The following is a 54,689-nucleotide window of genomic DNA, read 5'->3' as shown; positions in this document are numbered from 1 at the left end:
ATTGGTTGTGCGAGTCTTCCCTCCGGCAAGAAAATAGCGACAAATGGTGACCCCGACGTGATACTGCCCCGACACGATAAAGCCATCTTCACTGGGAACCGCTATGCTTGCTCGGAGCCGAGGAAAGCGACTGGTCTGCAGCCGCCAGTAGATGAAAAAGGACGACTTTGCTGGTCAAAGGTTGACTCCTCGCATCTGGATCGACCCTAAAGAGGGGATCTCGCTGCTCGGAACTGCTGCCCGCCACTAAAGATAAAGGCTCGAAGGACGTTCCGGTAAGGCTGCCAGAGGCTCGAGCCCATAATATAGAGTAAGGTCATGAAGTAAAATAATAAAGTAGTATAACGTCAGGTCATGAAGTAAAACAATAAAGTAGTATAACGTCAGGTCATGAAGAAAAATAATAAAGTAGTATAACGTCAGGTCATGAAGTGAAATAATAGAGTAGTATAACGTCAGGTCATGAAGTAAAGTAGTGGAGTAGTATAACGTCAGGTCATGAAGTAAAATAGTAGAGTAGTATAACGTCAGGTCATGAAGTAAAATAGTAGAGTAGTATAACGTCAGGTCATGAAGTAAAATAGTAGCGTAGTATAACGTCAGGTCATGAAGTTGAACAATAGAGTAGTATAGAGTAAGGTCATGAAGTAGCATAATAAAGTAAAATAATGGAACGGCAGGCAGCATATGATTTATTGATGTGCTTTTTAGAAAAGCGAAAGATTCAAGATATAGATTTAAAAAAGGAGGTGGCCAAACTGGTCACATATGGAACAGCTAAGGGGCATTTTCAGGACCCCAACACAGTCTTCTGTGTTGAAGAATGGAGAGCATTCGGGGATACTTTATGGGCAGCTGTTATAGACGATGATAAGACAGTCAAAAAATTGTCCCAACCGTGGCGCACCGTAATCAATTGCTTAAAACAGCATCAAGCTGAACAGTCTCCCTGGCAGAAAGTTTTTGAAACGTCAAAGGCGCATGTCGGCTCTAAAAAGCAGAGCGATAATTCCGAGCTGAGTGCAGGATCGTCAACAACTGTACTAACCCCTTACCTCCCTAAACTGGCTGCGCTTGCCTCCGCACCCCCTGACGGGAGGGCCGACAATCCCTTTGATCCGGGTCCGATAGACACCAACAAGGAGCCCGATCTACCCCCTCACTGTCCCTCGGACCAACGGGTGCGACTCAGGAGGGAGGCAGAGCAGCAGGGAGAAGTTGAACTATTGCAAGCTTTGATCTGTGTGCAGCACGGCGGTCTGCGCAGGGAACTAATTAGTGGCGAACTAATAAGGGAGATTCCAAAAACTGTAAGAAGAGAACCAAACCGCCCAAGGTGTCCTAAAACTCCTCCAACATATCCTCTCTAAGAGAGGGAAAGAGCCCTAAAACTCCTCCAACATATCCTCTCTAAGAGAGGGAAAAAATATGATGCCTCCGTTATTACAGCATTTTTGAACTGGGTCTGGCGCCATAAATTAACCCCAGGAGCACAAGTCATATTCGAAATTCCCACCTGGGAAGCAATAGGTCATGTATTATGGGATGCAGTGGCCAAAGGAGGCAAGGAGGCAAAATTCGGACCGGTGTGGAGGGAAATAGTGGAGGTGCTGCGGACAATGAAAGGAGAGAGATCAGCAGCTGCAGCGGCTACAGCGGTACTCGGAGCGTCCGGGGCTCCCGTATCGCTTGGCACAGCTCCACAGGCTTTCCCAGCAACCTCACTCTTCTCCCACATGCTAAACATCCCACAACGGGCCCCACTAGAATCTAGCCCATTTAATGTATCTGGTGCTGTCGGCAGAGTGCTCGCCGCCCCTGCAGCTGCATCTGACAAAATTTTTGTAAGAGAGATGCCAAAAGCGTTATATCACCAGACGGAGACAGACGAAAAGCCGTCTGATAAACCCCAAGAAACTGTGTTAGTGAGGAAAGATGCAGAGCAAGGAGGGGCTGCCTGTCATCCTTCTGCGTCTCCAAAAGAATTAACTCCCGGTAACCTAGATGTGACAACAACAGGAGATGATACCGCTGGAGCGGCTGCAATGCCCTCGCTTGAAGGGGAGTTGAAAGAGTTAGTGAACGCATTGCAACAATTGGCTATTCAACAGAAGCCAGAGCTGCCATCGGCTCCGGAACCCCCTGCATGTAAAAATTATACCTTTACGGATGGATCTGGTCCAACTCTCACAATTGCCACAAAAACGATTATCAGTGCAATCCTCAGCCAGACCCTGAGATAGAAGAAGCCCATAGCCGAAAATGGAAAGGCATAATCACAAATGCAGTTTCGGAAGGAGATTTCATAACTGTACCAGAAGTATTCCCAGTAATGCATGGTGCAGGTGGTCGATACTGGGAACCGATTGACTGGAAATTGTTGGGGAAACTTAAAGCTGCCGTGATCCAGCACGGCCTTAAATCACAAGTCACGACATCGCTAATACAGCACATCTTTCAATCGCATACCCTCGTTCCGGTGGACATAGGTACCCTAGAAAAATTGATTCTCGCAGCAGCCATCTCGGCACTGCACACACCATCAGCACCTGCCAATCATCCCTTTGATCCAGGGTCAGCAGCCTCCGAGAGAACTTTGATCTATTTTCATCAACGGAGGAGCTGTGACCCTAAACAGCTACAAACTTTTCCTGGGAATTGTTTGCAGGAGGCACATACCAACACAGATGCCTCCGCAGCAACCAGCAGCTCTCACCTCAGAGCAAGAACCAGAGGCAGCGCCGAGATAGACGTGATCACCATCATCACAGTTGTGCTGCAATCATCCGCACTTCACACAATACCATGAAACGTAAAAGGACCATTGGAGGGTAGCTTTACTGCCTTGTAATTAGAATGATTATCAATAATTTGGTTGGGAATCTTTGTAATTAGAATGATTATCAATAATTTGGTTGGGAATCTTTGTAATTAGAATGATTATCAATAATTTGGTTGGGAATCTTTGTTTTACCTGGGGTCATTGATGCCGGCTGTGCTGGAATGATTCAAGCAAGAGTATGGATGCTGTCTCTACTAGTGTTATGAACACCATTTCCACTAGTATTAATACCAACAAACAGCCGGATAGTGTATTTAATTTTGTTCAAAGCAGCTGTGTTCCAAGCTGACTCTGTAGAGCATGGCTCACAAAGATTTGAGTCCATAAGAATCCCTGAAATACATTTGTTTTAGTCCCTATAAACTCAGCCTCTTATGTTGAAGGTGTAACCCTTAGTTGTGCACGTTCCACTAATCTTGTGGGGGAGAGATGCGTTAAATGCAATGGGAATAGACATTGGAATTATGAACAAGTGAAAAAAATTGGGTACATTGCAAAATTTAGTGGAAGAGCAAATAGATCATGGGCATACAGTCCCATGTAATAGTCCTTGGAACGCACCTGTATTTGTGATAATTTACATGACTTTTCTAGAAAAACTACAAGAGGCCTTAAATAAGCAGGCAGACAATATCGCCACTAGATAAGTGTTGTTTAAACAATTAGCCTTAACTTAGTGCACTGTTAATTGGATGATTACCCGTTACAAAGATTGTTTATTTTACCAGAATTGACTGATGCTGGCGTTATGAGAGCGATGCAAGTAATAGTTTGGATGCCTATACCTCCTGACTCTATATCAAAGTGCACTAGAATCACTCATCTGATTTATTTTTCAGCAGTTGTACTCCATGAAGAGATAGAGGCTGTGGTTCAATTGACCAGACTGTGATTCTATCAATACAGAAACTACAAAAGACTACCATAAGTGAAATATTTGTTAGACAATCGATATAAGCCTCATTAGATAATGCATGTACATAATATAAGTGTTGTATGTTCCCAATACCACGTGTAGTTTAAATATCCGTAGTGTGGAAAAAATTGTGGATCCAATAGTGAATTGTATGAATGTATTCAGTTATCTTCGAAATGAGTGGTCGTATGCATGTGTGTTTGAAGCGCTTCAAACGTTTGTAAGACTTAGAAATTGGTTTTGATTAATCTTGAAAATACATCTCTGGGACCTTTCAATCTCAAATGTCCACTAAGCCAGCAAACAGGTAAATTTACCTGGGGATCTTTGGAATGAAAGGCTCTAGAAGGAAAAGTTTTAAAATACCTAGCAAAACATGCAGCTGTATGTGTATGAGTGCACCACTACCCCCCCCCCCCCGCACCCCCCCCACACCCTTCTCCTTCCTTTCTAAGTTTTTTCTTTCAGCCTTGAAGAAGTCCACAGGACTTAATGGTGTTATCTCTTTAGGGGAATGCCGATTTGTGAGAACACTGTGCATTCCAGTCTCGCTGGAACTAGTCAGCGGTTGCTGGGTCCTAGTGCAGGCAACCTTTAGGGATAATTGAAGCAATGATAGAGGAAAATCTAAGTGATTCATTACGAAGTGTTCAGTTATTAGGCCAAGGCTCGACAATCATTTATATCCCAATCACAAAAGCATATGCTAAGTGCTGCATGGCAAGTATTTTGAATTTGCACGTGTATCTAATAGATTATCCAGAAAATACTGCTATCCATTTACCAAGTCATGCCATTATTGAATGTACCCATCAAGTACTAAAAACATTGTTAAAAAGGGGGGGAATCAGGAGAGACACTGCAAAACAGATTGGTAAAGGTGCAATATGTAATGAATTTTTTGCGATTAGCAAGAGATGATCAAATTGTGCCGAAGTTGAGGCATATACAAACCATGTCATCAAAATTAGAGCAAGTATAAGACAATGTGAAAGTGCTATTGAAAAAGTTATTATGGGCAATGGACACTCTTGGTCAAAGGAGGAATGTTATTTTTAATGGTGTTAATTGCTTTGACAATTATCCTGTGTGTTACAGTTTATACAACGTCAAGTCAATCATATGTTTCACCTGAACACTTTAGTCGAAAAACAAAAAGGCGATGGCCATTCACAGAATTGACTCTTGGCAAAATATGTGGGTCACTTGGGCCAACCAGACAGGCCAAAGGAGCTTTTGTTTATCTATAAACACACCCAGTGATCCCTTTAGAACATGTTTAATTGGAGTACCTCTTAACAACAGCCATAATGCAACCGAGTTTTTGGGGTGGACAAATCAGTGGAAAACCCCACGGGACGCCAACAACTCGTTATGTAAATTTTCCTCCAACTCCCCTGGTTGGTCGATTAACCATGTTTGCACCATCAATCCAAATGCACTGTTGCAAAATCGAGCCACAATAGATTTTTGTTATTAGCTCATGAGCATGGTTGTGAAGATTTTGAGGGCATGTGTTGTATGAATTTATCTGATCACTCAGTATCCATCCATGCACACCTAAAAGAACTTGAAAGCAATATGAAAAAACTCACAGTGGTCACCAGCCCCCTTTGACAATTGGTTACAGTTTTTGGGGATATCCGGATGGATCAAAGAGATCGTTCGTCTAGGAGTTGTCATATTGGTAGTGATTTTTTCGATATTGTTGGTATTGCCTTGTATGTTGAATTGTGTGTAGTGAATGTTGAATAAAGTTTCGCAGTCAGTATGGTTTGTTCAAAAAGAAGACGGGGGAATTGTGGAGAAGTGGTTACGTGACAAAGGACACGTTAACATGCACGAGATGTGCTGTGCTGAGAAGGCCAAAATGACCTTGACGAGAGCATTATACCATAAAAGTAAGACGACCTTGACGAGAGCATTATACCGTAAAAGGATGTTGTGGTCAGCAGTGAGAAGGAGTTAGTTGGCAAAAAATAAGGAACTTATGTAAATGTAACCAATAAGCAATAACCAATGGTTAATCGTGTATGCTAATGTTAGAGACATAATTAACCAATTAGACTTTGCCAAATGTGCTTATTAATGAACCTGAGCAATATAATGCGTGCCTTCTGATGAATAAACGAAGCTTGCTTATCAATCATATTGGTTGTGCGAGTCTTCCCTCCGGCAAGAAAATAGCGACAGTCCCCCACAACGTGCTTCTCTCTGACTTGGAGAGATACGGATTTGACGGGTGGACGGTTCGGTGGATAAGAAACTGGTTGGATGGTCATATTAAAGGAGTGGTGGTCAACGGCTGAAAGTCCAGATAGAGAACTGTGACAAGTGGTGTCACTCAGGGGTCCGTACTGGGACTGGTGCTGTTTGATATCATCATCAACGATATTGACAGCGGGATTGAGAGCACCCTCAGCAAGGTGGCAGATGACACCGAGCTGAGTGGTGTAGTTGCCACACCAGAAGGATGGGACGTCATCCAGAGGGACCTGGACAGGCTGGGGAAGTGGGGCTGTGAGAACCTCATGAGGTTTAACAAGGCCAAGTGCAAGGTCCTTCACCTGGGTCGAGGCAATCCCCGATTTCAGTACACGATGGCGGATAATGTGATTGAGAGGTGCCCTGCAGAGAAGGACTTGGGGTGCTGGCTGATGAGAGCCAGCAATGTGCCCTCGCAGCACAGAAGGCCAACCATGTCCTGGGCTGCATCAAAAGAAGCGAGGCCAGCAGGTCGAGGGAAGTGATTCTGCCCCTCTATTCCTCTCTCGTGAGACCTCATCTGGAATGCTGTGTCCATTTCTGCATTCCTCAACGTAAGAAGGATATGGAACGGTTGGAACGGGTCCAGAGGAGGCTACAAAGATGGTCAGAGGGCTGGAGCACCTTCCATACGAGGACAGGCTGAGAGAGTTGGGGTTGTTCAGTCTGGAGCAGAGAAGGCGCCGAGGAGATCTTACTGTGACTTAAAGGGGCCTACGGGAAAGCCGGAGAGGGACTGTTCCTAAAGGCTTGTGGTGATAGGACAAAGGGGAACGGGTATGAACTGGAGAGGGGGTGATTTAGACTAGACATTAGGAAGAATTTCTTCACCGTGACGGTGGTGAGACACTGGAACGGGTTGCCAAGGGTAGTTGGGGCTGCCCCATCCCTGGAGGTGTTCAAGGCCAGGTTGGATGGGGCCTTGGGCAGCCTGATCTAGTGGGATGTCCCTGCCCAGGGCAGGGGGGTGGGAACTATGTCCCAGCCTGACGGGCCTGCGGTGGTCAGGAGATGCATCACAGCTCTCTTGAAGGTATAGATGGACGAGCTACTGCCTACCAGGATGAGTTGTCTCTGGTTCCCAAGGAAGGCACTTCAGGATCCCCATGACACAGAGACAACGTGCACGGCTGGGGAGGGGGACGAACTATTCCCACCGGCTCAACGTGGGAGCGCAGAGAGCTGGGGGAAGCGGTGAAAGCAGAGGCCAGTGCCCCATTTCCTTCTGGAAATGCTCCTCGGCTCTGCGGCAGCTGAGCAGCCGGCACCCTATGCCCACGGCCCCTGGGAGAGTGATGCACAGACACGCAGAGACGCAGCCTTTGTTCAAACACACCATTTATTGGCAACTTTGTACAGTGCAAATATCCCGGAGGGAATGGATTCTCTCCAAGAGACGGGGACGGTCGCCGTGTAGGGGAAACGGGAGTCTGTGGCACAAGCCTCCTCGCAAGGGGCTCTTCAGCTGCATCGGGACCTACTGCCCCGAGTGCGCTTTTGCTCTGGAGGAGAGGTGTGGCAGCAACTCCCCGAGTGCTCACGTGCAAACCCCAGTCAAGGGTCCTTCCCTCTTGTAAGGGTCATTACTTTGTCTTTCTTTGTCCTCCTCACTTGTCCTTTGGCTCTCTTTGGCCACCTTCCCTTTTTGGAGAAGGACACTTGCAATAGGACAGTTTGTAACTTGGATGGGAAACACAGTTGAGAAAGCCCATCTTCTTCTGTATCTGCTTCTGCCTTTGACAACACCGTTCCTCGTGGTTCTTAGCACAGTCTTTCTCCTGTGGTGTGTCAAGTGCCAGTCAGGCGCTTGCTTAAACTCGCACCAATACAATACACCGTCTACCTCTCCAGATCAAGTGTGAGGATGTCACCTCCTGTCAACTATGAGACCAACACTCAGGCTCTTTGCACGGAGACCTCTTTCAATGTCCCCTCCCACCAGCCTTACGAGTTGATATTGCAGCTGTTGGAAATCACGCAACGCCTCGGCATAGGCCGCTGGATCCTGTGTGAGGGGTTGGAAGAGATTGAGTGGCTCGGCCTTTCTGAAGGATGGCGGCAACCTTATCTCCTCGGGCACGTTCTCATTGCCAAGGAAGAAGTGTTTGAGGCACTTCTCCTTCAGGCAGCAGAGCACATATTGCATGAGGTCTCGCAGCCGCAGTAGCAAATAGTTGATGTGCCAATCTGAGAGGGGGATTGTGGTCAGGAGGTGCATGACAGCTGTCTTGAAGGCATAGATGGAAAAGCTTGTGCCCTTCAGGCCGTGGGCACAGTAGTGAAGGCATTTGAGGTGGACACGGCCGGCTGGGATGTGCCTGGCCACGTACTCGAAGAACTTCGCCTCGGCCGCAGCGTAGGTCACTGGCCACGTAGTGCTTGGGGCGGAGGTGTCGTCTGGAGCCTGGCTACTTAGGAAGATGTCCGAGTCTCCGTGCCGCACGCCAAAGATCAATTCAATGAAGAAGGTTCTTCCAGAGGCACTTGTCAGCTTCAGCCTGCAGGACCGGCTGGAGGGCAGCATCTTCATGTTGTAGGGACGCAACCGAGGCACATCCCTCCAGGCTGACGTCGTGAGGTTCTGGAACCAGTGGGCAGTTTTGTGCACATCTAGGTAGCAGCCTGTGCAGAGGGTGTGTAGGAGGCTGGGGTCCTGATTTTTTGTGATGTCCTTCTGAGAATGGTGGAGGAAGCAGGTCATCTTCTCCTCCATCTGCTGCCCTGTGCAGGTGCACTCCAGCTCCACGCGGATGCGGGGGTCTCCTGCTGGCATCTCCCTTGCGGTGCCAAGCTCCAGGTTGAAGGTGTGGCCGCGAGGTGCCTTCAGGGGCAGGAGCAGCTGGTGGACAGCATCATCATCACAGGGAAACCAGCCTTCGAAGGAAGTGCCCACACTGATGGCTTGTTGCAGCACAGGGTAGAAACTCTCGCACAACTGCTTTTTGATGACCGAGAGGAGTTCATCCACCAGATGCTCCACCATCAGGCGACTGTACGTCACATACTGCACTGGCCTGCAAGAGCGCCTTTCAAAAATCCCGACCCGATCCCTCTCTTCATCAGAACCTTCTTCTCCACTTCCTTCCTCCTCCACCTCCTCTTCCTCCTCCACCTCCTCTTTCTCCTCCACCGGCTCCAAGTTCCAGACCAGATCCCTCTCATCATCAGGACCTTCCCCTTCACTTTCTTCCTTCTCCTTCACCTTCAACATGTTGCAGCCAGCCCTTTCCTCAGTGCTGCTGCTGTCTGCCGCACGGCTCCTTTTCCTCAAGCACCAGCAGAGGCCCAAGAGCAGGACCAGGCCTCCAGCAATCACCCAGAGGTGCCACTGCTGCAAGGCAGTACAAAGTAGTGCTCCCCAGGCAACGTCCCACTGCTTCTGTGTCTTCGGCTCCAGGGACCTCTGCGCTATCTCCTGCCATAGCCGAGCCATCTCCTTCTCCAGAAACTGGGCACGCTGTGCCATGTGCTCACGCGTGGCCTCATCCAGCTCATCCCCAGCCAGGGGCAGCTTCTGGATGAGGGTTAGGAACACACGGACGAGGAATGAAGTGGCAGCCATGGCCTGCAGGAGGAAGGAGAAGAGGGGTTCAGAGGGGCTGTGCTGGAGGTAGCTGGTGGCAGGGGAGAGAGACCTTTGGGGCAGGCAGGAGTGGGGACGAGGCAGCTGGGAGGCAGCGATGCCTTTGAACCGCGCCCTGCCCAAGGTGCTCCTGCGAGCGGCTGGGGCCTCGGTGCTGGGGCAGAACCGACCCTCCCTGGGACCCACGTTTCCACCCCAGCCCTCGTCCAGCCCAGCCTCCCGCCACGTGTGCACTCACCACCCTCCCACGCCGCACTGGCCAGGGCTGCCTGCCGGTGCCTCTATAACCTGCCCCGTGCTCTCTCGTCCTTTGTGATGTCACAGGCACCGGAGCGCACCGCGGGCACCGGAGCACACCACGGGCACCGGAGCACACCACGGGCTCACCCCCAGCCAGCCCCACCCCCAGCTCAGCGACTTTCAGCTGTCCCTTCCCTGCTCCTGCTGGCCACACCATTTCTGACCCACGCCAGGATGCTCTTGGCCGTCTTGGCCACTGGAACCCCTGCTGCCTCATGCTCAGCCACTGTTGACCTGCACCACCAGGTGCTTTTCCACCAGGCAGCTTTCCAGCGGCTCTTTCCCAGCCCTGGAGCGATTCATGGGGCAGTTGTGACTGAAGTGCTGCCCCCGCTATTCTGCCATTTTGAACCCCATAGAATCGACCTCGGACCATAATCCACCCTGTCCACATCCCACTGGAGAGGCTTCTTGCCCTCAAGCACGTCAACACTCCTACCCAATTTTGTGTCATCTGCGGAGTTACCTAGGGAGCACTGAATCCCCTCATCCAGATGAGCAATAAAGATCTGAAACAAGACTGGCCCCAACACTGAGCCCTGGACAATACCGCTTGTGACCGGCCACCAAAGGATTTAATTCCCTTCCCAACCACACCCTGGGCTCCACCATCCAGTCAGTGTTTTACCCCCCAAAGTGCACACCTAAGCCATGAGCTGCCAGCTCCTCTAGGAGAAGGCGGTGGCAAACGCTGTCAAAGGCTTTACTGAAGTGCAGGTAGAAAACATCCACAGCTTCTTCCTCAGGCACTGAGCGGGTCAGCTGGTCATAGAAGGAGACCAGACAGGTGAAGCAGGACAGTCCTTTCATGAACCCATGCTAGCTGAGCCCGATCCCCTGCTTGTCGTGCACGTGCTTGGTGAGCGCAGTCAAGGGGACTGCAGCAGGATGCAGGGTGGCAATCAAAATGTCTGCAGCAAATCAAGTCTCCTGCACACCAGGGCTGACTCTGTCTCCTTCTGATGCCACGCCCGGCTTCTCCAGTCTTGGAAGAGACCCACCGGATCATTGAGTCCAACCATTCCTATCAAACACTAAACCATGTCCCTCAGCACCTCATCCACCCGTGCCTTAAACACCTCCAGGGAAGGGGAGTCAACCACCTCCCTGGGCAGCCTCTGCCAGTGCCCAACAACCCTTTCCGTGAAAATTTTTTTTCCTGATATCCAGCCTGAACCTCCCCTGGCGGAGCTTGAGGCCATTCCCTCTTGTCCTGTCCCCTGTCACTTGGGAGAAGAGCCCAGCACCCTCCTCTCCACAACCTCTTTTCAGGTAGTTGTAGAGAGCAATGAGGTCTCCCCTCAGCCTCCTCTTCTCCAGGCTAAACACCCCCAGCTCTCTCAGCCGTTCCTCAGAAGGCCTGTTCTCCAGCCCCCTCACCAGCTTCGTTGCTCTTCTCTGGACTCGCTCCAGAGCCTCAACATCCTTCTTGTGGTGAGGGGCCAGAACTGAACACAGGATTCGAGGAGCGGTCTCACCAGTGCCGAGTACAGAGGGAGAATCATAGAATCATAGAATAACTAGGTCGGAAGAGACCCACCGGATCATCGAGTCCAACCATTCCTATCAATCACTAAACCATTCCCCTTAGCACCTCGTCCACCCTTGAACACCTTAAACACCTCCAGGGAAGGGGACTCAACCCCCTCCCTGGGCAGTCTCTGCCAGTGCCCAATGACCCTTTCTGTGAAAAATTTTTTCCTAACGTCCAGCCTAAATCTGCCCTGGCAGAGCTTGAGGCCATTCCCTCTCTTCCTGTCCCCTGTCACTTGGGAGAAGAGCCCAGCTCCCTCCTCTCTCAACCTCCTTTCAGGTAGTTGTAGAGAGCAATGAGGTCTCCCCTCAGCCTCCTCTTCAAGGAGAAGAACCTCCCTGGCCCTGCTGGTCACGCCGTTTCTGATCCAAGCCAAGATGCCATTGGCCTTCTTGGCCACCTGGGCCCCTTCTCCCTCAAGCAGCGAGCATCCTCCCAGCACTCAGTTTAACCTGTAACCATCTGAAGCGACATACAGTTTGAGTCTTCAACCCTTCCTCCAATTCAAGGGGGGTTGTGGTGGCAGCCCAGGCGGGGACAGCTCTGCACAACCTTGGAGAGCAGCAGGTGAGCTCAACGTCACCTTGGAGCAAGTCAGGGGTGACTCGAGCAGGGACCAACAGCACTTTGCTGGTTTGGGCGTGTGCTTAGCCTTTCTCTCCAAAGGGACAGCGAGGGTCCGACCAGAGAGGGGAGAGGGGAAGACGGGGGGAAGGGAAAAGGAGGGGAGGGAAAAGGGGGGAAAAGGAAGGGAACTAGGAGGGGAAAAGGAGGGGGAAAAGGAAAGGAAATAGGAGGGGGAAAAGCAGGGGGAAAGGAAGGGAAAAAGGAGGGGGAATAGGAGGGGGAAAAGGAAGGGAAATAGGAGGGGGGAAAAGAAGGGAAATAGGAGGGGAAAAGGAGGGGGAAAAGGAAAGGAAATAGGAGGGGGAAAAGCAGGGGGAAGGAAGGGAAAAAGGAGGGGGAATAGGAGGGGGGAAAGGAGGGGGAAAAAGAGGGGGAAAAAGGAAGGGAAATAGGAGGGGGAAGTGTCGATCTGCTGGAGGGTCGGGAGGCTCTGCAAAGGGATCTGAACAGGCTGGACCGCTGGGCAGAGTCCAATGGCATGAGGTTTAACAAGGCCAAATGCCAGGTCCTTCACTTGGGGCACAACAACCCTATGCAGTGCTACAGACTGGGAGAAGTCTGTCTAGAACGCTGCCTGGAGGAGAGGGACCTGGGGGTGTTGGTTGACAACCGACTGAACATGAGCCAGCAGTGGCCCAGGTGGCCAAGAAGGCCAATGGCACCTTGGCTTGGATCAGAAACGGTGTGACCAGCAGGTCCAGGGAGGTTATCCTCCCTCTGTACTCGGCACTGGTGAGACCGCTCCTCGAATCCTGTGTTCAGTTCTGGGCCCCTCACCACAAGAAGGATGTTGAGGCTCTGGAGCGAGTCCAGAGAAGAGCAACGAAGCTGGTGAGGGGGCTGGAGAACAGGCCTTCTGAGGAACGGCTGAGAGAGCTGGGGGTGTTTAGCCTGGAGAAGAGGAGGCTGAGGGGTGACCTCATTGCTCTCTACAACTACCTGAAAGGAGGTTGTGGAGAGGAGGGTGCTGGCCTCTTCTCCCAAGTGACAGGGGACAGGACAAGAGGGAATGGCCTCAAGCTCCACCAGGGGAGGTTTAGGCTAGACGTTAGGAAAAAATTCTTTACAGAAAGGGTCATTGGGCACTGGAACAGGCTGCCCAGGGAGGGGGTTGAGTCCCCTTCCCTGGAGGTGTTTAAGGCACGGGTGGACGAGGTGCTGAGGGACATGGTTTAGTGTTTGGTAGGAACGGTTGGACTCGGTGATCCGGTGGGTCTCTTCCAACCTGGTTATTCTGTGATTCTGTGAAAAGGAAGGGAAATCGGAGGGGGAAAAGGAAGGGAAATCGGAGGGGGAAAAGGAAGGAAAAAGGAGGGGGAAAAGGAAGGGAAATAGGAGGGGGAAAAGGAGGAGGAAAAGGAAGGGAAATAGGAGGGGAAAAAGGAAGGGAAAAAGGAGGGGGAAAAGGAGGAGGAAAGGAAGGGAAATCGGAGGGGGAAAAGCAAGGGAACTCGGAGGGGGAATAACGCCCCTGGCCCCGCCGGCCCCGCCGTTGTGCCCCAGCCGAGCTGCCATTGGCCCTGGCGGCCCCCGCCCGGCCCTCGCCCCGCGTGGCCAATGGCGCCTCTCGCTCCCCGCCCCTCGCGGCCCGGCCCAATCCCTCCTCCCCCGCCGCCGCCGCTCGGCGCGGGGCCGCTGGGCTGCCGGGGGCGATGCGGCTGCGGTGCGAGGCCGAGGTGGTTCGGCGGCAGCAGCAGCCGCCGGGGCCGCGGGGCCGCTCCGCCCGCGCTCTGCTGTCGCTGGGCCGCCCCCGCGGCTCCGCCGGGGCCTGTTTGCTGCTCTGCACGGCGCGGGACCGGGCCGGGGCGCGCTACGGGCTGCGCGACAACGTGGAGAGGTTCTTCACCCGCTTCGTGGACGAGGGCAAGGCCACCGTGCGCCTGCGGGAGCCGCCCGTGGACCTCTGCCTCAGCAAGGTGCGCCGGGGGGGGCCGGGGCGCCGGGAGAGGGGCTCGGTGAGGACTGGGAGCCGGTAGCAGGGGCTGAAGGGGCTCTTAAGGCGGCCTGGGAGATGTGAGGTGGCACCTGAGGGGGCTCAGTGGGGTGTGGGAGCTGTTAAGTGGCATGTGGGGGGGTTCTCTGGGGTCTGGACGCTCTTAAGTGGCATCTAGGGGGAGTTCAGTGCAGCCTAAGTCCAGCTCAGTGTGGTCTGAGGACTGTTCACAGGGTCTGGGGGTCTCACTGGGGTCTGGGAGCTGTTAAGTGGCATCTCAGGGGGCTTATTGGGGTGTGGGAGCTGTTAAGTGGCATCTAGGGGGGGTTCTCTGGGGTCTGGGCACTCTTAAGTGGCATCTAGGGGAAGTTTAGTGAAGCCTAAGTCCAGCTCAGTGTGGTCTGAGGGCTGTTCACAGGGTCTGGGGGTCTCACTGGGGTCTGGGAACTGTTAAGTGGCATCTGGGGGGGCTTATGGGTGTCTGGGAGCTGTTAAGTGGCATCTCAGGGGGCTTATTGGGGTGTGGGAGCTGTTAAGTGGCATCTGAGGGTCTCAGTGGGGTCTGGGAGCTCATAAGTGCCATCTGGAGAGGGCTTATTGGGGTCTGGGAGCTGTTAAGTGGCATCTGAGGGTCTCAGTGGGGTCTGGGAGCTGTTAAGTGGCATCTGGGAGAGTTCAGTGCAGTCTAAGCCCGGCTCAGTGTGGTCTGAGGACTGTTCACAGGGTCTGGGGGTCTCACTGGGGTCTGGGAACTGTTAAGTGGCATCTCAGGGGGCTTATTGGGGTGTGGGAGCTGTTAAGTGGCATCTCGGGGGGTTCTCTGGGGTCTGGGAGCTGTTAAGTGGCATCTGGGGGAGTTCAGTGCAGTCTAAGACCAGCTCAGTGGGGTCTGGGGGCTGTTCACCACGTCTGGGGGTCTCAGTGGGGTCTGGGAGCTGTTAAATGGCATCTAGGGGGGCTCAGTGAGGTCTTTGAGCTGTTAAGTGGGGTCTGGGGCGGCTCTAGGTGGTCTGGGAGCAGTTTGGTGGGGTCTGAGGGGGCTCAATGCAGTCTAAGCGTGGCTTAGTGGGATCTGGGGGAGTTCAATGGGATCTGGGAGCTGTTAAGCGGCATCTTGGGGTGCGCAATGGGGTCTGGGGCAGCTTGGTGGCATCTGGGGGCTGCTCACAGGGTCTGGAAGGAGCTCAGTGGGTCTAAGAGATATTCAGTGGGGTCTGGAAGTGACTCAGTGCAGTCTAGGAGCTATTAAGTGGGGTCTGGGGGACATCAGTGGGGACTGGGGGGGCTTAGTGGGGTCTGGGGGCTGTTCACAGGGTCTGAGGGGGCTCAATGTGATCTAGGAGCTGTTAAGTGGCGTCTGGGGGAGCTTAATGAGGTCTTAAGAGCTGTTCAGTGGGGTCTGGGAGCTGTTAAGTATGGTCCAGGGAGGCTCAATGCAGTCTGAGAGCGGTTCAGTGTTGCCTGGGGGCAGCTCGATGGATCTAAAGGATGTTCCGTGGGGTCTGAGTGGGGAGGCCCTGGCCCAGGTTACCCAGAGAAGCAGTGGCTGCCCCATCCCTGGAGGTGTTCAAGGCCAGGCTGGATGGGGCTTGGAGCAACCTGATCCGGTGGGAGGTGTCTCTGCCCCTTGGCAGGGGGTCGCTTTAAAACCAAACCATTCCGGGATTCTTTGAAATTCTGGAAGCAGCTCGGCAGCCTCACAAGCCTGAGTTGTTTCCCTTTCTCGTTTCATTGCTCTGCTGAGTTGCATCACCCGACACACGTACAAAATAGTTCAGAAAGCATTAGTACAAACGAGCAGACGAATAATGAACTTTTACCTCCCCTTTGTGTTTTCTTGTAGGCAAATGCCAGCAGTTTGAAGGCTTTCCTTTCAGCTGTGAGACTGGCTCACCAAGGCACCAACATCGAAACTCTCCCACTCTCGGCTTTGGTACCGGCAAAGACCTCAGAAGTTGAAAAACCCAAGACAAAAATGATCATAACTTCCAGAAGGGACTATCCTCTCACCAAAAACTTCCCCTATTCCCTGGAACACCTCCAAGCCTCGTACTGCAAGCTCGCTCGGATCGACACGCGTGTGCTTTGTTTGAAGAAGCTCCGAAAACTAGACCTGAGTCATAACCACATAAAGCAGCTGCCGGCTACCATTGGCGACCTGACCTGTCTTCAGGAGCTGATTTTGCGTGACAATCACCTGGAGTCTTTCAGCGGGGCTTTGTGCAACTCCACCCTCCAGAAATCCCTTCAGTTCTTGGACAAAAGAAAAAAGAAAACAGCTGATCCAGCCCTCAAGCAGTTACCACTTCTCCACCTGGGGCTCAAGTCCAGGCCAGGCAAAGCTAGAGGAGGATGGGAACTGGTAACCTACCATGTCCCTGGGATGGGGACTGCATTATTTACCCCGTCCTTAGCTGGCAAACCCACGTAGTGACATCAGGTGATAACAAAGGGCAGGAGGGAACATTTCCTGCCTCTTACACGACGTGTTGGGACAGAGTTCTCTTATGCTGAACTGTGCTCTCACTCCTTCTGGCTCTCATCATCTTTTTCTGTGTGTGGCATCAGCTATTTTTGCTGCATCTTTACACCTTCCATGTCCTTAGGCCTGAAAATACGTCCAGGTTAAGGGAAAATGTTGTCAGTTGCCATGAAAATGACTTACCACGTGACTGTGGTCGTACTACCTGCTGTGCTTAGGGCTAAAACCATTATTTTTAATGGGTTTTAACCATGAAAGGGTAAAAAGGTTAAAGGGTTTTTAACCCTCATTTTTACATTTCCACGCGGTTCTTCTATAAATGTCTGTTCCATATGACTGTGATCAGAACATTCAGTCTTCTGATGTGGGTCATTTTGTGTTTGATGTGGTGATCTCATGCCAGGCTTACACTAAAGCTTCCTCCAATGGAGATCCTCAAATCTCTCAGTTGTCCACAGGAATTTGTCTTTGCAGATCTTAAAAAAAACCTGTCAGCTGTCAAGGAAATGGGCTGATTTCCATGGGTGAAGAAAATGCTGAAGCTGGTCACTTGCCTTTGCTAGGTGGCTGAGACTAAGAACCCTAGCATGCAGAAGGGGCCCAGAACTGAACACAGGATTCGAGGAGCGGTCTCACCAGTGCCGAGTACAGAGGGAGAAGAACCTCCCTGGAGCTGCTGGTCACGCCGTTTCTGGTCCAAGCCAAGATGTCATTGGCCTTCTTGACCACCTGGGCCACTGCTGGCTAAAGCACATGGAGGACATGGGGGTGATTAATGGCAGCCAGCACAGCTTCACCAGGGGCAAATCCTGTATGACCAGCTTCGTGGCTTTCTATGACGGGGTAACCGCAGCAGGAGACATGGGTAGAGCAATGGATGTGATTTATCTAGACTTCCGTAAAGCCTTTGACATGGTCGCCCACAACGTGCTTCTCTCTGACTTGGAGAGATACGGATTTGACGGGTGGACGGTTCGGTGGATAAGAAACTGGTTGGATGGTCATATTAAAGGAGTGGTGGTCAACGGCTGAAAGTCCAGATAGAGAACTGTGACAAGTGGTGTCACTCAGGGGTCCGTACTGGGACTGGTGCTGTTTAATATCATCATCAACGATATTGACAGCGGGATTGAGAGCACCCTCAGCAAGGTGGCAGATGACACCAAGCTGAGTGGTGTAGTTGCCACACCAGAAGGATGGGACGTCATCCAGAGGGACCTGGACAGGCTGGGGAAGTGGGGCTGTGAGAACCTCATGAGGTTTAACAAGGCCAAGTGCAAGGTCCTTCACCTGGGTCGAGGCAATCCCCGATTTCAGTACACGATGGCGGATAATGTGATTGAGAGGTGCCCTGCAGAGAAGGACTTGGGGTGCTGGCTGATGAGAGCCAGCAATGTGCCCTCGCAGCACAGAAGGCCAACCATGTCCTGGGCTGCATCAAAAGAAGCGAGGCCAGCAGGTCGAGGGAAGTGATTCTGCCCCTCTATTCCTCTCTCGTGAGACCTCATCTGGAATGCTGTGTCCATTTCTGCATTCCTCAACGTAAGAAGGATATAGAACGGTTGGAACGGGTCCAGAGGAGGCTACAAAGATGGTCAGAGGGCTGGAGCACCTCCCATACGAGGACAGGCTGAGAGAGTTGGGGTTGTTCAGTCTGGAGCAGAGAAGGCTCCGAGGAGATCTTACTGTGACTTAAAGGGGCCTACAGGAAAGCCGGAGAGGGACTGTTCCTAAAGGCTTGTGGTGATAGGACAAAGGGGAACGGGTATGAACTGGAGAGGGGGTGATTTAGACTCGACATTAGGAAGAATTTCTTCACTGTGACGGTGGTGAGACACTGGAACGGGTTGCCAAGGGTAGTTGGGGCTGCCCCATCCCTGGAGGTGTTCAAGGCCAGGTTGGATGGGGCCTTGGGCAGCCTGATCTAGTGGGATGTCCCTGCCCAGGGCAGGGGGGTGGGAACTATGTCCCAGCCTGACGGGCCTGCGGTGGTCAGGAGATGCATCACAGCTGTCTTGAAGGTATAGATGGACGAGCTACTGTCTACCAGGATGAGTTGTCTCTGGTTCCCAAGGAAGGCACTTCAGGATCCCCATGACACAGAGACAACGTGCACGGCTGGGGAGGGGGACGAACTATTCCCACCGGCTCAACGTGGGAGCGCAGAGAGCTGGGGGAAGCGGTGAAAGCAGAGGCCAGTGCCCCATTTCCTTCTGGAAATGCTCCTCGGCTCTGCGGCAGCTGAGCAGCCGGCACCCTATGCCCACGGCCCCTGGGAGAGTGATGCACAGACACGCAGAGACGCAGCCTTTGTTCAAACACACCATTTATTGGCAACTTTGTACAGTGCAAATATCCCGGAGGGAATGGGTTCTCTCCAAGAGACGGGGACGGTCGCCGTGTAGGGGAAACGGGAGTCTGTGGCACAAGCCTCCTCGCAAGGGGCTCTTCAGCTGCATCGGGACCTACTGCCCCGAGTGCGCTTTTGCTCTGGAGGAGAGGTGTGGCAGCAACTCCCCGAGTGCTCACGTGCAAACCCCAGTCAAGGGTCCTTCCCTCTTGTAAGGGTCATTACTTTGTCTTTCTTTGTCCTCCTCACTTGTCCTTTGGCTCTCTTTGGCCACCTTCCCTTTTTGGAGAAGGACACTTGCAATAGGACAGTTTGTAACTTGGATGGGAAACACAGTTGAGAAAGCCCATCTTCTTCTGTATCTGCTTCTGCCTTTGACAACACTGTTCCTCGTGGTTCTTAGCACAGTCTTTCTCCTGTGGTGTGTCAAGTGCCAGTCAGGCGCTTGCTTAAACTCGCACCAATACAATACACCGTCTACCTCTCCAGATCAAGTGTGAGGATGTCACCTCCTGTCAACTATGAGACCAACACTCAGGCTCTTTGCACGGAGACCTCTTTCAATGTCCCCTCCCACCAGCCTTACGAGTTGATATTGCAGCTGTTGGAAATCACGCAACGCCTCGGCATAGGCCGCTGGATCCTGTGTGAGGGGTTGGAAGAGATTGAGTGGCTCGGCCTTTCTGAAGGATGGCGGCAACCTTATCTCCTCGGGCACGTTCTCATTGCCAAGGAAGAAGTGTTTGAGGCACTTCTCCTTCAGGCAGCAGAGCACATATTGCATGAGGTCTCGCAGCCGCAGTAGCAAATAGTTGATGTGCCAATCTGAGAGGGGGATTGTGGTCAGGAGGTGCATGACAGCTGTCTTGAAGGCATAGATGGAAAAGCTTGTGCCCTTCAGGCCGTGGGCACAGTAGTGAAGGCATTTGAGGTGGACACGGCCGGCTGGGATGTGCCTGGCCACGTACTCGAAGAACTTTGCCTCGGCCGCAGCGTAGGTCACTGGCCACGTAGTGCTTGGGGCGGAGGTGTCGTCTGGAGCCTGGCTACTTAGGAAGATGTCCGAGTCTCCGTGCCGCACGCCAAAGATCAATTCAATGAAGAAGGTTCTTCCAGAGGCACTTGTCAGCTTCAGCCTGCAGGACCGGCTGGAGGGCAGCATCTTCATGTTGTAGGGACGCAACCGAGGCACATCCCTCCAGGCTGACGTCGTGAGGTTCTGGAACCAGTGGGCAGTTTTGTGCACATCTAGGTAGCAGCCTGTGCAGAGGGTGTGTAGGAGGCTGGGGTCCTGATTTTTTGTGATGTCCTTCTGAGAATGGTGGAGGAAGCAGGTCATCTTCTCCTCCATCTGCTGCCCTGTGCAGGTGCACTCCAGCTCCACGCGGATGCGGGGGTCTCCTGCTGGCATCTCCCTTGCGGTGCCAAGCTCCAGGTTGAAGGTGTGGCCGCGAGGTGCCTTCAGGGGCAGGAGCAGCTGGTGGACAGCATGATCATCACAGGGAAACCAGCCTTCGAAGGAAGTGCCCACACTGATGGCTTGTTGCAGCACAGGGTAGAAACTCTCGCACAACTGCTTTTTGATGACCGAGAGGAGTTCATCCACCAGATGCTCCACCATCAGGCGACTGTACGTCACATACTGCACTGGCCTGCAAGAGCGCCTTTCAAAAATCTCGACCCGATCCCTCTCTTCATCAGAACCTTCTTCTCCACTTCCTTCCTCCTCCACCTCCTCTTCCTCCTCCACCTCCTCTTTCTCCTCCACCGGCTCCAAGTTCCAGACCAGATCCCTCTCATCATCAGGACCTTCCCCTTCACTTTCTTCCTTCTCCTTCTCCTTCACCTTCAACATGTTGCAGCCAGCCCTTTCCTCAGTGCTGCTGCTGTCTGCCGCACGGCTCCTTTTCCTCAAGCACCAGCAGAGGCCCAAGAGCAGGACCAGGCCTCCAGCAATCACCCAGAGGTGCCACTGCTGCAAGGCAGTACAAAGTAGTGCTCCCCAGGCAACGTCCCACTGCTTCTGTGTCTTCGGCTCCAGGGACCTCTGCTCTATCTCCTGCCATAGCCGAGCCATCTCCTTCTCCAGAAACTGGGCACGCTGTGCCATGTGCTCACGCGTGGCCTCATCCAGCTCATCCCCAGCCAGGGGCAGCTTCTGGATGAGGGTTAGGAACACACGGACGAGGAATGAAGTGGCAGCCATGGCCTGCAGGAGGAAGGAGAAGAGGGGTTCAGAGGGGCTGTGCTGGAGGGAGCTGGTGGCAGGGGAGAGAGACCTTTGGGGCAGGCAGGAGTGGGGACGAGGCAGCTGGGAGGCAGCGATGCCTTTGAACCGCGCCCTGCCCAAGGTGCTCCTGCGAGCGGCTGGGGCCTCGGTGCTGGGGCAGAACCGACCCTCCCTGGGAGCCACGTTTCCGCCCCAGCCCTCGTCCAGCCCAGCCTCCCGCCACGTGTGCACTCACCACCCTCCCACGCTGCACTGGCCAGGGCTGCCTGCCGGTGCCTCTATAACCTGCCCCGTGGTCTCTCGTCCTTTGTGATGTCACAGGCACCGGAGCGCACCGCGGGCACCGGAGCACACCACGGGCTCACCCCCAGCCAGCCCCACCCCCAGCTCAGCGACTTTCACCTGTCCCTTCCCTGCTCCTGCTGGCCACACCATTTCTGACCCACGCCAGGATGCTCTTGGCCGTCTTGGCCACTGGAACCCCTGCTGCCTCATGCTCAGCCACTGTTGACCTGCACCACCAGGTGCTTTTCCACCAGGCAGCTTTCCAGCGGCTTTCCCTGGGGCGATTCATGGGGCAGTTGTGACTGAAGTGCTGGCCCCGCTATTCTGCCTTTTTGAACCCCATAGAATCGACCTCGGACCATAATCCACCCTGTCCACATCCCACTGGAGAGGCTTCTTGCCCTCAAGCACGTCAACACTCCTACCCAATTTTGTGTCATCTGCGGAGTTACCTAGGGAGCACTGAATCCCCTCATCCAGATGAGCAATAAAGATCTGAAACAAGACTGGCCCCAACACTGAGCCCTGGACAATACCGCTTGTGACCGGCCACCAAAGGATTTAATTCCCTTCCCAACCACACCCTGGGCTCCACCATCCAGTCAGTGTTTTACCCCCCAAAGTGCACACCTAAGCCATGAGCTGCCAGCTCCTCTAGGAGAAGGCGGTGGCAAACGCTGTCAAAGGCTTTACTGAAGTGCAGGTAGAAAACATCCACAGCTTCTTCCTCAGGCACTGAGCGGGTCAGCTGGTCATAGAAGGAGACCAGACAGGTGAAGCAGGACAGTCCTTTCATGAACCCGTGCTGGCTGAGCCCGATCCCCTGCTTGTCGCGCACGTGCTTGGTGAGTGCAGTCAAGGGGACTGCAGCAGGATGCAGGGTGGCAATCAAAATGTCTGCAGCAAATCAAGTCTCCTGCACACCAGGGCTGACTCTGTCTGCTTCTGATGCCACGCCCGGCTTCTCCAGTCTTGGAAGAGACCCACCGGATCATTGAGTTCAACCATTCCTATCAAACACTAAACCATGTCCCTCAGCACCTCATCCACCCGTGCCTTAAACACCTCCAGGGAAGGGGACTCAACCACCTCGCTGGGCAGCCTCTGCCAGTGCCCAACAACCCTTTCCGTGAAAATTTTTTTTCCTGATATCCAGCCTGAACCTCCCCTGGCGGAGCTTGAGGCCATTCCCTCTTGTCCTGTCCCCTGTCACTTGGGAGAAGAGCCCAGCTCCCTCCTCTCCACAACCTCTTTTCAGGTAGTTGTAGAGAGCAATGAGGTCTCCCCTCAGCCTCCTCTTCTCCAGGCTAAACACCCCCAGCTCTCTCAGCCGCTCCTCAGAAGGCCTGTTCTCCAGCCCCCTCACCAGCTTCGTTGCTCTTCTCTGGACTCGCTCCAGAGCCTCAACATCCTTCTTGTGGTGAGGGGCCAGAACTGAACACAGGATTCGAGGAGCGGTCTCACCAGTGCCGAGTACAGAGGGAGAATCATAGAATCATAGAATAACTAGGTCGGAAGAGACCCACCGGATCATCGAGTCCAACCATTCCTATCAATCACTAAACCATTCCCCTTAGCACCTCGTCCACCCTTGAACACCTTAAACCCCTCCAGGGAAGGGGACTCAACCCCCTCCCTGGGCAGCCTCTGCCAGTGCCCAATGACCCTTTCTGTGAAAAATTTTTTCCTAACGTCCAGCCTAAATCTGCCCTGGCAGAGCTTGAGGCCATTCCCTCTCTTCCTGTCCCCTGTCACTTGGGAGAAGAGCCCAGCTCCCTCCTCTCTCAACCTCCTTTCAGGTAGTTGTAGAGAGCAATGAGGTCTCCCCTCAGCCTCCTCTTCAAGGAGAAGAACCTCCCTGGCCCTGCTGGTCACGCCGTTTCTGATCCAAGCCAAGATGCCATTGGCCTTCTTGGCCACCTGGGCCCCTTCTCCCTCAAGCAGCGAGCATCCTCCCAGCACTCAGTTTAACCTGTAACCATCTGAAGCGACATACAGTTTGAGTCTTCAACCCTTCCTCCAATTCAAGGGGGGTTGTGGTGGCAGCCCAGGCGGGGACAGCTCTGCACAACCTTGGAGAGCAGCAGGTGAGCTCAACGTCACCTTGGAGCAAGTCAGGGGTGACTCGAGCAGGGACCAACAGCACTTTGCTGGTTTGGGCGTGTGCTTAGCCTTTCTCTCCAAAGGGACAGCGAGGGCCCGACCAGAGAGGGGAGAGGGGAAGAAGGGGGGAAGGGGAAAGGAGGGGAGGGAAAAGGGGGGAAAAGGAAGGGAACTAGGAGGGGAAAAGGAGGGGGAAAAGGAAAGGAAATAGGAGGGGGAGAAGCAGGGGGAAAGGAAGGGAAAAAGGAGGGGGAATAGGAGAGGGAATAGGAGGGGGAAAAGGAAGGGAAATAGGAGGGGGGAAAAGGAAGGGGGAAAGGAGGGGGAAAAAGGAAGGGAAATAGGAGGGGGGAAAAGAAGGGAAATAGGAGGGGAAAAGGAGGGGGAAAAGGAAAGGAAATAGGAGGGGGAAAAGCAGGGGGAAGGAAGGGAAAAAGGAGGGGGAATAGGAGGGGGGAAAGGAGGGGGAAAAGGAAGGGGAAAAAGAGGGGGAAAAAGGAAGGGAAATAGGAGGGGGAAGTGTCGATCTGCTGGAGGGTCGGGAGGCTCTGCAAAGGGATCTGAACAGGCTGGACCGCTGGGCAGAGTCCAATGGCATGAGGTTTAACAAGGCCAAATGCCAGGTCCTTCACTTGGGGCACAACAACCCTATGCAGTGCTACAGACTGGGAGAAGTCTGTCTAGAACGCTGCCTGGAGGAGAGGGACCTGGGTGTGTTGGTTGACAGCCGACTGAATATGAGCCAGCAGTGTGCCCAGGTGGCCAAGAAGGCCAATGGCATCTTGGCTTGTATCAGAAACGGCGTGACCAGCAGGTCCAGGGAGGTTATCCTCCCTCTGTACTCGGCACTGGTGAGACCGCTCCTCGAATCCTGTGTTCAGTTCTGGCCCCTCACCACAAGAAGGATGTTGAGGCTCTGGAGAGAGTCCAGAGAAGAGCAACAAAGCTGGTGAAAGGGCTGGAGAACAGGCCTTATGAGGAGCGGCTGAGAGAGCTGGGGTTGTTTAGCCTGGAGAAGAGGAGGCTGAGGGGTGACCTCATTGCTCTCTACAACTACCTGAAAGGAGGTTGTAGAGAGGAGGGTGCTGGCCTCTTCTCCCAAGTGACGGGGGACAGGACAAGAGGGAATGGCCTCAAGCTCCACCAGGGGAGGTTTAGGCTAGACGTTAGGAAAAAATTCTTTACAGAAAGGGTCATTGGGCACTGGAACAGGCTGCCCAGGGAGGTGGTTGAGTCACCTTCCCTGGAGGGGTTTAAGGCACGGGTGGACGAGGTGCTGAGGGACGTGGTTTAGTGTTTGGTAGGAACGGTTGGACTCGGTGATCCGGTGGGTCTCTTCCAACCTGGTTATTCTGTGATTCTGTGATTCTGTGAAAAGGAAGGGAAATCGGAGGGGGAAAAGGAAGGGAAATAGGAGGGGGAAAAGGAAGGAAAAAGGAGGGGGAAAAGGAGGGGGAAAAGGAAGGGAAATCGGAGGGGGAAAAGCAAGGGAACTCGGAGGGGGAATAACGCCCCTGGCCCCGCCGGCCCCGCCGTTGTGCCCCAGCCGAGCTGCCATTGGCCCTGGCGGCCCCCGCCCGGCCCTCGCCCCGCGTGGCCAATGGCGCCTCTCGCTCCCCGCCCCTCGCGGCCCGGCCCAATCCCTCCTCCCCCGCCGCCGCCGCTCGGCGCGGGGCCGCTGGGCTGCCGGGGGCGATGCGGCTGCGGTGCGAGGCCGAGGTGGTTCGGCGGCAGCAGCAGCCGCCGGGGCCGCGGGGCCGCTCCGCCCGCGCTCTGCTGTCGCTGGGCCGCCCCCGCGGCTCCGCCGGGGCCTGTTTGCTGCTCTGCACGGCGCGGGACCGGGCCGGGGCGCGCTACGGGCTGCGCGACAACGTGGAGAGGTTCTTCACCCGCTTCGTGGACGAGGGCAAGGCCACCGTGCGCCTGCGGGAGCCGCCCGTGGACCTCTGCCTCAGCAAGGTGCGCCGGGGGGGGCCGGGGCGCCGGGAGAGGGGCTCGGTGAGGACTGGGAGCCGGTAGCAGGGGCTGAAGGGGCTCTTAAGGCGGCCTGGGAGATGTGAGGTGGCACCTGAGGGGGCTCAGTGGGGTGTGGGAGCTGTTAAGTGGCATGTGGGGGGGTTCTCTGGGGTCTGGACGCTCTTAAGTGGCATCTAGGGGGAGTTCAGTGCAGCCTAAGTCCAGCTCAGTGTGGTCTGAGGACTGTTCACAGGGTCTGGGGGTCTCACTGGGGTCTGGGAGCTGTTAAGTGGCATCTCAGGGGGCTTATTGGGGTGTGGGAGCTGTTAAGTGGCATCTAGGGGGGGTTCTCTGGGGTCTGGGCACTCTTAAGTGGCATCTAGGGGAAGTTTAGTGAAGCCTAAGTCCAGCTCAGTGTGGTCTGAGGACTGTTCACAGGGTCTGGGGGTCTCACTGGGGTCTGGGAACTGTTAAGTGGCATCTGGGGGGGCTTATGGGTGTCTGGGAGCTGTTAAGTGGCATCTCAGGGGGCTTATTGGGGTGTGGGAGCTGTTAAGTGGCATCTGAGGGTCTCAGTGGGGTCTGGGAGCTCATAAGTGCCATCTGGAGAGGGCTTATTGGGGTCTGGGAGCTGTTAAGTGGCATCTGAGGGTCTCAGTGGGGTCTGGGAGCTGTTAAGTGGCATCTGGGAGAGTTCAGTGCAGTCTAAGTCCGGCTCAGTGTGGTCTGAGGACTGTTCACAGGGTCTGGGGGTCTCACTGGGGTCTGGGAGCTGATAAGTGGCATCTCAGGGGGCTTATTGGGGTGTGGGAGCTGTTAAGTGGCATCTCGGGGGGGTTCTCTGGGGTCTGGGAGCTGTTAAGTGGCATCTGGGGGAGTTCAGTGCAGTCTAAGACCAGCTCAGTGGGGTCTGGGGGCTGTTCACCACGTCTGGGGGTCTCAGTGGGGTCTGGGAGCTGTTAAATGGCATCTAGGGGGGCTCAGTGAGGTCTTTGAGCTGTTAAGTGGGGTCTGGGGCGGCTCTAGGTGGTCTGGGAGCAGTTTGGTGGGGTCTGAGGGGGCTCAATGCAGTCTAAGCGTGGCTTAGTGGGATCTGGGGGAGTTCAATGGGATCTGGGAGCTGTTAAGCGGCATCTTGGGGTGCTCAATGGGGTCTGGGGCAGCTTGGTGGCATCTGGGGGCTGCTCACAGGGTCTGGAAGGAGCTCAGTGGGTCTAAGAGATATTCAGTGGGGTCTGGAAGTGACTCAGTGCAGTCTAGGAGCTATTAAGTGGGGTCTGGGGGACATCAGTGGGGACTGGGGGGGCTTAGTGGGGTCTGGGGGCTGTTCACAGGGTCTGAGGGGGCTCAATGTGATCTAGGAGCTGTTAAGTGGCATCTGGGGGAGCTTAATGAGGTCTTAAGAGCTGTTCAGTGGGGTCTGGGAGCTGTTAAGTATGGTCCAGGGAGGCTCAATGCAGTCTGAGAGCGGTTCAGTGTTGCCTGGGGGCAGCTCGATGGATCTAAAGGATGTTCCGTGGGGTCTGAGTGGGGAGGCCCTGGCCCAGGTTACCCAGAGAAGCAGTGGCTGCCCCATCCCTGGAGGTGTTCAAGGCCAGGCTGGATGGGGCTTGGAGCAACCTGATCCGGTGGGAGGTGTCTCTGCCCCTTGGCAGGGGGTCGCTTTAAAACCAAACCATTCCGGGATTCTTTGAAATTCTGGAAGCAGCTCGGCAGCCTCACAAGCCTGAGTTGTTTCCCTTTCTCGTTTCATTGCTCTGCTGAGTTGCATCACCCGACACACGTACAAAATAGTTCAGAAAGCATTAGTACAAACGAGCAGACGAATAATGACCTTTTACGTCCCCTTTGTGTTTTCTTGTAGGCAAATGCCAGCAGTTTGAAGGCTTTCCTTTCAGCTGTGAGACTGGCTCACCAAGGCACCAACATCGAAACTCTCCCACTCTCGGCTTTGGTACCGGCAAAGACCTCAGAAGTTGAAAAACCCAAGACAAAAATGATCATAACTTCCAGAAGGGACTATCCTCTCACCAAAAACTTCCCCTACTCCCTGGAACACCTCCAAGCCTCGTACTGCAAACTCGCTCGGATCGACACGCGTGTGCTTTGTTTGAAGAAGCTCCGAAAACTAGACCTGAGTCATAACCACATAAAGCAGCTGCCGGCTACCATTGGCGACCTGACCTGTCTTCAGGAGCTGATTTTGCGTGACAATCACCTGGAGTCTTTCAGCGGGGCTTTGTGCAACTCCACCCTCCAGAAATCCCTTCAGTTCTTGGACCTCAGCCAGAACAAAATCAAAGCTCTTCCAATTCAGTTTTGCCAGCTGCGAGAACTCGTTAATTTAAAGCTTGATGATAATGAGCTGATTAGGCTGCCGTTCAAGATTGGCCAGTTAGGTCATCTACGCTTTCTGTCAGCAGCTCGAAACAAACTTCCTTACTTACCCAGCGATTTTAGGAAGCTCTGCCTTGAGAACTTGGATCTCTTTGGGAATCCTTTTGAACAGCCCAATCCGCTTGTTCCCAACATACAACTGAAAATACCACTGACTCTGTTGGAGTGTGCAGCGAGAGCAACCGTGAACCACAGGTAAGAGTGGCACGGTGGGTACCCGGAGTCATGGAGTGGTTTGGGTTGGAAGGGACGTTAAAGCCCATCCAGTTCAATGGGCAGGGACACCTCCCACTGGATCAAGTTGCTCCAAGCCCCGTCACGCCCGGTCCTGAACACCTCCAGGGATGGGGCAGCCATGACTTCCCCGGGGGAACGTGGGCCAGGTCCTCACCACTTTCATTGTGAAGAAATTCCTCCTTACGCCTAGTCTAAATCTGCCCCTCTCCGGTTTAAGCCATTCTCCCGTGTCCCAGCACTCCAGGCCTTCGTAAACAGCCCCTCCCCAGCTTTCCTGGAGCCCCTTTCAGTGCTAGAAGGTTGCTCTCAGGTCTCCCTGGAGCCTTCTCTTCTCCAGGCTGAACAACCCCAACTCTCACAGCCTGTCCACAGAGCAGAGGTGCTCCAGCCCTTGGATCATCTCCGTGGCCTCTTCTGCCCCCGTTCCAACAGTTCCATCTCCTTCTTATGTTGGGAACTCCAGAACTGGACACGGGACTCCAAGTGGGGTCTCACCAGAGCAGAGCAGAGGGGCAGAATCCCCTCCCTCATCCTGCTGGCCACGCTGCTCTGGATGCAGCCCAGGACACGGTTGGTTTCTGGGCTTGGAGCGCACATTCCTGGCTCATTTGGAGCTTCTCACCCCTCAACACCCCAAGTCCTTCTCCTCAGGGATGCTTCCAATCACGTTGTCCCCCAGCCTGTACTGAAACCACAGGTCACCCCACGCTGCTGCCTGCGGTCCCTCCAGTATCAGCTGCCGCGGCTCCCGCCCTACTCTGGGAGTAAGACAGAGCGAGAAGATGGAAAGAAGGAGTCATGGTTACAGATAGGGGTGAGAGACAGACTTGAAGCCTTCCTGATCCGCATTCCAAGCCCTTTGTTGCCCTGAGGGTGGGGAGCGCCCCGTGAGCCTGGGTTAATTGCTCGGAAGGCTGTGGGAAAGGTGTCCACAGGCACGCAGGGCACACCCTGGAAACGAGTTGAGCAACCAGGTGCTCTGGTTCAAACCATACCCGTTTCTGACCTTGCTGATTTATTAAACTCCACGCGTCTCTTTCCCAGCTTTACATAAACTGCAGTGGGTTTGATATCGATATTATTTAGGCATCTTTTTTGCTAGGGAATATAATCCCTCACAGCTGGTGAAGGGGCTGGAGAACAAAGGTTATGAGAGGCGGCTGAGGGACCTGGGGCTGCTTAGCCTAGAGAAAAGGAGGCCGAGGGCAGATGTCATAACTCTGCAGCTCCCTGTGAAAGGAGGTTGTGATGAGGTAGGTGGGTGCTGGTCTCTTCTCCCAAGTGACAAGTGATAGGGGGAGAGGAAATAGCCTCAAGTTGCACCAGGGCAGGTTCAGATTGGACATCGGGAAAGATTCCTTCATGGAAAGGGTCCTCAGGCCCTGTCAGAGGCTGCCCAGGGAGGTGGTGGAGTCCCCATCCCTGGAGGAGTTTAAAAGATGGGCAGATGAGGTGCTGAGGGATCTGGTTTAGTAGTGGGCAGGTATGGTTGGACTCAGTGATCTCAAAGGTCTTTTCCAACCAGGCAATTCTATGATTTTGGTGCTTGGTTACCTTCCCAGAGTTTCTTGGGACACCCAGTCACGACCCGGCCCTGTGCAGCAGGCACCACATGGAACAAAACAGGGTTCATCCTCCAGGAGCCTTCTTGAGGCAAGGGATGGTGGAAACAGTCCCTGTGCCCATGGGTCTGTGATTCTTGGGAGACACGACTGGACAAAGTGGTCCTGATTATCTTAGATGGAAAAGGAAAAGGCAAGTGGGCAACAGACATTGTCTGACATACACTGGAGGCGAGAGCTAACAAAGAATGAGAACTGGGAGCGATGATGGGCTGTACCAACCTTGAAAAAGGGAGAGAACCAGAGGGAAAGGCACAGAAGCAAAAGAATGGAAATTGTTCTCCACAGTGGCATTCCAAACAAGTGCTGGAGCTGTGCTTGTGCTTGTTCTGACCAGGAAAAAGTTTGTCCTGGAATTGAGGTGGTGAAAAACCCCCGAGGAGCCTTAGCTGTGTGAATGGGAGAGTGTAGAAAGAATTGGGAATGCGTGGGTGTAGTCAGGATGTGAGTCAGAAGGACTTGTTCCGTGGGGCTGGAGTGGCAGCTGGGCACTGGTGGTGCCCGCGCTTTGCAGTGACCTCGGCAGCTGCAGGGAGATCATTCCTGTGCTACCTCGACCATGGTGCCTGTCCGCTGCGGAATGGAACAGCAGCAGTTCTTGTTCCTGTCTCTGGATGTCATCACTGGCACGACGGATGAAAAGTGCGGCGTTCCAAGAGAACCTACGATGTGCTGCTGTGAAAAGGCATGTTTCATCTCATGCCATCCAGAGGGACCTGGACAGGCTGGAGAAGCGCGGCTGTGTGAACCTCATGAGGTTCAACAAGGGCAAGGTCCTGCACTTGGGTGACAACAACCCCGTGCAGCTCCAGGCCTGGGGAAGAGTGGCTGGAAAGCTGCCCGAAGGAGAAGGAGCTGGGGGTGTTGGTTGGCAGCGGCTGAACATGAGCCAGCAGTGGCCCAGGTGGCCAAGAAGGCCAATGGCATCTTGGCCTGGATCAGCCATGGGGTGGCCAGCAGGATCAGGAAAGGGATTGTGCCCCTGGAGTTGGTGCTGGTGAGGCCACACCTGGAATCCTGGGTTCAGTTTTGGGCCCCTCATTCCAGAGAAGGGAACAGAGCTGGGGAAGGGGCTGGAGAACAAGGGTTAGGAAAGGTGACTGTGAGACCTGGGGCTGTTTAATCTACAGAAAAGGAGGCTGAGGGGAGACCTCATTGCTGTCTTACAACAGCCTCGAAAGGAGGTTGTGGCGAGGTGGGTGCTGGGCTCTTCTCCCGAGGGACAGGGGACAGGATGAGAGGGAACGGCCTCAGGCTGCACCAGGGCAGGTTCAGATTGGACATTAGGAAAAACATCTTCACTGAAAGGGTTCTCAGGCCCTGGCAGAGGCTGCCCAGGGAGGTGGTGGAGTCCCCGTCTCTGCGGGGGCTTACATGACAGGTGGATGAGATGTTCGGGGATCTGAGTTAGTAGCGAACAGGGTTGGTTGGACTTGGTGATCTCAAATGTCTTTTCCAACCGAATGATTCTATGATTCTACCGCGATTGCACATTTTTAATGACTGTCTTTAAGCACAGTATTTAATTCCTGACCAGTGACAAAATTTCAGCCTTGCCATGTCTGGGATCTCAGAGGCGTTTCTCCCAGCTGGTGCAGCCAGTGTCTCCCCGGGGTTGAGTGACACTGGTTAACTCTGAGATGAATTCACACTTGCTCCTCTTGTTCCACAGAATCCCGTACGGTTGTCACCTCCTTCCTGCTCATCTTTGTGAAGACCTGGAAGTGGCTAAAATGTGCCAGTGCGGAAGTGCCTGTCTGAGCAGCTTCATTCAGATCACGGTGACCATGAATCTCCATCACGTAGCTCACACCGTGGTCCTGGTGGATAACATGGGAGGTACGGAAGCACCCATCATCTGCTACTTCTGTTCTCTAGACTGCTATTCCCAGTTCCTGGACAGGTACCTGCAGAGTAACGGGTGATCATCGTGAGGTGCCAAAGCTCTGTCTGGAGTTCTGTCGGTGGCGGAGGAGCTGAGATAGTTTCCTGCTTGTTCCCCTCGCTCGCTGTCAGGGGGCTTTGTCGATCCTGCGGTGAGGGGGCACCACTCATCAGCGCCCTGGCCGTTCCTCCACCACTAGAATCTCTCTTTGGTTGGAATAAACGATGCTTAGCTGGAATGGATCCTCCTTTAGAATGTATTTTGCTGTTATTTTCCTAGTACTGTGACTCTGTTCGGAGTATCACAACCGTTTTCTTTCTCCTGGGGCATGAGTGGTTTCTCCTCGCTAGGAGAAGGAAGGTGAGCGTGCACGGAACCGCTCTGCTTGCTGACACTTGAGCTCTGCCTGTGGAAGAGCCGCGCTGCCGCTGGACTGGACTCCTCCCAACTTTGTTTACTCAGAGCAACGTGGTTGGCAGCTACGAGAAGAAATGACAGGGGGAGAGTTCCAAACTGGTCCTGTAATTCCAGGTGCTCCTTTTCAGAGGCTTCTGTTACAGCGTTTTCACTTCAAGCAGGGACCAGCACTGCTGGGTTTTTACCAGAGGCAATGTTTTGGGGTTTTATCTCTTTGTGATGCAAGAAATGTCTTTTTCTAATTATGTGACCTAAACTTTGTTTCTTAACTCTCATGTTTTTAAAAGCCTTGAATTGTTCACTGTGTCAACATACTAAACTTCGAATTCTCTGTGCTCTTGACTTGTGTTTTCTCTAAGGACTTTTTCCCTCCAGAGCATTCTAGGGATCAGCTCTTACTCCAGAAAAGGTTGTGATCCCTGTAGCCCCTCTTCACGTGCTTTGACTGCCCCAAGAGGAGTTACAGGCTGCAAGAGATGTTTGGCAAACTGAATTCAGAGAGCAGAAAGCGCAGCTCGAACAAGTGGCTGAGCAATTGAATGGGTAAAGTCGCTCCCTGCCACAAATTACAGCCGCTGTCTGACGAGCGGATTAAAATGACATGTCCCCAAAATGCTGGCAGAGAACGGTGGACAAGTTGTTATTTCCAACCAACGTCCTTCCTGGAATCACGCATGTTTCGTGAAACAGTTAATGGAACCTGCTGTCCAAGCGTTCTGACCCGGTATCGTCACAGTACAGTTTATTATACAATAGCGGCATTACAAGGCCATGATTGTGGATTATTAGTCCTGTTACAATTATTACAATATCACACAGGGTAAGGTTTGAGAAGCCGGGCGTGGCATCAGAAGGAGACAGAGTCAGCCCTGGTGTGCAGGAGACTTGATTTGCTGCAGACGTTTTGATTGCCACCCTGCATCCTGCTGCAGTCCCCTTGACTGCGCTCACCAAGCACGTGCACGACAAGCAGGGGATCGGGCTCAGCCAGCACGGGTTCATGAAAGGACTGTCCTGCTTCACCTGTCTGGTCTCCTTCTATGACCAGCTGACCCGCTCAGTGCCTGAGGAAGAAGCTGTGGATGTTTTCTACCTGCACTTCAGTAAAGCCTTTGACAGCGTTTGCCGCCGCCTTCTCCTAGAGGAGCTGGCAGCTCATGGCTTAGGTGTGCACTTTGGGGGGTAAAACACTGACTGGATGGTGGAGCCCAGGGTGTGGTTGGGAAGGGAATTAAATCCTTTGGTGGCCGGTCACAAGCGGTATTGTCCAGGGCTCAGTGTTGGGGCCAGTCTTGTTTCAGATCTTTATTGTTCATCTGGATGAGGGGATTCAGTGCTCCCTAGGTAACTCCGCAGATGACACAAAATTGGGTAGGAGTGTTGACGTGCTTGAGGGCAAGAAGCCTCTCCAGTGGGATGTGGACAGGGTGGATTATGGTCCGAGGTCGATTCTATGGGGTTCAAAAAGGCAGAATAGCGGGGGCAGCACTTCAGTCACAACTGCCCCATGAATCGCCCCAGGGCTGGGAAAGAGCCGCTGGAAAGCTGCCTGGTGGAAAAGCACCTGGTGGTGCAGGTCAACAGTGGCTGAGCATGAGGCAGCAGGGGTTCCAGTGGCCAAGACGGCCAAGAGCATCCTGGCGTGGGTCAGAAATGGTGTGGCCAGCAGGAGCAGGGAAGGGACAGCTGAAAGTCGCTGAGCTGGGGGTGGGGCTGGCTGGGGGTGAGCCCGTGGTGTGCTCCGGTGCCCGTGGTGCGCTCTGGTGCCTGTGACATCACAAAGGACGAGAGACCACGGGGCAGGTTATAGAGGCACCGGCAGGCAGCCCTGGCCAGTGCGGCGTGGGAGGGTGGTGAGTGCACACGTGGCGGGAGGCTGGGCTGGATGAGGGCTGGGGTGGAAACGTGGGTCCCAGGGAGGGTCGGTTCTGCCCCAGCACCGAGGCCCCAGCCGCTCGCAGGAGCACCTTGGGCAGGGCACGGTTCAAAGGCATCGCTGCCTCCCAGCTGCCTCGTCCCCACTCCTGCCTGCCCCAAAGGTCTCTCTCCCCTGCCACCAGCTCCCTCCAGCACAGCCCCTCTGAACCCCTCTTCTCCTTCCTCCTGCAGGCCATGGCTGCCACTTCATTCCTCGTCCGTGTGTTCCTAACCCTCATCCAGAAGCTGCCCCTGGCTGGGGATGAGCTGGATGAGGCCACACGTGAGCGCATGGCACAGCGTGCCCAGTTCCTGGAGAAGGAGATGGCTCGGCTATGGCAGGAGATAGCGCAGAGGTCCCTGGAGCCGAAGACACAGAAGCAGTGGGACGTTGCCAGGGTAGCACAGCACTCTACTGCCTTGCAGCAGTGGCACCTCTGGGTGATTGCTGGAGGCCTGGTCCTGCTCTTGGGCCTCTGCTGGTGCTTGAGGAAAAGGAGCCGTGCGGCAGACAGCAGCAGCACTGAGGAAAGGGCTGGCTGCAACATGTTGAAGGTGAAGGAGAAGGAAGAAAGTGAAGGGGAAGGTCCTGATGATGAGAGGGATCTGGTCTGGAACTTGGAGCCGGTGGAGGAGAAAGAGGAGGTGGAGGAGAAAGAGGAGGTGGAGGAGGAAGAGGAGGTGGAGGAGGAAGAAAGTGGAGAAGAAGGTTCTGATGAAGAGAGGGATCGGGTCGGGATTTTTGAAAGGCGCTCTTGCAGGCCAGTGCAGTATGTGACATACGGTCGCCTGGTGGTGGAGCATCTGGTGGATGAACTCCTCTCGGTCATCAAAAAGCAGTTGTGCGAGAGTTTCTACCCTGTGCTGCAACAAGCCATCAGTGTGGGCACTTCCTTCGAAGGCTGGTTTCCCTGTGATGATGATGCTGTCTACCAGCTGCTCCTGCCCCTGAAGGCACCTCGCGGCCACACCTTCAACCTGGAGCTTGGCACCGCAAGGGAGATGCCAGCAGGAGACCCCCGCATCCGCGTGGAGCTGGAGTGCACCTGCACAGGGCAGCAGATGGAGGAGAAGATGACCTGCTTCCTCCACCATTCTCAGATGGACATCACAAAAAGTCAGGACCCCAGCCTCCTACACACCCTCTGCACAGGCTGCTACCTAGATGTGCACAAAACTGCCCACTGGTTCCAGAACCCCACGACGTCAGCCTGGAGGGATGTGCCTCAGTTGTGTCGCTACAACATAAAGACGCTGCCCTCCAGCCGGTCCTGCAGGCTGGAGCTGACAAGTGCCTCTGGAAAAGCCTTCTTCATTGAGTTGATCTTTGGGGTGCAGCACGGAGACTCGGACATCTTCCTAAGCAGCCAGGCTCCAGACGACACCTCCACCCCAAGCACTACGTGGCCAGTGACCTACGCTGCGGCCGAGGCAAAGTTCTTCGAGTACGTGGCCAGGCAGATCCCAGCCGGCTGTGTCCACCTCAAATGCCTTCACTACTGCGCCCACGGCCTGAAGGGCACAAGCTTTTCCATCTATGCCTTCAAGACAGCTGTCATGCACCTCCTGACCACAATCCCCCTCTCAGATTGGTGCAGCAAGTACCAGCTACTGCGGCTGCAAGACCTCATGCAATACGTGCGCTGCTGCCTGGAGGAGAAGTGCCTCAAACACTTCTTCCTTGGCAATGAGAACGTGCCCGAGGAGATAAGGTTGCCGCCATCCTTCAGAAAGGCCGAGCCACTCAATCTCTTCCGACCCCTCACACAGGATCCAGCGGCCTATGCCGAGGCGTTGCGTGATTTCCAACAGCTGCAATATCGACTCGTAAGGCTGGTGGGAGGGGACATTGAAAGAGGTCTCCATGCACAGAGCCTGAGTGTTGGTCTCACAGTTGACAGCAGGCGACATCCTCACACTTGATCTGGAGAGGTAGACGGTGTATTGTATTGGTGCGAGTTTAAGCAAGCGCCTGACTGGCACTTGACACACCACAGGAGAAAGACTGTGCTAAGAACCACGAGGAACAGTGTTGTCAAAGGCAGAAGCAGATACAGAAGAAGATGGGCTTTCTCAACTGTGTTTCCCATCCAAGTTACAAACTGTCCTATTGCAAGTGTCCTTCTCCAAAAAGGGAAGGTGGCCAAAGAGAGCCAAAGGACAAGTGAGGAGGACAAAGAAAGACAAAGTAATGACCCTTACAAGAGGGAAGGACCCTTGACTGGGGTTTGCACGTGAGCACTCGGGGAGTTGCTGCCACACCTCTCCTCCAGAGCAAAAGCGCACTCGGGGCAGTAGGTCCCGATGCAGCTGAAGAGCCCCTTGCGAGGAGGCTTGTGCCACAGACTCCCGTTTCCCCTACACGGCGACCGTCCCCGTCTCTTGGAGAGAATCCATTCCCTCCGGGATATTTGCACTGTACAAAGTTGCCAATAAATGGTGTGTTTGAACAAAGGCTGCGTCTCTGCGTGTCTGTGCATCACTCTCCCAGGGGCCGTGGGCATAGGGTGCCGGCTGCTCAGCTGCCGCAGAGCCGAGGAGCATTTCCAGAAGGAAATGGGGCACTGGCCTCTGCTTTCACCGCTTCCCCCAGCTCTCTGCGCTCCCACGTTGAGCCGGTGGGAATAGTTCATCCCCCTCCCCAGCCGTGCACGTTGTCTCTGTGTCATGGGGATCCTGAAGTGCCTTCCTTGGGAACCAGAGACAACTCATCCTGGTAGGCAGTAGCTCGTCCATCTATACCTTCAAGAGAGCTGTGATGCATCTCCTGACCACCGCAGGCCCGTCAGGCTGGGACATAGTTCCCACCCCCCTGCCCTGGGCAGGGACATCCCACTAGATCAGGCTGCCCAAGGCCCCATCCAACCTGGCCTTGAACACCTCCAGGGATGGGGCAGCCCCAACTACCCTTGGCAACCCGTTCCAGTGTCTCACCACCGTCACGGTGAAGAAATTCTTCCTAATGTCTAGTCTAAATCACCCCCTCTCCAGTTCATACCCGTTCCCCTTTGTCCTATCACCACAAGCCTTTAGGAACAGTCCCTCTCCGGCTTTCCCGTAGGCCCCTTTAAGTCACAGTAAGATCTCCTCGGAGCCTTCTCTGCTCCAGACTGAACAACCCCAACTCTCTCAGCCTGTCCTCGTATGGAAGGTGCTCCAGCCCTCTGACCATCTTTGTAGCCTCCTCTGGACCCGTTCCAACAGTTCCATATCCTTCTTACGTTGAGGAATGCAGAAATGGACACAGTATTCCAGATGAGGTCTCACGAGAGAGGAATAGAGGGGCAGAATCACTTCCCTCGACCTGCTGGCCTCGCTTCTTTTGATGCAGCCCAGGACATGGTTGGCCTTCTGTGCTGCGAGGGCACATTGCTGGCTCTCATCAGCCAGCACCCCAAGTCCTTCTCTGCAGGGCACCTCTCAATCACATTATCCGCCATCGTGTACTGAAATCGGGGATTGCCTCGACCCAGGTGAAGGACCTTGCACTTGGCCTTGTTAAACCTCATGAGGTTCTCACAGCCCCACTTCCCCAGCCTGTCCAGGTCCCTCTGGATGACGTCCCATCCTTTTGGTGTGGCAACTACACCACTCAGCTCGGTGTCATCTGCCAACTTGCTGAGGGTGCTCTCAATCTTGCTGTCAATATCGTTGATAATGATATTAAACAGCACCAGTCCCAGTACGGACCCCTGAGTGACACCACTTGTCACAGTTCTCTATCTGGACTTTGAGCCGTTGACCACTACTCTACCTGAAAGGAGGTTGTGGAGAGGAGGGAGCTGGGCTCTTCTCCCAAGTGACAGGGGACAGGACGAGAGGGAATGGCCTCAAGCTCCGCCAGGGGAGGTTTAGGCTGGACATTAGGAAAAAATTTTTCACAGAAAGGGTCATTGGGCACTGGAACAGGCTGCCCAGGGAGGGGGTTGAGTCCCCTTCCCTGGAGGTGTTTAAGGGACAGGTGGACAAGGTGCTAATGGACATGGTTTAGTGTTTGATAGGAATGGTTGGACTCGATGATCCGGCGGGTCTTTTCCAACCTAGTGATTCTATGATTCCCCAGCCACCGTTGCATTAGCAACCTACCTAAAGTGCTGCAATCTCACCGTCTCCCTCCACTGAGATCAGATGTGTGGAGGAGCTTCCTAAACTCCCTCCTTTCCCGCTTTCCAACAAAAGAAGTAGAGGGAAGTCTCACACAGCCACGCAGAGGGGTGTACAATATCCCCAAGGCCCCTCGGGACTGGGTTCCAGCTGACCTCATTTCCTCAGCGCCTTGCAGTTCCCGCAAACAAGCTCTCTCCGTGCTGCGAAGCATTTGTCGCAGTCGGGTGAAGCTCGATTGCAGCTCCATCCTGGAGACAGTAGGGTGGTTGGCGAGCGAGTTTGGGTTTGAGCGTGGCTGGCTGCAGCAGGGCGAGCAGCCGGGGCGGCTGCTGCAGCGCTCCGTGCCTGCGCTTGGCACTGCTGCTGCTGTCAGCCAGCCAGGAGGTGGCAGAGCCAGGAGCCAAGGCTCCTCTTCTCAGAGTCGAGAGCAAAAAATCTCTTTTAAGGAGCGCTCTGTTTTAATGCTGTACTTGAAAATCATCTGTGCCCAGGTGACCGAAAGAAACCTGGGGGATTCTGCAGCAGTCAGGCAGCGGAACTGTCATTAACAACGTGAATTAGGAAGAATCGCTCCGGTACCTCCTGCTCACGTTGTGCCCAAGGAGTTTGATGTTTGCGTCAGATGTTGCACTCAAGTAATGTGGGTCTTGGGGTCATTGGATGAAAGCACTCAATGGCTCCTGGCTGGAATTAGGAGATGCTGTTAAATGGAATTGAAACCTGGGCTTACCCGTCTCCTCTGGGGAAAAAGCCTTGATCACAGAACCATGAAATCACAGAATGGTTTGGGTTGGAAGGGACCTCAAAGCCCATCCCGTTCCACCCCCTGCCAGGGGCAGGGACACCTCCTACTGGATCAGGTTGCTCCAAATCCCATCCAACCTGGCCCTGAACCCCTCCAGGGATGGGGCAGCCACCACTGCTCTGGGCAACCTGGGTCAGGGCCTCCCCACTCTCATAGTGAAAAATTTCTTCCTAATCTCTAATCTAAATCTTCCCCCTTCCAATTGAAAGCCATTCCCCCTTGTCCTATGCCTCCAGACCCTTGGGAAAAGCCCCTCCCCAGCTTTCCTGGAGCCCCTTTCAGAACTGGAAGTGGCTCTAAGATCTCCCCAGAGCCCTCTCTTCTGCCGTTCCAACACCTCCATCTCCTTCTTATGCTGGGGGTTCCAAAAATGGATGCAGTTTGATGTTGGCACCTCCACACAAAGCTGTGTGTGACCAGAAGTGCTTGAAGCTTTCTACCTTCCTTTATGTTTAAATTTAACCTTGCCTTCCATCCTTTTCCTTCCTAGGAGCTTTCAGATCTGATTGTCTTGAGTTTTAGATCTCCGATTCCCCTGTGTGTGTTTTTATAAGCTGTCGCTTTACTGTGTTGCAGGTTGGGAACATCACAGGGCATCGGGCTTATTTTCTGTGCTTCATTTTCAGCCGTGAATTTGGTGCTTTGTTCCTTTCCTGAGTAATCACAGAATCACTAGGATGGAAAAGACCCACCGGATCATTGAGTCGAACCATTCCTATCTGCCTCTAAACCAGGTCCTTGACCACCTCATTCACCTGTCTTTTAAATATCTCCCAGGAAGGTGACTCAACCACCTCCCTGGGCAGCCTCTGCCGGTGCTCAATGACCCTTTCCGTGAAGCATTTTTTTCCTGATATCCCGTCTGAACCTCCCCTGGCGGAGCTTGAGGCCATTCCCTCTCGTCCTGTCCCCTGTCACCTGGGAGAAGAGGCCAGCACCCTCCTCTCCACAACCTCCTTTCAGGGAGTTATAGAGAGCAATGAGGTCTCCCCTCAGCCTCCTCTTCTCCAGGCTGAACACCCCCAGCTCTCTCAGCCGTTCCTCACAAGGCCTGTTCTCCAGCCCCCTCACCAGCTTTGTTGCTCTTCTCTGGACTCGCTCCAGAGCCTCAACATCCTTCTTGTGGTGAGGGGCCCAGAACTGAACACAGGATTCGAGGAGCGGTCTCACCAGTGCCGAGTACAGAGGGAGAAGAACCTCCCTGGACCTGCTGGTCATGCCGTTTCTGATCCAAGCCAAGATGCCATTGGCCTTCTTGGCCACCTGGGCCACTGCTGGCTCATGTTGAGTCGCTGTCAACCAACACCCCCAGGTCCCTCTCCTCCAGGCAGCTTTCTAGACAGACTTCTCCTAGTTTGTAGCTGCTCAGAGTTGTTGTGCCCCAAGTGCAGGACCCTTGTTAAACCACAGGCCATTGGTCTCAGTCCAGCCTGTTCAGATCCCTTTGGAGCCTCCTGACCCTCCAGCAGATCCACACTTCCACTCAGCTTAATGTCACCTGCAAACTTGCTAAGGGTGCACTCAATGCCTTCATCCAGGTCATTGATAAAGACATCAAACAGAACTAATTCAACACAGTTTGTTTGATCAGGGGTTTCATCCAGAGGGAACTGGACAGGCTGGAGAAGTGCAGCTGTGTGAACCTCATGATGTTCAACAAGGCTATGTGCAAGGTCCTGTACCTGGACTGGGCAGTCCCCAATTTCAGCACAGGCTCGGGGATGATGTGACTGAGAGCAGCCCTAAGGAGAAGGACTTGGGGTGCTGTGGGGTGGGAAGCTCCAGATGAGCCGGGAATATGCGCTTGAAGCCCAGAAACCAACCATGTCCTGGGCGGCATCCAAAGCAGCGTGGCCAGCAGGCCCAGGGAGGGCATTCTGACACTCTGCTCCGCTCTGGTGAGACCCCACCTGGAGTCCCATGTCTAGTTCTGGAATCTCCAATTTAAGGAGGTGGAGCTGTTGGAACGGATCCAGAGGAGGTTACAAGGATGATAAAACAGCTCGAGCACCTCCCATATGAGGCTGAGAGAGTTGGGGTTGTTCAGCTGGGAGAGGAGAAGGCTCGGAGGAGAAGTTACAGTGACTTTCCAGCACCTGAAGGGGCTACAAGCAAGCTGGGGAGGGACTGTTCACAAACGCCTGGAGTGACAGGATGAGGGGCAACGGGGATAAACTGGAGAGGGGCAGAATTAGACTAGACATAAGGAGGAATTTCTTCGTGATGAGAGCGGGGAGGCCCTGGCCCAGGTTGCCGAGGGAAGCTGCGGCTGCCCCATCCCTGGGGGTGTTCAAGGCCAGGCTGGATGGGGCTCGGAGCCCCTGATGCAGTGGGAGGTGTCCCTGCCCACGGAAGGGGGTGGGCCTGGCTGGGCTTTGAGGTCCCTCCCAAGCCGAGCCCCTCCATGACCCCGCGGGCCCTCCTCGGGCTCCCCCCGCCCCTCGGGCTCCGCCACCCCCTCTCGTCCCCCTCCCCCGGGGGCCATGGCGGCCGCGCGGCCCCTCCGGCGGGCGGGGCGGGGCGGGGCCTGGCGGCGGCGCGCGCCAATCGCGAGGCGCGGGGGCGGCGATGGGCAGCGGCGGCGACCAATGGGGAGGCGGGACCCGCGATCGACGGGCCGCGCGGCCAATCGCGAGGCGCCTCCCGGGCGGGTGGGCGGGGACAAGGGGAGGCGGGGGCGGTGCCGCGGGAGGAGGAGGAAGAGGAGGAGGAGGAGGAGGAGGCGGAGGGGAGGGAGGGAGGAAGGAGCGGGGCGGCCGCCGCCGCCGCCGGGAGAGGATGCGGCTGCGGATTTACAAGCGCAAAGTGTTGTTGGTGGCCTCGGCGCTCGCCCTGTGCGCTCTGGCGCTGTGGGGAGGAGGAGGAGGAGGAGGAGGCGGCGGCGGAGGGAGGAAGCGGCCGCAGCAGCAGCAGCAGCAGGCGGCGGGCGGCACCGGGGAGGCGCCTCGGGCGAGCAGCAGCGAAGCCCCGCGGCGCAACGGGTCGGCGTGGCCGGCGCCGTGGGGAGGGGAGAACGAGACGCTGCGGTACCGCTCCCTGGTGTACCGGCTCAATTTCGACCAGGCGGTGCGGGGGGCGGCGCGTTTGCCCGCCGAGGTGGCCCTGGTGGTGCAGGTCCACGAGCGAGCCGAGCATCTGCGGCTGCTGCTCGAGTCCCTGCGCAGGGCGGCGGGCGTGGAGAACGTCCTGCTGGTGCTGAGCCACGACCTGTGGTCCGAGGAGCTCAACCGGCTGGTGGCCCGCGTGGACTTCTGCGCCGTCCTGCAGATCTTCTTCCCGTTCAGCATCCAGCTGTACCCGGGCGAGTTCCCCGGCCACGACCCCCGCGACTGTCCCCGCGACGCGGGCCGAGCGGCCGCCCTGCGCTCGGGCTGCCTCAACGCCGAGTACCCAGACTCCTTCGGGCACTACCGCGAGGCGCGCTTCTCCCAGACCAAGCACCACTGGTGGTGGAAGCTCCACTTCGTGTGGGAGCGGGTACGGGCGCTGCGGGAGCACGCGGGGCCCGTCGTCTTCTTGGAGGAGGATCACTACCTGGCGCCGGATTTCTACCACGTCCTCAAGAAGCTGTGGGCCTTGCGCGAGCGCGAGTGCCCCGAGTGCCAGATCGTCTCGCTGGGCACCTACAGCCCCGTCCGGGGCGGCTTCGCCGGCCGCGCCGACAAGGTGGAGATGAAGACGTGGAAGTCGACGGAGCACAACATGGGCATGGCCTTCGACAGAGACACCTACCAGAAGCTCATCGAGTGCACGGATGCCTTCTGCACCTACGATGACTACAACTGGGACTGGACTCTGCAGCACTTGACTGTCTCTTGTCTTCCAAAGTTCTGGAAAGTGCTGGTTCCCGAAATCCCCAGGATTTTCCACACGGGGGACTGTGGCATGCACCACAAGAAATCCTGCAGACCATCCACCCAGAGTGCCAAAATCGACTCTCTCTTGAACAGCAACCAACAGTACCTGTTCCCCGAGACGATGACTGTCAGTAAAAGGTACTCCATGGCACCGCTCTCCCCTCACGTCAAAAACGGAGGATGGGGAGACATCAGGGACCACGAACTCTGTAAAAGTTACCGCAGACTTCAGTGAGGAGCCTTCTTGCAGCCTTTTTTTTTTTTTTTTTTTCCCCTTTTTGAGTTGTCCCATCCTGTCTTTTACAGGCACACGCCTGTGCCACGAGCATTTATGAGTTGGTTTCTGCTTTAATATGAATAAACATTCTTGTAAAAGGTGTCCCAAAAATAGTAATCTTTCATCTTCGGCAGCCACCATCTGGAAACGGGTTCCTTGCTCAGCCCCTTCGGAAAGCCAACGTCGCTGCGTTTACTGGGAGGACAAAACTTGTCTTTCAGCACATCTTTTCGGGTGCCTGCGTGCTTCAGTGTCGGGGTTTTGGCCCATTGGGGTGGTGGGCGGCAAGCGAGGGCACCAAGATCTCCCAGCTCCGGTCTGGGGTCGCCTCGTGCCCGACTTGGTTTGGTTGCGATGTCTTGATGAATATATGAAGGAAATAAAAACAAAATATCATTGTTTTTACTACAATGTAGATAAATAAATATATGATTTTTTTAGTTCTGCCGAAATAAAGTTCAGTTGTTTTGTAAAACCAGAAGTTCTCGATTCTCACAAAAAGGCAATGTCATCCCGTGTTGCTAGAAAGCAAAGCGGGGGGGCCAGGGCGGGGAAGGTCTCATCTTTAATCTTGAGGGCTGAGCGAGTGCCAGCACCCGTTTGAGTTGTATGCATTTAACTTCATGAAATTTTTAATAATGCTCGCTAATTGAGGTAGACTGGAGTGACAAATGCGCAGCGCAGGCAACACCGCTTTTGTTTGGATCCGAGAGAAAAAAAAAGAGTTCACTCCCAGATTAGTTAGCTGTGTAATGCAACGGGTGGAAACCAGTGCTGGGGAGCAGGAATGGGAGCTGGGAATGGGAGTGAGCAGAGCCGTTCGTTAACATCAACGGCTTCGAGTCTAACGGTCCGAGTGCTGTGGTGGCCACTACACCTGGCAGCAGCACCCAAGCAGCTTTTTGTGGAAAGATGCATGTCAGAGAAAAAAACCACCATGCCGAGGGGACAAACGTGAGGTATTGGGAGGTGGATTCTGTACCAGCAGTTCTGGAAGGGAAAAACGGCTTCATTTGTTTAATTAGAGAAATCAGGGTTGGTTTAGGACTCACAGAGCTCTTGTAGCAACTGTTACTTGCGATGGAACGGTGTACAGCGAGGCTCTCCTCTCCCTACTGTTTGTCACCTGCTTTATGGGTGTGAATACATCTGTTACACAGCGGTTTGAGAGCACCGAGGGTTGTGAAATCCTCTATGGTGTCAGCAGGAGTTTATTTTGATTGCAAGAGGGTGTCTTTTTCCCCCCAGGGTAATTTAACCACCACGATTTGGTACCAGCTTTGGCGCTTGCCACATTCTCAGTTTCACAAAGTGGGGGCTGGTGCTGTAAAGGCCACACGTGTGCCCAGCAATTCGATCGCTCCCGTGGGAGCTGCACAGCTGGGACAGCCGAGCGGGGTTCTGTTTAGAATCATAGGATCACTCGGTTGGAAAAGACCTTGGAGATCATCGAGTCCACTAAACCAGACCCGGAAGCAGGGATATCAGGGTTTCACCCAGCAAATCCCAGGTGGGCTGCGCAGGGTGGACAAAAGTAAAGCTTAGGCTGCAGATGCTGAGGTTTAACAGAGAGCAATTCCAGAGCAGCCATGAAAGAAGTCAAATTTAACTTTATTCTAAAGCACTTGTGGCTTTTACAACTCAAAAGGCAAACGTTATTTCAGAACCAGAGAGAAAGGGAACTGAAAGTATTATTATTATTAGATGTTCTTTTGGTCATCGCAGCTAACAGGGAACTGTTTCTGAAAAGCAAAACTCATCTAGATAAAGTGAATCCATTTTATAAACTGGAAATACTTAGATGTGCAACGAGAGAGGATGTTTTTATTGTTCGGTTGGCAGACGGGGGGTGTGCGTGGATGCTGTGTTCGGAAGTAATGCACTGGGATGGAATACACGGTATAAATGTTGATTATTTCTAGGAGACTAATTAGAACATCCCCGTGCAATTAGGAATTTCATTTGATTGCTAAGAATCAGCGCAAGTCTAATCCTGCAGTGAGCACAAAATGAGAGGTTTGAGAAATGATGGATAGGTGGACCAAACCCAGTGATTCCTGCGGGAGTCACGAGAACAGGGAGACAGACACACGCTCCCTGTGATGTAGCAAGAAACTGGGAAAGTTATGTAAACAATAAAGATGCATTTTCCTTCCAGGAGCTCAGATTCGCCTTCAGCTGCATCTTTCTTGTAAGTAAAACTACTTCAGCCCACACAAGTGATGGGAAAACTCAGACCCATTAACTCCAAAACCATTAACAATTTAAGAGTTCAAAGCCAGTGTGTAAACGGAACAGTTCCAGTAGGAACTCGTTTCTCCTCTTACCCCTGAAGCCACAAATCCACGTGTGGAAGTCACAGTGATCATCAACCAACAGAAGGAAACCCTGAACAACTAAACTAGTCCAACTCGTACAGCAAACGATTCTGAAACACAACAGGGCAGCGCGTTACATGGTCCCGAATGATACACACGCTCCCATCCTCCGTGTTCACCTCTTGGAGCGTCGGGGAGGCAGCTCTGCTGCCCGAGTTGTCATGGTTTCCCTGTGCTGACCCTGCGGGGGCAGCCGCCTCCTCCCCTCCCGCTTTTGCTGGACCCATCGGCTCAAGGCCTGCTTGGTTTTCAGCCTCTGCAGCCACGGCTGCTCCGTCTCCTGTGACAGCACTTTCTAAATCCTTTCTCCCCGGTTTGCCAGGAATCACTGAATTGGTGTCAGAGGGTTCATTCTGCACACAATGGTGTGAACTACAACCTACTTCTCCTATTGTTTCAGCTGTTGTGAGAGATTGGGAAGTCCTGTTGGTTTCTGTAGAGCGCTCTGATTCGACTGTATCAGCTGCGGGACCATTTGTCTCTGCCTTTGTCTGGGGGCTGCTGCCCTTTGTCTCTTCAGCCTGATCCCCTCCTGAGCCACTGAGCATTTCTTCTTTCCCATCCCGTTCGGAAGAGGCTGCTTCCTGCGGCTGTCAAGAAAACAAACAGATTGTTTTATAGTTGAAACAGCTTAGACACACAAAACTGCTGTCAAGACAGGCCAGGACACTTGTTTCTCCAACCTCTACTTCCGAAAAGCCAAGTCAGTCTGGCGCTGAGGTTTTCCTGGTCTTGTACAGCACGTGGGAATGAGTGGCAGGGAGGTGGTTAGCCTCCCGAGGGATTCCTCCACAACAGGACGCGCTGCTGGGCAATGGCCAAGTGGTCACAGCCTCCGTCGCAATGAACAGCGGGGAAGCGGGTGAGGCACCACACCCAGGCTGTTCTCCTGAACTTAGGGCCATAAATCAGCCACGAGTCCAAGCCCTCATTGCAAGAGGCATGTTTTAACCTTGCAATTAGGGAAATTACCATCCTGGAGTATTGGAAAGGTGTAACTGGGACCGAGCTGTCTTTCTCAATTGATCCAGGTGAGTCAGCCTGCGAATCGCTGCAAGTTGCTGCAGGAGAGCAGGAACTTTGACTCGCTGCTGTCTAAACAGCAGCTGCGCCGTTTCACCAGTAGCTACTAATTGCTTTAGTGAAAACCAGCAGTAACTCAGATGTCCCTAGCAGTGGGCAGCCAGGATCAGGTGGGCAGCTCTCCAGAAGCAACTGGATTCATGGATTCAAAGACTGAGTCACGCTCTCACACACCCAGCCCTTTTCGACCCCAAACCCATGGCTCACTCCAGCGAGTGAGGAAAGAAACTCCCGTGAGTCCTTCTCAGCACGGGATGATTCTCCCACATGGGTGTGCGAGTGCTGTAAGCGATCTCAGCTTCCCCTTCCCAGGCAGCAACACATCCATGTTTGCTCTCCAGCAACCTGAATTTACATTGCTTGTGTACAACCCACGCTAGCGACACAAGTTAAGCCCCTCGAGTAATGCTGGAGCCACTCCCTTTGGGGCAAACTCCTTGGTCCTCCAGCACAGTTCCAGAAGTTGTGTGCTCCATCTGCACTTGCTTTCCAAGAAGCTGAGACACATCAACTGCATCTGCAGTCTCAGCTTTATGGCCACAGAGGTAACCTCATTGTCCCTGTGTATTATTCTTTCTTAAAGGAAACGTGGAAAGCTAAATGGATTTCTGATGCAGCGTCTATGAAGAAACCCCAGATGATTTGTGGGTTGTACCTCACATTTTCCTCTCTACAAAACTAATGTTGTGTGTTCTCCATCAGCCCATTCCTGCAACAGACTCGGAAACAACTGCCCTGTACGCGGAGAGGGTGACTGAGGGAGAAGGGCAGCCTGCATGAGACCTTAAAGCACAAGCAGCAAGTTTGAGACCAGTCCTGAAGATGAATGGTCCCATGTTTAATCATCTACACAACAGGAAAGCCCTGAGTGTTTGAACACTTGGACCAAATAGAGATAATGAAACCCAGTTATTTGCAGGCAAAATCCTCCAGGTTTTCACTGTCTGTGTGACAAAGCAGAGAGGGGGAAGCAGTGCCAATATCGAGCACCCTCTGTCCATCCTAAGGAGCAATTTCCATTCCTACCCCCAGCCAGGTTCTTGCCTCTCCACTCCCTCCTGACCCCAAGTCCCTCCAGGGAAGTTCACTTCTGGACCAAACGCCTGGGAAGGTGTTTGTGCATCTTTAACCACGGGCTCTGCTACCTGAGCCCCAACACTCGAGTACGTGAAGGACACGGGTTATTCAGTCCCTTATTCTGGTTTTGTTCTGATGACATCTACCATGGCTCATCTGTGGCACGTTGGCATCAGCTCTGCCCTGAAAGCACCTGGGGTCCCTCTGAATAAGGGACACTAGGTAGGTAATAAGTCGTTTTAATGTCTTGGCATCAGTGAGAGATGTAGTGCGTGCGTGCCACACTGAATTCCTGCAAAGAGAAAGCACTGTCCCTAACAATTGTATCGCTGTTCTCCATCTTCCCAATGAACCATAAGAGCTTTCAATCCCTTGGTCACATTAAACAGCACAAATGTGAAGCTAAGTTTCTTAAATCTGATGTTTATACTTTCAAACACACCCTACTCCACAGTCTTCCCTGCTCTATCAAGACAAAACAGGAACAAAGCCGTTCCGGTCAGAGCTGATAGGATCTTGCTGCGGCACATAAATCAGTCAGCAATATGTACCACTGCCAGGGAGATCCTTACCTTCAACCTGATTTGAATTCTGTCCTCAGTAACATCAAGCACTTCAATTAATGGCTGACTTTCCAGTGCTGATTGGGAGCAAGAGGAAGGGCATGAAACAGCATCTAGAAATCCATCAACGTTTTCTTCACTGACAAACAATCTTTCCTAAGGAGAAAAAAAAGAGGAGGTTATGTTCTTTTTGTACTGTGCTTCAGTGATACCGGAGCAAGAAACTCACTCCAAACAGAGCCAGGACTGATACACAACATGGGTTTCACATCGCATCTCGACAGAGAGAGAGATCCTCAGTCAGACATGCAGTCCTAACGAGGGGAAATGAAGACCAGTGATCAGCTCATTTCGATTTAACATTCAGATCTGCATCACACACACTGATAAAAGACATGCGCTCTTCCAATATATGATAATACACAGATTTGGACTCCCTCTGAAGAATGATTCACACCAACACTGCTCCACCGTCCTCACCTGTCTCAACATCAGGAAGGCGTGACACATTTAGGGACTTATTTCTTACGTTAAGGACACACAAACACCTCCTTGGACCCTCACCGCGGGACCTCCAAACCCTCAGACTCCCAGATCAGACCTCCTCGAGCCAACGTTATGAAACATGCATGACAGTATCCATTTCACACCCATCACCCACACTTCTCAGGTCTCCATTCAGGCAAGCGTGAACACCAGTAGGAAGGAACAGAGTCAACAGACACGGTCCAGGACGGGTTTTGAGGCTGTTCATACACAGTTCATGAATAATGTGAAACATGTTGCTACAGGTTTAAAGATTTAAATCAGTTCCAGGGAATTAAAGGTCCCAAAATATAACCCGGAGGGGCTGTTTCATAAGAACTACACAGCTTTCCGTGTCCTTGTGTTCTTCCCGAATCATCTGCTGTAGGCTGTGGGTAACAGCAGATGTTGGCACAACAGAAATGCTCGAACCTAGAGGACAGCATTTATGGTCTGTGTTCATATGCTCTATGAGTCCAGGCTGAGAGAGTTGGGGTTGTTCAGCTGGGAGAAGAGAAGGCTCCAAGGAGACCTGAGAGCAGCTTCTAGTACTGGAAGGGGCTCCAGGAAAGCTGGGGAGGGGTTTTTTACAAGGGCCTGGAGTGATAGGATGAGTGGAATGACTTTAAATTGGAAGGGGGAAGATTTAGATTAGACATCAGGAAGAAATTGTTCAGGCTGGGGAGGCCCTGGCCCAGGTTGCCCAGAGCAGTGGTGGCTGCCCCATCCCTGGAGGTGTTCAAGGCCAGGCTGGATGGGGCTTGGAGCCCCTGATCCAGTGGGAGGTGTCCCTGCACATGACAAGGGGTGGAACTGGATGGGCCTTCCAACTTAAACCATTCTGTGATTCTGTGTTCTGTGAAGTACTTTTCCTATTTAATGATGAACTCTTTAGTGGGAAACAGCGGGGGAAAGTTGCAAACCTTCTACTTCAAGCCATATTTCTAAATGTCTCAGCCCAGCTCTACTCTTTTGTCAACTCAATGGAAGTTAAATCCAATTATCACTGACATCTTGCGTACTGAGAAGCAAAAAGGCAACTCTGCACATTCCTGGCCCCCTGTGGATGCAGCCTTATGCAGAGCCAGATGCCACACGGTGTCTAAGGCACAAAATTCAACCGTCAACTCAGAAACAAATCCTGTACGGGACCAAATCAAACAGGGCCCTGTTTTTCTCACTATATGAGTTAGAAATCACAATATGAAAGTCACAATGTACCTACCATGAGGTTAAACACATCTCACGAGGTTCCACAGGGCCAAGTGCAAGGTCCTGCACCTGGGTCGGGGCAACCCCCGATTTCAGTACAAGATGCAGGATGACGTGATAGAGAGCTGTCTTGCAGAGGACTTGGGGGTGCTGGTCGATGAGAAGGTCAACATGAGCCAGCAATGTGCGCTCGCAGCCTAGAAGGCCAACCGTATCCTGGGCTGCAACCAAAGCAGCGTGGCCAGCAGGGCAAGGGAAGTGAATCTGCTCCTCTATTCCTCTCTTGTGAGACTTCATCTGAAGTATTGTGTCCAGCTCTGGAATCCTCAACATAAGAAGGAGATAGAGCTGTTGGAATGGGTCCAGAGGAGGCTACAAGGATGATCTGAGGGCTGGAGCACCTCCCATATGAGGACAGACTGAGAGAGTTCGGCTTGTTCATCCTGGAGAAGAGGAGGCTACAAGGTGACCTTATAGTGACCTTCCAGTACCTGACAGGAGCCTACAAGAAAGCTGGAGAGGGACTGTTCATAACGGCTTGTGGTGATAGGACAAAGGGGAACGGGTATAAACTGGGGAGGGGGAGATTTAGACTAGACATTAAGAAGAACTTCTTCACTATGAGAGTGGGGAGACACTGGAAGGGGTTGCCAAGGGAGGTTGTGGCTGCCCCATCCCTGGAGGTGTTCAAGGCCAGGTTGGACGGGGCCCTGGGTAACCTGATATAGTGGGATGTCCCTGCCCATGGCAAGGTGGTTGGAACTAGATGATCTTTAAGGTCGCTTCCAACCTAAACTATTCTATGATTCTATCACTGACTTTCAAAATGAGATGACTGAATTCATTTTCTGTCCAGGAAGGCTTAAAATCCAGGCAAACATCCAGCATCGGATGCTGAGGCGGCTTGTGGAAAGATTAAACTGCAGCAGGGCTGCCTCAAAAGAAAACTCTCCCGTAACACACACACCTCTTGCACATCTGTATATGAAGCTGAATGCTTATTCCCTCGTGCTGATCCTTTCTGCTTGCCAGAGAGGGGCCTTGCAGGAGTTTCAGGCTTGCAGGAATGTTCTGCAGGGTTCCAGAGAAGGTGTCAGGTTAAAAAAATGAGGCAGGGAGTACAGACACCAGCACTGAAACTCCCACAAGCTCACAAACCACATCACTGGGGAAGCCCTGGGCAGCACAGGAGAGACACACTCCCACCACCGTGAGCATCACTTTGCCCACGCGTCACAGACAAAGAAGCTCAACTCCCCTTCTGTGGGGTTTTCAGCCCACTGCCCAGCACCGTGGCTGCCCAGCCCCTCCTGGGATCCCATCTTAGCCTCAAAGGCAAGGGCAGCAAAGCATCCTTTGCTCCAGCACAACTTTCCTCACCCAGCTGGGAAACCTAAGTCACCTTTAGCGGACACCTCCGCTCCTTCACTCCCCATGTTTTCATTTTAAGAGCAAGAACATTTTCCTAAAAGCTAGAGACTTGTGATTTGAATGAAGATAAAACAGACACCAGTGTTTGTTACTGTTTTTCCTTAAAATAACTGTTACAAGATCTACACATCTCACACCCTGCTTGGGAGAAGAACCACTGTGGGCTTGGGGGCTCAGCAATCTTCCTTCGATTCTCTGCCTTCTCCCAGGCTACTGCGACTGGGAGCACCTCTTTGCCTCTATTTTTCCTATATAAAATGGGGAAAATAATCTCCTTTCTCTGTGTTTTGTCCAGTTAAAGCATAAATCTTTTGTGAACGCACTCTCTTACTGTGCATTTGTGCTCATAACAAAGTTGGCACCTGACCTTCCTCATGTCTATGAGCAGCGTGACAATAAAATGAAATCTCAGGAACAGGAATCGGAAGAGGAGACGCTTGAAAAGCCACTAGGTAATGAAAAGCTTTCTGTTACATCTAAATATTGCAAATCACAGAATCACAGAATGGTTTGGGTTGGAAGGGACCTCAAAGCCCATCCAGTTCCACCCCCTGCCATGGGCAGGGACACCTCCCACTGGATCAGGTTGCTCCAAGCCCCATCCAGCCTGGCCTTGAACACCTCCAGAGAGGAACAGCAGGACACAGTGTACACACATCAAAGCAGAGATACAAGGAAGAAGAACAGGAGCACCTTAGGAGAGAACTTAAGGTTGAGAGTGCTCTGTATTGAAACTGTGTGAGGCCACACTGCCCGGGAACCACAGCTCTGGGAAGGGAGCGACAGCCGTTCCTCCTTGGCGCAAGGACAAGCTGCACTTCGCCAACAAACCCAATAAATCTTCCTGAAGTGTTTTTTTCCCCCCATTAAAAGCAAAATGAATTATTTTCTTAACAGAAAATACTGCTAAAACAAACACAAAACCTTTTTTTTTTTTTCCTGATTGGTGCTTTACAGGAGGATAAAAGTAATCGCTTGCGATAATGTTCCTATTGTTTTGGCTAATTACTACAAACCAATTTCCCCAAGTTTCAGACCAGTTCAACCCCAGCTTCCCAGAGCACCACGATTACATTCCAAGCCTGTGTTTACAACGTTATCGCAGTGCTACCTGAGGGCCTGCCATAAATCAGGGTCCCTTGTGCCGCGCACGCAGGCAGTGCTGGGTTTATCAATATAATGATTATCATTACCCTGCTCTGCCAGGCAGCCGCCGTAATTCAGACTTTGCATTCACAGCGAGCGCACACCGAGGCGCTTACGTTACTGCAGATGTTATCAAAGCACAGACCTTGAAAAATGATTCAGGAATTTGTTTTGTTGGCTTGGAAAAGCACCAAAGGACAAACATCTGCAGATCATTCCAATGCCCCTACAGAATAATTGTTGGACTCGATCTTAAAGGACTTTTTGAACTGAAATCCCTCTGTGATTCTACAGTTCTTCAGTTTAAAGAGTTTATTTTCTGATATTTATGATTCTCTCTTAGCAACTCAGAATTAGATTTGTTTTCCCCCACATATGCTGTCATCTGCTGTTGGGTAGACATTCCTTTCTCCCTATGACTAAACTGAGACCAAATTAACACAAACATCAGCAGGAATGACTTTGGCTTTCAGCACATTTCATCATTCGAAGCTGTCCCCTTATCGGGCAGCACTGACAGCACAGAGCAAGTCCCCACTGCTGTCCTTCACACTCACATTGTTTGTTCTTCTGTACTTTACCCAAGCTCACAGCCAGTTACCATGCAGAGTTACCTCCCACGCAGGATGGAACTCCTTTAAAACCGGGACAGATTTCAGGCCTAAATTATTTGCATATCTTCTGTAATGAGAAGTTCATGCCAAGATGGAAAGGGACTTGGATCTGTGAGTTTCCTGGCCTCGTGGCTTGCAGGGTCCCATTGCAAACCAGCTCGATGTGAGAATTCGAAGCTCCCAATTTTGGTGAATCATAGAATTGCTTGGTTGGAAAAGACCTTTGAGATTATCCAGTCCAACTGTCCCTGTCCACTACTAAACCAGATCTCTCAGCACCTCATTCCCTGTCTTTTAAACCTCTCCAGGGATGGGGACCCCACCACCTCCCTGGGCAGCCTCTGCCAGGGCCCAAGAACCCTTCAGTGAAGAAATTTTTCGTGATGTCCAATCTAAACCTCCCCTGGTGCAGCTTGAGGCCATTCCTTCTCGTCCTAGTGACTGTCACTTGGGAGAAGAGACCAACATCCACCTCACCACAACCTCCTTTCAGGCAGTTGTAGACCATGATGAGGTCTGCCCTCAGCCTCCTTTTCTCCAGGCTGAACAGTCCCAGGTCCCTCAGCTGCCTCTCATAACCCTTGTTCTCCAGCCCCTTCCCCAGCTTCATTCCCTTCTCTGGACACGCTGCAGCCCCTCAATGTCCTTGGAGGGAGGGGCCCAAAACTAACCCAGGATTTGAGGTGTGGCCTCATCAGTGCCAAGTCCAGGGGCAGAATCACCTCCTTGGTCTTACTAGCCACACTGTTTCTGATCCAGGCCAAGATGCCACTGGCCTTCTTGGCCACCTGGGCTGCTGCTGGCTCATGTTCAGCCACTGTCAACCAACACCCCCAGATCCTTCTCCTCCAGCCACCTTTCCAGCCGCTCTTCCCCAAGCCTGGAGCTGCGCGGGGTTGTTGTGACCCAAGTACAGGACTTGGCACTTGGCCTGATTGAATCCTATTGGTTGCAGTCCATCGATCCAGCCCGTAGCCTGAAAGTACCTGTAGTGGAGGTGAAAGCTTTTGTATGGTAATTGTGACTGTGAAGATTAAAGAGCTCAGAAGAAGCTTTTGAGAGCTTCATCAGTAGGTTAATAATGCTTCCTACATAACAGTTTTGTGCAGTATGTTATTCCCACAATGCAGCTACCAATTAAAGGGTATTCAGAAATTAGTTTGTTTTATAGCGGAAGCAAACTCATTAGGTTTCTTAATGTCGTTTGGGAAAGGGATTACTTTGGAAAAAAAACCCAAATCAAACAATCACTTTGTTCTATTCTCCTTTTCTGTCCTCCTCTGACCTCCCAAAAAACTTGCTGGGAGTCCTGAAATGCCAAGCACTGAATTAACTGAACCAAAAATAAACTGTTGTAGGATTAAGCACAACAGTCCCAGTTTCTAGCATCACCTTCCAAGAAGTGACCCCTAATTGTTACATTAACGCTTTAGAGTAGCTTAGCAGTTGTGAATCATAACCCTGACTTCCAAAGCGAGCGTGTAACAGCTCAGAATAGCTGGGGATTAAGGGGTGCAGCGGCACAGCTCACCGGGCTGCCCCCACCAGCAGAGATCCAGCACCTCTGCTTGGATTTGTGAGCGCATCGAGGCATCCACGCAGCTCCCCAGCACAGAGAAAACCAACTCAGAGGTGGCACAGGCTTAAAACACCAACGTATCTTACACTCCCCTGCACAGCATACCTGCTGCCAAAGCAGAACGCCCAAGTCCAGGGGTTAGGAAACAACACGT

The 54,689-nt window shown here is 53.2% G+C and overlaps 7 protein-coding genes across 7 annotated transcripts in view; 4 read left to right on the top strand and 3 right to left on the bottom strand.

The window, feature by feature from the left end:
* Nucleotides 1-7,352: 7,352 nt before the first annotated feature.
* Nucleotides 7,353-9,585, bottom strand: LOC138721377 (inositol 1,4,5-trisphosphate receptor-interacting protein-like 1). Its single transcript, XM_069858410.1, has 2 exons — nucleotides 9,195-9,585; nucleotides 7,353-9,140 (listed from the first exon to the last, which is right to left on the bottom strand). The coding sequence occupies exons 1-2, from the start codon at nucleotides 9,583-9,585 to the stop codon at nucleotides 7,891-7,893; spliced, it is 1,641 nt and encodes a 546-aa protein (XP_069714511.1). The 3' UTR covers nucleotides 7,353-7,890.
* A 4,134-nt stretch (nucleotides 9,586-13,719) lies between these two features.
* LOC138721640 (leucine-rich repeat protein 1-like) lies at nucleotides 13,720-16,922 on the top strand. The gene is made up of 2 exons (XM_069858991.1): nucleotides 13,720-13,983; nucleotides 15,844-16,922. The coding sequence occupies exons 1-2, from the start codon at nucleotides 13,720-13,722 to the stop codon at nucleotides 16,429-16,431; spliced, it is 852 nt and encodes a 283-aa protein (XP_069715092.1). The 3' UTR covers nucleotides 16,432-16,922.
* Nucleotides 16,923-18,810: 1,888 nt separating this feature from the next.
* Nucleotides 18,811-21,258, bottom strand: LOC138721641 (inositol 1,4,5-trisphosphate receptor-interacting protein-like 1). Its single transcript, XM_069858992.1, has 2 exons — nucleotides 20,679-21,258; nucleotides 18,811-20,603 (listed from the first exon to the last, which is right to left on the bottom strand). The coding sequence occupies exons 1-2, from the start codon at nucleotides 21,036-21,038 to the stop codon at nucleotides 19,338-19,340; spliced, it is 1,626 nt and encodes a 541-aa protein (XP_069715093.1). The 5' UTR covers nucleotides 21,039-21,258; the 3' UTR covers nucleotides 18,811-19,337.
* Nucleotides 21,259-25,145: 3,887 nt separating this feature from the next.
* LOC138721639 (leucine-rich repeat protein 1-like) lies at nucleotides 25,146-32,227 on the top strand. The gene is made up of 3 exons (XM_069858990.1): nucleotides 25,146-25,409; nucleotides 27,271-27,998; nucleotides 31,335-32,227. The coding sequence occupies exons 1-3, from the start codon at nucleotides 25,146-25,148 to the stop codon at nucleotides 31,585-31,587; spliced, it is 1,245 nt and encodes a 414-aa protein (XP_069715091.1). The 3' UTR covers nucleotides 31,588-32,227.
* Nucleotides 32,228-32,438: 211 nt separating this feature from the next.
* Nucleotides 32,439-36,357, top strand: LOC138721638 (inositol 1,4,5-trisphosphate receptor-interacting protein-like 1). The gene is made up of 2 exons (XM_069858989.1): nucleotides 32,439-33,130; nucleotides 34,074-36,357. The coding sequence occupies exon 2, from the start codon at nucleotides 34,077-34,079 to the stop codon at nucleotides 35,802-35,804; it is 1,728 nt and encodes a 575-aa protein (XP_069715090.1). The 5' UTR covers nucleotides 32,439-33,130; nucleotides 34,074-34,076; the 3' UTR covers nucleotides 35,805-36,357.
* A 5,180-nt stretch (nucleotides 36,358-41,537) lies between these two features.
* MGAT2 (alpha-1,6-mannosyl-glycoprotein 2-beta-N-acetylglucosaminyltransferase) lies at nucleotides 41,538-43,396 on the top strand. The gene has a single exon (XM_069857108.1). It carries the CDS (start codon nucleotides 41,572-41,574, stop codon nucleotides 42,883-42,885), a length of 1,314 nt encoding a protein of 437 aa, XP_069713209.1. The 5' UTR covers nucleotides 41,538-41,571; the 3' UTR covers nucleotides 42,886-43,396.
* A 1,109-nt stretch (nucleotides 43,397-44,505) lies between these two features.
* The window catches only part of DNAAF2 (dynein axonemal assembly factor 2), a 19,201-nt gene continuing 9,017 nt past the window's right edge, over nucleotides 44,506-54,689 (bottom strand). Inside the window, exons 3-4 of the mRNA XM_069856939.1 lie at nucleotides 48,038-48,184; nucleotides 44,506-45,895 (exon numbers count right to left, since the gene is read on the bottom strand). Of these exons, the coding sequence (XP_069713040.1) occupies nucleotides 45,329-45,895; nucleotides 48,038-48,184 (714 nt within the window). The 3' untranslated portion in view covers nucleotides 44,506-45,328. The remainder of the gene's footprint in view (nucleotides 45,896-48,037; nucleotides 48,185-54,689) is intronic.

The sequence above is a fragment of the Phaenicophaeus curvirostris genome, chromosome 5 (assembly GCF_032191515.1).
Source record: "Phaenicophaeus curvirostris isolate KB17595 chromosome 5, BPBGC_Pcur_1.0, whole genome shotgun sequence".
Taxonomy (NCBI): domain Eukaryota; kingdom Metazoa; phylum Chordata; class Aves; order Cuculiformes; family Cuculidae; genus Phaenicophaeus; species Phaenicophaeus curvirostris.
The sequence above is the reverse complement of the archived record's forward strand: the minus strand, read 5'-3'. Positions and strand labels throughout refer to the sequence as shown.

Bases quoted from the DNA above. Each gene is read 5' to 3' on its own strand.
- LOC138721641 (XM_069858992.1), bottom strand. From the start codon at position 21,038: ATGGCTGCCACTTCATTCCTCGTCCGTGTGTTCCTAACCCTCATCCAG. The intron at 20,604-20,678 runs GTGAAGGAGAAG...TGGAACTTGGAG, and splicing joins CTGGCTGCAACATGTTGAAG to CCGGTGGAGGAGAAAGAGGA.
- LOC138721638 (XM_069858989.1), top strand. From the start codon at position 34,077: ATGGCTGCCACTTCATTCCTCGTCCGTGTGTTCCTAACCCTCATCCAG.
- MGAT2 (XM_069857108.1), top strand. From the start codon at position 41,572: ATGCGGCTGCGGATTTACAAGCGCAAAGTGTTGTTGGTGGCCTCGGCG.
- LOC138721639 (XM_069858990.1), top strand. From the start codon at position 25,146: ATGCGGCTGCGGTGCGAGGCCGAGGTGGTTCGGCGGCAGCAGCAGCCG. The intron at 25,410-27,270 runs GTGCGCCGGGGG...GTTTTCTTGTAG, and splicing joins TGGACCTCTGCCTCAGCAAG to GCAAATGCCAGCAGTTTGAA. The intron at 27,999-31,334 runs GTAAGAGTGGCA...CTTGTTCCACAG, and splicing joins AGAGCAACCGTGAACCACAG to AATCCCGTACGGTTGTCACC.
- LOC138721377 (XM_069858410.1), bottom strand. From the start codon at position 9,585: ATGGCTGCCACTTCATTCCTCGTCCGTGTGTTCCTAACCCTCATCCAG. The intron at 9,141-9,194 runs GTCCTGATGATG...TGGAGGAGAAAG, and splicing joins GGAAGAAAGTGAAGGGGAAG to AGGAGGTGGAGGAGGAAGAG.
- LOC138721640 (XM_069858991.1), top strand. From the start codon at position 13,720: ATGCGGCTGCGGTGCGAGGCCGAGGTGGTTCGGCGGCAGCAGCAGCCG. The intron at 13,984-15,843 runs GTGCGCCGGGGG...GTTTTCTTGTAG, and splicing joins TGGACCTCTGCCTCAGCAAG to GCAAATGCCAGCAGTTTGAA.